Source organism: Dioscorea cayenensis, chromosome 3 (genome assembly GCF_009730915.1).
Source record: "Dioscorea cayenensis subsp. rotundata cultivar TDr96_F1 chromosome 3, TDr96_F1_v2_PseudoChromosome.rev07_lg8_w22 25.fasta, whole genome shotgun sequence".
NCBI lineage: Eukaryota > Viridiplantae > Streptophyta > Magnoliopsida > Dioscoreales > Dioscoreaceae > Dioscorea > Dioscorea cayenensis.
Genome location: NC_052473.1, coordinates 18699212 through 18771300, shown reverse-complemented (window position 1 = coordinate 18771300; position 72089 = coordinate 18699212). Strand labels below are relative to the sequence as shown.

Below are 72089 nucleotides of genomic sequence, written 5' to 3'. Positions count from 1 at the left end.
CAAGACAGCTGCCGAGGAAGCTGCCTATTCTTACCAAGCCCAAGCATGGGGGAGGGTAGTAGACTTATTGGACTCTGATGAGGATGCTTTAACCAAGTCAAATGAATTACAAGGGAAGGAAGCAGCTGGAGTTCTTGCTAGAGTCAAGATTGAATCTTTTATGAAAAGTTTTGAAGAGAATCTAAGAAAACACAAGACTAGTTACTGCATTCCTGATCCTGACTTGAAGGAACAAATCAAAGGAGCAGTGGCCAAGCTAGTGGTGCCTTCTTATGCTTCATTCTTGCAGGCTAATGCTTCTGTGCTTCAAGGGAGGTCTCTTGTGCCTCCTGACACTCTTAAAGGGCTCTTGAGGAAACTCTTTGATGGAATGATTGGTGGTAATATGAGTGGAGAACTTGTGAGAAGACCAACCCCTTCTGAAGGTGAAGTGTCAAGGAGGAGAAGATTTAAAGATCTTGCAGGGAGTGATAATGGCCGTTTAGCTTGAAAGCTAGCTTCTCTTAATTGGTTCTCATATATGGTCATGTACATATACATGAGCTCTCTCAGGTTAGGCATGCAGTTAATTATATTACATATATATTGTTTTCTAGATGTGATGAAAATGCATGCAATGCTTTCGCTCATATGTATTTATATATATACTTGAATAAAGAAAATATAGAGGAGGAATGGTGATATATAATGCTTTGTAATTGTTGTATTATTAATACTGTATTTTTTGAAGGTTATTGTTGCATGTATTTTGAACTAGATATCTGGTTTTCAAAGTTGATGAGGTGTGTATGTTCATCATGTACTCAATGCTTGCTGTTTGCAATGAAACTACATATATAAAAGTTAATGGAGGATGTGTATATATATATATATATATATATATATATATATATATATCTATATATGTTGAACTATATATATACTTGAATAAATTATTCAATGCTTGTTGCTTGCGCAATGGAACCATTACCATTTCATCCGAAGGGATTTGTAGCATTATGGTAAAACTATAGTAATATATATATATAGCACTAGTAACAGTAAATGCAGTAACACTAGCCATAGAAGAGGCCATTTTTTATTTTTTTTATTTTTTTAACTCAAAAGATTATTTGTTCACTGTTGATTGATGCCATCCAATCACTGACCTTCTTCATCAGATTGATGTGGCATTCACATGGCCAATATATATATATATATATATGTCATGTTGGCGTATATAATATATTGAGATCTTAGTTTTATTCAATAATGACAAATAATAATAATGCTTCTTTCATTGGATACGACCACAAAAAGCTACAACTTCACAATGGAAGCAATTGGTAACAAGAACATGCAACGCATTTGTCCCGGAAAGTTCAATGACTGGATCTATGTATATCTTTTTATATTGAAATTTAAAAGTGATTATTATTATTATTATTATTATTATATTAAAATCCCCTCTGTAATATTTAAATTGCTTATATATAGGGTTAAATAAATAAATACATATTAAAATATTTTTAAAATATAAAAAAATACACTTCAAATTATAATAAGCTCAACTGTGAATCAAATTATAATTTTTATCCTATAAACAATATTGATAACTGTATTTTTTATGTGAGAATATACTTATAATAAAATAAATGGTCTTATCTAATTAAATTCATACAAAATCAATTCATGCCACAATATGAGGGTATAAACTATAAACGCAATTAATTATATATATTTGGTCAAAAATATCAATATATACTATAAAATCAATATATATATATATATATATAAAATAAAAAACACCGTTAAATAAATAAATAAATAAATACGTAAAATAATATCTATATATATGAGGGTGTAAAGTGTAAACGCGATATATGCGCGAAAATTTATTGGTCTCTGGTCTACACCGTCGAGGTGAGAAAAAGCGCGCGGACGGTAGTTGAGCGAGAGAGCGAGATTGAAGAGATCTAACCGTTGGATCTATAACGGACGGCCATGATCTTCTGATCGGCCAACAATATTGTTCAACGGTCAGATTCCACGCGCGGCTCAAACAAAGTCTTCCCAAAAAGCTCCAGAATCCACCCATTCGCACTTCTTCGCTCCATCTTGGCCCGGTTTATCGAAGCTCTCTCCAGAGAATCCGAAGCTCCTGTCCGTGTTTTTGAGGCCTTATTGGTATGCTAGATCTTGCGTTTTCCTCGTTTTCACTCTTATGTCAGATCTTAAAGTGATCTTGGGTGTTTTTTTGCGTTTGATTTTGTTTGTTTGTTTTTAAATGTTTTTTTTTTGTTTGTTTGTTGATTTTTATTAATGAAATTGATGGAATTCGATTGTTAATTCGTTTTGAAGATGATTTTCTAGTGTTGCATTTATCAAAGATGTTATCTTTTTGTTGGATTGCTATGCTTTTAATGCTTTAGTGAGCCTTTGCTGAAGGTTGTAGCAAGGAATCTGATGCACTTCTTGGCGAGAAGGTTGCTTTTTTATGTTTTTTATTTGTATTTTCTGCATTGATGCTTCTTTGCTAGACATTATATATATGTCAATAGAATGTTCAATTATTACTACTTCAAGTTTGGATTTTTTGGGGAGTATTAACAAATGTTGCTGTTCTGGTTTTATATGGAAAGTCATCGTTTTGATTTCTATGATCTGTTGAATCAAAAAACTATTCTCATGTTCTGTTTTATTTAGATGATATCAGAATTGGTATTGGATCACCTTGTCATATTATAACTTGTTCTTGAACTCTATAATGCAGATAAAGTATTGCTTACTGTTGTGTTTGACTGTCTGTGTTTCTTTGCTTCTAATGGGATGGGGGAACATTTACAAGAGGCGCCTGAAAGTGTTCACTGTAGCTTTAGTTATATACCTCGACTATAAGGTCTGTTGCCAGATTTAATTCTAGTCTTGTTTCTTCATTTTTCTTTTTGTATGTGATTGAGGATTAAATGTTTAGTATCTTCTTGCTTTAAGACAGTAGAGAGGAGAGTGAAATGGGTTAAGAGGGCCAAAAAAAGTGCTATATGGGAGAAAACTCACGAGCGGAATGCTAAGAGGGTTCTCAATCTGATAATAGAATTGAAAGGCTTGTGGGTGAAACTTGGTCAGTATTTATCTACTAGAGCAGATGTGCTGCCAGAGGCCTATATATCTCTGCTCAGGCAGTTGCAGGACTCTCTACCTCCTCGTCCTTTGGAAGAGGTGAGAACTATATAATTTTTGTTTTTCAAAGATGGTATGCCAGAAGCAAAGCAGTGATGTTGTACTTTCTGCCTCCTTGTATGCATATAATCCCTTGCTCTACGTTGTAACAAGCCTTGGGGATAGTAAAGGTGCATGACTTTTCACGCCCTGAGAAAATATTGGGATCCATGTCATGATGACAAATTCAGTTGAAAATGAGTTCATTTTCAGGTTTACCAAGTAGGTTCTGTTGTTTTTGACAGGTCTGTCGAACTATACAAAGAGAGTTGGGGAAACCCATGGATGATCTTTTCTCTAACTTTGTAAACCAGCCTATTGCAACAGCATCTGTAAGTTTGCTTGCTTTAACTATTGATTTTGGTCTTCACAATATCAGAATTTTGATTTCACTTATTCTATGTAGGATTCAATGTGAATGCAAGGCCAGTGTTGTAGGCTTGCTATAGGTTTAATTTATGTTCGTGATTTTGCAGATAGCTCAAGTTCATCGTGCGACATTAAAAGATAGGCGAGAAGTGGTTGTCAAAGTCCAACATGATGACATCAAAGAAATCATTCTAGAGGTTCTCTTGTTGTGTTTCATAATTAATAGAGGATTTGTTTCATTTGATAGATGCTGGCAGTCTTTACATAACTCTTGTTGTCCCACAGGACTTAAAGAATGCAAAAGCAATAGTTGACTGGATTGCGTGGGCTGAACCACAGTATGATTTCAACCCAATGATAGATGAATGGTGCAGGGAAGCACCCAAAGAGCTTGATTTTAACCAAGAAGCTGGTATGTGCGTTCCCCTGGCTAATTTTAAGAAAGATTTCTCATTTTTGCATGATATATTATTATTTTCAAATATTGTAGAAAATACCAGGACTGTTGCCAAAAACCTATGCTGTAATGGCGTGGATGATAACACTGATCATGGTAATCGTGTGAATGTACTGATCCCAGAAGTTATCCTGGTGGGTTCTGCAATTCTCCTGAACGACTCCATTATTATGCACAATGATCTTAGTCACTGCTTCAATTCAACTCTTATTTTCTTTGTTTTAACTTATCATGCCAGTCATCTGAGAAGGTCTTAATACTAGAATATATGGATGGCATCCGCTTAAATGATAGTGAGTCTTTAGAAGCATATGGAGTTGACAAACAGAAGATTGTTGAAGAAATAACTCGTGCGTATGCTCACCAGATATATCTTGATGGCTTTTTCAATGGTGATCCTCATCCAGGTAATGCTAGGAATTAGCTAGAATTTTGGATTTGTTTGCAGATTTCCAGCACCACTAATTCATGCTGCTGGGAGTAATTCTTTATGATCTTGCATTATAGGTAATTTTCTTGTGAGCAAGGAGCCTCCACATCGTCCAATTTTGCTTGATTTTGGGCTTACAAAATCCATATCAAGCACAATGAAGCGAGCCCTAGCAAAAATGTTTCTGGCATGTGCTGAGGTCAGTGGTATTTCTTGCCTTTATAGGTAGAATTTCGGATTTCATTGATAGATGCCCAAGAATAAGATGCAAGGGTTGAACCTTAAAATTAGGTTTTAATCCAATTCTAATAACAAATGTTTAATAGTGAGTTACTAGTATGTGATATATATTAATTACATTTTGGATAGTAGTGGACAACCAAATATGCTAATTTTTATGCTGATGTTTTTCTGATGACATTTGTTTTTAGATTTAATATCAACTACTTTACTGTATGCTTCCACTTTATATGTTGGTTAAAATCGAAATGGTACTAATTGTTTGAAAAGGGAAACTATTTCCTGCATGAGAGGAAAAATATGATAGGAGCACTATCTGAGCATTTAGCAAAATGGGCGTTGGATTCCTTCAGTATTTGCTGTGTTCAATTCTACAGAAATTTTACAAACATAATTACTAACTTGTAAATATCATCAACAGATCGCCACAACATGGAAGGAATTTATAGACTAACCTCATAGAAATTGAAATCTAGCTAGTCTTATGTAATTTTATAGGTCCTCTTGCATTTGCAATCTATTCTGTAGGTGTGACATCACAAGGAAATCCATATTAGAAAATGTGTCAGTGATGAGGTGTGGCTAATGGCTGTAAATAATTTATCTTTGTAGTCTTTTACCTTGTTTCTTCCATAGCTACCCGCATTCCTTTTAGTATCAACTCATTAACAGATGTGCAAATAATATCAGGGAAACCATGTGGCACTATTGTCATCTTTTGCGGAGATGGGGCTTAAGTTGAGGCTGGACATGCCAGAACAGGTAATGGATGTTGCAACCGTATTATTCCGCAATTCCACCCCACCCCAAGAAGCGCAAGTAAGTTCTATTACGTTCTTAGTTTCTCCATCCCATCTCACCTCTGTCTATCCCTCTGTTGGAATATTCCTCTTACCTTTTTTTCTTTTCTTAAGGAAACCATGAAAAATTTGGCCGAGCAAAGAGAGAAGAATTTGAAGATCCTCCAAGAAAAGATGAATCTTGACAAAAAGCAGATTAAAAACTTCAATCCTGTAAGTCCAATTTATATCCCTCTGTTGTTGCTACTGTGATTTTGTAGATATTAAGAAAATAGATTTGCTTTTTTCCAGGTTGATGCTTTCCCCGGTGATGCGGTTATATTCATGAGAGTTCTCAATCTTCTTCGAGGTTTGTATTGTATAAGCTATCTTCCACATATGCTTGTAATGTGTGATGTTGACTTCAATGCAAACTTGTTTAATATCTCAGGGCTCTCATCCACTCTGAACACTCGGATAGTCTACTTGGATATAATGAAGCCTTTTGCTGAGTCAACTCTTAGAGAGTGAGTCTGGTTTGCCTGCATCTGACCATGGCTTTCATGTGGAAGAGCTTACTTACTTTGAGTTTTTCCTAATTTCAATCTGTTTGAATTTTTACATAATTTCATGGACACCAGAAGCATGGGATCTGGACCAGAAATGAGTAAACAATGGATTTTCAATACACCAGTACATTCTGATGTGGAGGTCAAGCTGAGGCAGCACCTAATTGAGCTTGGAGATAAAATACTTGGAATACAGGTGAGTATCCATAAATGCTTGGAATACAGTCTATGAGTAGCTTGATGCCCACTAGGTGTGCCAGTGTCTAATTGAGGAAGTAATCTTGCATATGTGGGGTTAAAACTGTGACATGCAACCCTTGCCAACTCTGCAAGCCATCAGGATACTTATGATTGAATCATAGTTATCACAAGACAGGTTCTCTGGTAACTTTTAATATCATGGGTTGTTATTTAGTTCGGATCACTCTGGGAAGTACTTGCAAGCTCTGTTTGCATAGATTGAAAATGAAATCATTTGAAGGATATATCTTATTATTGATCGAGAAACCAAATATGTTGTTTGCCATTTGCTACCTGTAAACAGACTGTCTAAGGATTACTTCGGTCATCTCCAGGTTTGCGCCTATAAAGATGGAAAAGTCGTTATAGATACAGCTGCCGGTGTGCTTGGGAAATATGATCCTCGACCCGTTCAACCTGACTCCTTGTTCCCGGTTTTCTCTGTGACAAAGGGGATCACTGCAGGAATGGTGCATTGGCTTGTTGACAAGGGGTATGATAGTGTTTGCATTGTTATTTATTTCCGTGAAATCTTGCAAGTCATATATTTTGCAGTTCTGCATCAAATTTTTTCCTTATTTGTAATACCATTGTAGTAGCAGCAAACAACCAGAATAGTAGTTGAAGCAGCAATGTAATAATAATAGTATAATTGATCTGTATAGTAGTAGCATTAAGACTTTGTCACTTATTTGTCACACTAAATATCGATCCTTCTGAATAATGGTAGGAAACTTAAGCTTGAGGAGAACATTGCCAATATTTGGCCAGATTTTGGAACGAATAAAAAGGAACTAATAAAGGTAAGATAATTTCATGCTGCTCATTAGAATAACTATTACCTTTGAATAGCAAAGCAGATATTGATTTACTATTCCATTTTCTTTCTTCATTTTTCAGGTTCACCATGTTCTTAATCATACATCTGGTTTGCACAATGCAATGGCTGATCTTCAGATGGCCAACGCATTGCTAATGTGTGATTGGGATGAATCTTTGCGCCACATTGCTAATTCAGTCCCACAGACAGAACCTGGTTCTCAACAACTATATCATTATTTATCTTTTGGTTGGCTTTGCGGTGGCATCATAGAGGTATGCCTTCTTTTTTCGTCTACTAGAATTTACTTGTAGCTTTATATTTTGTTCTCAAGGTTAGGTTGTTCTGGCCACCAAAAAGCGATAATCAAGCTATTGTCACTTTGCATACTGGTCATTATATTATTGAACTCTGAAATGCTCCTTATCTTTTTTGTTAGATGCTTTTTAAAGTCTGTATGACTTTTACTTTGTTGTTTAGCTCTATTTCTTTTTACTAATTTATTTGGTCAAAACAGCATGCATCTGGGAAGAAATTTCAACAAGTGTTAGAAGAAGCCATCATTCACCCACTGAACATTGAAGGCGAGCTATATATCGGCATTCCTCCAGGTATGTTTTGATCCATTCTTTCCATCTGTTTGAAATCCTGAATGTATAATTTGCCCTCATAGAAGAATAAATTTTCATTCATATAATTAAGGAAAATTCTTAATGGCATTGGGTTGAACCTTGTTTTGACGTTAACAACAAAATAACAATAAATTAGTGCATACTTTCATGGAAAATCAACAAAAATTAGAGCATGCAACTGTCTGTCATATCACTTACGTTGTCAAATGCTTGTTTTCACTTAGAAGTAAATCCATTTAGCTGATCACAAGCTTGGTAAGGTATTTATATCTTGGTTATTAGCAGCTGCACTTTCATTCTCACTGTTTTTTTTTCTTAGATATGTTAGAAAAACTTTTTCCATCTTTGTTCTTCAAGTTTCATGTACTAGTTGCAATTTTATCTGTTAACCACATAGTTCTTTTTTTTCCTCTGAAGTGATAAAAAGAGCAAATAGCACTTAATACTTAAGTTTCTTGGCTGTGCTCACAGGGGTGGAATCCCGGCTTGCGACACTAACCCTTGACACAGGAGAGCTGGAAAAACTAGCAGAAATTAGCTCAAACCCTGAACTTCCAGTTAACCTGAGGCAGGGCAACCTCGCAGACATGGCAGCCGGCCTCCCTATTATTTTCAACACACTCAACGTTCGCCGAGCTATTATCCCCGCCGCTAATGGACACTGCTCAGCTCGTGCACTAGCGCGTTACTACGCTGCCCTTGCCATTGGAGGTGTGATTCCCCCTTTACATTCTTTACATTCTGAGCCGCCCCTAGGGACCCATGTCCACATACCGAAGTTGCCTTCGCTGAAGATCAAGAATAAAAGACATGGCAAGAAAATGACATCTAATGGCAATAACAATACTGATCATAGCTCGAGAATTACGACTAACAAGAAGGGATACAGCCTCATTGACGATAATGCCAATGAGATTGCCATCACTAAAACAAGCAAGATGTTTACTAACCCAAAGATCCATGACTCATTCATGGGTCTTGGAGATTATGAGAACTTGGTGCTTCCTGGTGGTAAATTTGGTCTTGGATTCCGGAGATTTCAATCAGCAACTGGCAAGTTAACAAGTTTCGGGCATTCAGGGGTGGGCGGATCGACCGGTTTCTGCAACATAGAGCATGATTTCGCCATTGCTGTTACTGTAAACAAGATGTCTCTGGGTGGTGTTACTAGGAGTATAATTCAGTTGGTTTGCTCAGAGTTGAATGTGCCTTTGCCTGATGAATTCTCCAGCTTTGGAGAAAAGGGGCCTGATATGCAGTTGAATCTCAATGTCAGTTAGTTCTTGTGGTTTCTTTCAAAACCGGTATAGTTATATATATATATATATATATAGCTGAGTGATACATACAAGATGAAAAGGCTCACCAATTTTTTCGTCTCCGAATTCTTCGGGTATATATCTGTAGAACTTAGAATTCACTGAAACTATTATTTATATTGTGTTGTTTACTATAACTTACATTGACTGAAAGTGAAGCTCTAGTGAAATGAAATACACATGAACTATAATTTACAAGATTAGTGATGTTGTTAATTTATTAAATTTAAAGGGCGTGTGTATGTATGTATATATGTGTGTGTAAAATAATGGATGTGTTGTATACTAAGGAAAACCTAGCTAAATGAAGGAAATAACATTGAGAAGAATTTTATATTAAATATGATTTGAAGTTTAAAAGTGTAAATAAATAATTTTAAACTTCCAAAGGGGATTATAATACTAAGAGAAATCAAGATATATGGAATCATACCGTTGGCAATGGATTGGACAGTCAGGATACAAGGAAAAATACAAAGGAAAACTAATGTTAATGCGTGCATTAGAAATTGTGTTATGTTTTTTATCTACGAGACTATGACTATAAGAAAGATGTGTTTTTATTTTGGTAACTTGATGATAGATTATTATCCACTGTAACTTGTAAATGTTTTGTTTAGGTATTTTATCAGTTTTTTTTTCATTAGATATGCTTATCTAACATCTATTGTGTGCAACGGATTTATGTTTCATATATATATAAGGTCTCCTAGGATTTCCTGGGGGAAGGTGTGAAACATTGAATAGTGTCTATAATAATAATAATGCAGAAAGAAATGCTAATTATTTTTCAGAGATCATATCTAGAAGAGATCAATATTTGTGAATGTTGCCAATGACCTTTGGGTCTATTGGTACACGGATCACCGATAGAGCTCTCACCGAGTGATGAGAGTTCGATTCTCGGCTGAGGGCACAAATCTGGGAGTTGTGAATAGTGGTTGTGTATGGGTGGTTCCAGCCCCCACGTGAGCACGGCCCCATCCTCATTTATTCCACCGAGGCTTATGCACGTCTCTGGGTCTTTAGTGGGTTCGCCCCGCTCCTCTTTCCCAATATTTGTGAATGTTTTATTAAAAATTGTGTAGAAAAGATTTCACCATGGAACCATTCCTAAATTGTTTTCATTACTTAGTGAACCATAAAATGTTTTTTTACCATAATTTTACATTGATATCACAATTACCTTGAATCTTATGGTGATATATTTCAATGCAAAATTTATTGTCCTGTGCCATTATTTATATTTTAGTTCTTTTTTTTTTAATTGTTTAACATGTGGTTTTAACAAAACTCCTTGCTAATGGAACAATGACTTTCATAGCAATATATATGTAACAACGTTTGTGATCATCTCCTCACACATTAAGGAACTATTCTATTCTATATTAATTAAATTTGACTACTTAGTAGCCATTATTAAGCATATTATTTTAGAATAAACTAGTGCAACTAATCTGATTATAAAGGTACTTTGCTTGAGCAGAGATATAGGGGCCTCTTAACTAGCACCGCTTAACTAGCTTAACTAGCCAGCTGCACCGCTTAACTAGCTTTCATGCCTCGAACTTATTACCCATCTCTTGATCAACAAATCACAACTATCTATAACAAGCACAATCCAAGTCTTCTCAATTGCCTCGAACTTAAACCCCTGTCTTTGATGGATGAAATCCGGACCACACGATCACTAGCCTAACCCCGATGCCGGGGTTGTTCTTCCTGCCTTAAACTATGTGTTCTCTTGATCTTCCAATTCTGACCATCCATCACCTTCCCTCTGATTCCTCAACCAACTTAACGGACTTTCAAGCACAGGAAATGACACAGCTACCCTCTACTTCTAAACCATTTACACCAGGACAATTGAACTGCACTTTCACTACCGCAATCTTTTCTGAAATTCGTTCATTCTTCAATCAATTCTAACATATAGCACTCTTTTTGGCCCTCTTTGCCCATTTCACTCTCCTCTCTACTGTCTAAAAGCAGGAAGATAGACAGTCAAACACAACAGTAAGCAATACTTTATCTGCATTATAGAGTTAAAGAAACAAGTTATAATATGACAAGGTGATCCAATACCAATTCTGATGTCATCTAAATAGAACAGAACATGAGAATAGCTTCTTGATTCAATAGCTCATAGAAATCAGAACAATGACTTCCCATATAAACCCAAAACAACAACATTTGTCAATATTCCCCAAAAATCCAAAATTGAAACATTCTGTTCACACATACACAATGTCTAGCAAAGAGTGGGCTTTGCAAAATTGTGATGAGGATAAGGATTTATAGGCTATTGAGTTTCTGCGATTTCTACTTCCTATTTGGTATGACTACGACGTGTATGAATTTTCTAAATTAATACTCGTTGACTTTTACAATATATGATGTGTTAATTCCTTCACATGCTATACCTCATTGGATTCCATTTGAAACTTAAGCAAGTCTGGAGAATCTATTGAAGGTTAGTTAAACAATAAAATCAATAGGAAAAATAGATCTCCACCAATTGAGTTTGCACAACAATTAAGGTAGTTAAGAGTCATCGATTTTCTGTTGCTGTATACACCTGCAACCTCCTCGAAAATCAACTATGTTTTTCATTGAAATTTGCTGTTGATGTACACATGATGATCATTTTTGTTGTATTCTTTATTTTTTCACATTATTATCTTGTTCAGTAAAATCAAAGGAATTCTCCTTATATGTGTTTTACATGTTTAGGATCTATAGTTTGATTGGGCTAGGTAATACTTGTTGGAGGATATTGAACAGTGTATCTACAGATAACCCACAATCAACAGTGGTGTCTACTGCTGATATATTGGGAAGATCAACTGATCAACATGGCATATATTGAGAATATACAAAGCTAATGGCCCCTCTAGGATGTTAACTAAAATCGACATTGAAAAAGCATATGATACTATTAGTTGGAACGCAATTCTTGCCACTCTTGCTAAGATGAATTTTCCTAATATCTGGATCACGTGGATAAAAACCTGTCTTCATTCCTCTTCTTTTTCATTTCTGATTAATGGCTCTCCTTCTTCCTGGATATCTTCCTCCCGTGGTGTTAGACAAGGTGACCCTATCTCTTCCTACCTCTTCATTTTGGTCTCTCAAAATCTCTCTTCGATGCTCAATCTTGCCCTTAATACTAATATGGTTCATGGTTTTGATTCTAGGCTTTCGCATAATTTTAATCATCTTATGTATACTGATGACTTGTTCATCATTTCTCATGCTTCTCGCATTGCTGCTAGAAATATCAATTTATGCTTAAGCATTTACGCTCATCTCACTAGTCAGAAAGCTAATTTTTCCAAATCTGCCATCTATTTCCCTTCTTGGATCAATTCCAGGGTTTCTAGAAGCATTTGCTCCATTCTTGGTTTTAATCACTTATCTTTTCCTTTTAATTATTTGGGAGTGCTGATCTCTCCTAAACGTCTTGGTATTTCCTTTTTTAGACCTATGGTTGATAAAATTTCTCGCATTTGTGCTAGATGGAAACATTTAAAGCTCTCTTTAGCGGCTAAGTCCATTCTCATCAATTCCAATATCCTTGCGATTCCCATCTATTACCTTTCTATTTATCCTGCTCCTGCTTTCTATCCTCCGTGATATTACCAAGATTGTTAGGAATTTTTTTGGTTTAAGGGTGGCAATGGAAAGGGTGTTCTCATTGCTTTCTTGGAATCAGTATTATGGAACCCAAAACCGAGGGGGGCCTTGCTCTCAAGAATCTTCTGATTGCTAAGCATTCTCTCAAAGCTAAATTCATCTTTAAATATCTTAATGCTGCGGATTCTATTTGGGTAGAGATTTTATCTTTAAAATATGGTCACTGAATTTTTTTGAAGGATCTTGTTCCCTCTAAATGCTCATGGTTCTTTCGAGGTATGTGTTGGTCTCAAGGCCCTTTATCAAATCTCACTGCTGGATTAAATCTTTCAACCCCTCCAACACTTCTATTCTGTATGATCCTTGGTGTACTGATATCCCCATTGCTTTTAAACCAACTTTTATTAACATGGATCTTGATTGGTATAATCTTAACTGGGATGATCTTTTGCATCGACAATGATTGGGATTTCTTTTAAGCTTTCTATTATCTTTTGGTTGCAATGTTAATCTGATATATTCTAATCCGAGTAAAATTGATCATAATTCGTCAAATGTGTGGGTTTGGGCTCCCAAATCTTGCAGCACCTCCATTACTTCTTCTGTTTATCATTTTCTCAACAATAGATTTGCGAATCCGGAGCCTTGGCTTGGCTGGAGGACTCTCTGGTCTCTCAAAATGATCCCACGGGTTAAGTTTTTTTTCCTCCGGTTGTCATTCCTTGGTAGGCTCTCTACTCGGACTTCCTTCATTCTATTAACTGGGACCTCTCAAGCATGTGTATTTTTCTCGCAACCTTTACCCCGAATCTCCCGAACATCTTTTTTTAATTCATGTTGTAAAGCTCAAATTGTTTTGGAGTATTATTTCTAATTCACTCGGGTAAGCATATTCTGTTCGCTAATGGTTTTATCTCTGGGGATTGGATTTTACTTTCTAATTACTCTAAAAGAATCAAAATCATCATCGCATATGCTGCTTGGTTCCTCTGGAAAGCTCGGTGTGATGCAATATTTTGTAACCTCAACCCTAATTTTTTGGCTATTGCTCACAAAGCTTTGAGTTTTGCTAACAAGAGCTTTTGTGTCTCTGGTAAAACTAGTTGCAGGAAGATGCTTCTCTCCAACTTTGCTTGTTCAGATGGACTTTTCCTATTCCTTGATTCGTCTTGGAATGCTCAGTCGCAGGTAGGTTATGGAGGGTTTTTTGTTTCTTCTTTTAATTATGTCATCTTATTTGCAGGTTGCTTTCCTTTCTGTGTTGAAACCCAACTTGAGGCTGATCTTCAAACTCTGGCTACCGTGCTGCAATCTGTTATCACACTTCCACTCCAAATCCGCAACATCTTTATTGGCAATCCTGGTGTCTCAACTGCTCTTCAGTCGATTGATCAAGTTTGTTCTTGGCGCCTGACCCCTTTCATTGTTCCCATTAATAGAATGCTTCTTGATGCTGGCTCGCCTCATATTCATGTGATCCCTAGGACCTGGTTTTGTGTTGCTCTTAAATTTGCCTTGTTCGGCCGAAATCTTCACGCGTTGAGCTTATTCCACTCTGGCTGGGACCTTCCTCAGTGGCTTATGAAATCAGTCCTTGCTTCTGGCTTTGTCTTTTATTAGTTTATCTTCTATTCTTGTTCTCTTGTTTTCCTGTCTTCTGTTGCTCCTTGGTTTCTCTTTTTTGGGCTGTATTTTTTCTCTTGTAGTTTTCTTGTTTTTAATAAAAAAGCTCTCTGAGCTCCTTCTCTTAAAAAAAAGATCGAAAAATGATCATCCAAAACTTTTAAAAAGGAAGGTTAGTATACATGCTATCTGAATAAAGACATACTTGGCAATTAGGATTAGGAAGAACACAAGTTATCACATAGTCACAAACTAAGGACGCATATATCAGGATCATGATATGGTATAAAAATCTATAAACTAGTTGGTATTTTGAATGATATGCTTAATTATATAGAAACAAACGAACATTCATTGCATGGGAGCAACTTGGAGGCCACAATGCAAAGGATTGGCAGCTGCTACACATTCCAACATTGTATCCCACGTCCCCATCCACAAGTAACAATCTAGAACCTTAAACCAAAAGGGGAAAAAAAGAAAGAAATGTTAATCCATTCTGTCTTCACAGTAACAATTTACAGAAAAGAAAAACCAAAAAAATATATATATATATATGCAGTCCAGGAAGGGAAGTTACAAAAAAAAAACAAACAAAAAAACAGAACAACATACGTAATCTTAAGTGTTCAAAGAATAGAAGCATCTGTATGTTCTTTTAGGACCATTGTACAGAATTAAATTTGAATACAACTTCAGATATATGTAGTCCAGGAAGGGAATAAATAACATATGTATTCTTCAGTCTTCAAAGAATAAAAGCATCTCCATGTTCTTTCAAGAACATCATACAGAATTAAATTTGGAGACAACTTCAGACAAAAGATCTTTCATTGCATCTATTGATTCATATCGAGTCATATCTGGGTAAAATAGTGGGCAGAAGGGATCGAATTCACTCTTCGGGAGACTTCCTACGAAAGGATGCTTCAAAGCATCTTTAACTGCAGAAAAACAAAAAGAACGATTATGTTAGATTGTTTAAATATCAAGATGAATATTTAACGAGAAAAAAACTTACCAGTAATCCTTTTGTATGGACTAAACTGCAACATCTTCTCAGCCAAGTTAACAGCACATACATTCAATTCTGGAAACCTCTCTCGCAATGAAAGAGGGGTATACCGTGGAAGTCCTTGGATGAGAGTCCTTGGACCGTCGTCAAGAAAGCCGGTATCTTCTCCCTTCGGAGTACCAACCCCCTGCCATATTTTGAATGATATAATTTTAATCCGAGCACAAATAATATAAATAACGTGAGAATACTTACTTGCAATATCAGCATCAATTGATCCGCACCATCTTTACCACACTAGAGCGGCTTTTTCAGTAGTAGTTCCATCAATATACAGCCAACTGACCTTATGTCATCTGCAGCTGTTTGCCGTGGAGCATTCAGTAGAACCTCTGGAGTCCGATACCAGAGTGAATTGAATCCCTGTTCACAAGCCAACACTGGAGGCGCAAGTGAAGACCAGGATAATTTTATTTTCTTTTTTGTGATGAGTACATTTGATGCAGATCTCAGCTCTTGCCAGTACAACCTGCACAGTTTCTCCAGTAGAACATAAAAAAAGAAACACCAAATCTTAATTAAAATCACACGGATCTCACTGATCCTTACAACAAACACTCAAAACTCAAGTACATAAAACAAACTAAAACATTCATAGGTAAACAGGGATCAGAGGCTAATCGCCTGGAAATCTCATACAGCCATCGCTCGCTCAAGGAGGAAGATGAACAGGGAAAAGGCAGATCAGATGTTTCAATAATACCTCCCAATTTCCCAGAATGAGCTGTATGTATGCGGACTGATGGAAAAGGGTGGGCCAAGATGTCTGTTACAGTGAAATGGTGGAGAGTCATGTTCTCAAACCCAAAAGACAAAAGAGCCCTTGTCTTCCCAGAGTACCAAACTTAACAGTTCAGGGGTACATAATGTAAATTCACCTTTTTAAATCTTCCAATTTTACCAAAACACCCTCATAGACCTGAGTAACAATATTAACTGCCAGGGTTAATTGATGTCTTTCCTCCCTCCTCAGCATCTCCAGCAACAAACCTCATCCTCATTTCAATCCAAACCCATCCTCTCCTCATTTATCCCATTGCTGCAGCTAATTCTAAGGCGGTCTGCAACAATTACCTCCCTCTCCAGACGATCCTTGTCCTCAAGGATTCATAGAGCAGAATTCTGGGTACTGTTCCTGCAGCACATCATAGAACTCCCAAGTAGCCTCTTCAGGTGGCGAATCAGACCAGTGCACCAGAACCTTCACTCCAGCTTTATTGAATCTCTTCACCAATTGCCGATCTAAAATAGCTATCGGTGTCCTCTGTTTTTCTGGGGTTGTATTTAGGAAGCTCGGCCAGCTTGCTGTTGCTATTTGATCACCAATTTTCCTTTTCAACTGTGAGATATGGAAGACATTATGAATTTTGGCTTCAGTGGGCAATTGCAATCTATAGGCAACAACACCTATCCTCTCGGTGACCATATATGGACCAAAATATTTGGGGGATAGCTTGTGATTTCTTCTTTGGACTACTGACATCTGCTTATAAGGTTTGAGTCTGATGTAAACTAGGTCCCCCACATTCAATTCTCTATCTGTCCTCTTCTTATCAGCCATCTGCTTCATTCGGTTTCTGGCTTTCTGGAGATTTTCCTTCAGGGACTTCAACATATTTTCTCTAGCTAACAGACTCCTGTCCAGCATTTCTAGATTTGAAGTAGTGGTCTTATAAGGCAAATGCACTGGAGGGGCCTTGCCATATACTGCTTCGAAAGGTGAGATTCTAATGGAAGAGTGATAGCTGCTGTTGTACCACCACTCGGCCAACGGAAGCCATTTGACCCACTCCTTGGGTCTTTTCTCCTGTCATGCATCGCAGGTATTGCTCAAGACATCGATTCACCACTTCAGCCTGTCCATCTGATTGAGGATGGTATGCTGTTGAATAATTCAGTTTGACTCCCTGAAGCTTGAACAGTTCTCTCCAAAATTGGCTTAAAAAGATTGGATCCCTGTCACTAATAATAGATTTAGGTAGCCCGTGCAACCTGTAGAACTGATCCAAGAAGAGTTGGGCCACCGAGACTGCAGTGTAAGGGTGGGAGAGGGCAATGAAATGAGCGTACTTACTCATCCTATCCACAATCACTAAGATGGCATCTTTCCCATGTGAATTGGGTAGGCCAGTGATAAAATCCATGCTGATCTCCTCCCATATGCCCTCAGGTATTGGCAAAGGTTGTAGAAGCCCCGCTGGAGAAGTATTGTCTGCTTTATTTTTCTGGCAAACTATACATTTCTGCACATACCTCTTAATATCCCCCTTCATTCCTTTCCAATAAAACTGGTCACCAATTCTCTTCCTGGTCACTTCGATTCCCGAGTGTCCCCCAGCGAAGCTATCATGAAATTCTTGCAGAATAAGTTTTTTAGTAGACTCATCACCTCCTATGACCAGTTTCCTTTTCCTCTTGAGCTGATTCTGTGCCCATTCAAGATGTTGATTCTTCTGATGCCCTTGCTGCAATTGTTGTATAGCTTGCTTCAGTTCTGGATCCTCTTCCCATTGTCTTTGAATTTTCTCCCACAATTCTGATCTCACAGAAGATAAAACAGCTAGGTTGGGTCTTCGAGATAGTGCATCTGCCACTACGTTTTCCTTTCCTTTCTTGTATATAATTTCAAAATCATACCCCATGAGTTTAGCTAACCATTTCTGTTGCATAGGAGTAGAAATTCTCTGTTGGATGAGGAATTTGAGGCTTTGATGATCAGTTTTGATTTTAAAATGCCTTCCTAAGAGATAGGGCCTCAATTTCTGCAATGCCAGCACAATGGCCAGCATTTCCTTCTCATAGATGGAGAGATCTGTGTTTTTCTGCTAAGGCTTTGCTCATATAAGCAATTGGGCTGCCTTGTTGCATTAAGACTGCACCCACCCCTTCCTCACAAGCATCAGTTTCTACCACGAATTCATCTTTGAAATTAGGAAGGACTAGAAGAGGCTTGGGTTGTCATTATGCTTCTGAGTCTGTTAAAGGCTACTGTGCTGCTCTCATTCCAGCTGAAATTGTTCTTCTTTAATAATTCAGTTAGAGGTTTAGATAACACACCATACCCCTTGATAAACCTTCTGTAATAGCCTGTTAACCCCAGGAATCCCCTCAGATCTTTGATATTCCTAGGAATGGGCCAGCTGTCAATAGCTTCTATCTTCGAAGGATCCATCTCCACCCCTTGCTGAGTAATTACATGTCCCAGATAATCAATCTTGGTGGCTGCAAAGGTGCACTTACTCCTTTTGGCATAGAGTTGATTGCTTCTAAGGACCTCCAATACTGTCTTCAAGTGTTGCAAATGGGCCTCCCAACTGTTACTGTATACCAGGATGTCATCAAAGAACACTAACACAAATTTTCTCAAACATTCCCTGAAAATTTTGTTCATGAGGCTCTGGAAAGTGGATGGAGCATTAGTGAGTCCAAAGGGCATCACCAAGAACTCATAGTGACCTTCATGTGTGCGGAAAGCTGTTTTACTAATGTCTTGCTCACCCATTCTAATTTGGTGATATCCTGATTTGAGATCCAACTTGGAAAAATATTCAGCACCATGTAATTCATCTAAGAGTTCTTCAATGAGGGGAATAGGAAATTTATCTTTGATAGTCTTCTCATTAATGGCCCGATAGTCAATGCAAAGCCTCCAGCTATTATCTTTCTTCCTGACTAACACAATGGGGGCAGAAAAAGGACTTGAACTGGGTCTAATGACTCCCTTGCTCAGCATCTCCTTCACCATATCTTCTATAATATTCTTCTGGAAGGCTGGATACCTATAGGGTCTGACACTAATAGTGTCACACCCACCCCTTCTACCGAGGTAAATGTGGCACCCATCAGTTAAAATTCCCTTTTAATCGGAAACGCACACCTGCTTTTAAACAAAATCGGACCTCTACAAATCACAATTTACAATTTTTCACCAAGTACATGTTCAAATACATAAATACAATAAATATAATCACTCTAATATGCGGGTACAACCGCTACAAGATCACTGACTACCAATAACAAGAAAGAAAAGAAAGAAAGAGGGACCCACCGCAGTCCCCCGGGATCGAACCCGACTCGCTCTAAACCCGATCAGTAATCTAGGGTTCCTCGCTCCCGCAGACTACAAACGACATTCAGGTTGGTCGGTAGTGGCTTAATAATTCCAAATACTTAAATATAGTGTATATAAAGTATATAAATACCAACTCGCTTAAATAATTTTCCAACTTTTTCCAAAATACAAGAATTCTAGCAAAATACATTTTTAAAGAACTTTTGAAAACATAAATTCATCATAAATCAAATCGTCAAAATAATCGATAATATAAAACCATTCTCAAATCCATAGCCCGAAAACTCTCCCCGACTTAGCCGCAGTCGACTAGGTTGGGAGCCCATGGTCTTCATAACCTCGACGCTGGCTCACCGGTCCCGTGTGGTGACTCGGGATCCCGATGTATCATCCAATCGTGGCTCTACGCTCCCACCGATCCGGACAAATCAACACCCTGGTCCACCACGCCACCCTCCCAAAGTCGGCCTGGGAACCCACTATCGCAGATGAGTCGGGCCTTAGCCTGCCATCACCATCCAAACCAACATGTAAATGTAGCAATAATACAATCAGAGTAAATCACATCACATGATCGCTTATCCGGGACAAGCATTCACATCACGAAAATAAACATCATTTCCACGAAAGCCCAATGTCAAAAAGTATAACAATGCGTAAAACCAAGAAAAATCCAGGATCCAGCTGATACCATTCCTATTCCAGGAATGAAAACCAATTCCACAAATATTATTGGTAAAACATTTTAAAATGCTCACATGATTTCACAAATCATTCCAAATCAAAAGCATATATAACCATAGAAATAAATACATGAATTGAATAATTAAATCACATATCATCAGTATTTTTCACTATTCACAAATCACGTATAATTATACTGGAAACCCGATGTATCAATACGATTGTCGGGAACATCAATGCAAATAAATATACATGATACCCTCAACATTATACGCCAATTAAACATGATAAAAAGAAATACTTAAACAATTATTTTTCAAAATACTAGCCATTAAATAATTATTTCAAAAATAATAATAATTAATCAATTATTTAAAATAATAGCTACTACCAACTCACCTAGTGTCCTTGGGTTCCTTGCTAGACCCTGAACTCCCTCCCAAGAGCGAACACACACCTAACAAGAATAATAATATAAAAATAAATAACACATTTAAACCCAAAATAAAATACTATAAACAATAATAGACTCTATCTAGCTCCACTCACTCCAATCGGTTAAAATCCAACTGCAGCAGATCAACCTGGCTCAATCTGCGTTTAAACCAGAAATTTCAATTTAGACGAAACACGCGCTAAACCAATCTGAACCAATCTCAATTCCATTGAACCAGGCTCAATTGCACTGAACCAAGCTTTTAATTCCACTGAACCAAGACTCAATCAAACTGAACCAGCTTGAACCAACTCAATTCTTTATTCAAAAATCCATTGAACCAACTTGGTTCAGTCCAAAACCCTTAACCCAAAATCAACTGAACCAAACCCAACCCATATCAACTTGATTTGATCAAGCCCAACTCAACCAAATTAACTCAACTCAACCAACCAAATCAATTCAACTTGGTTTGATCAAATCAAAATCAATTGGACTAACTCAACCCATTTCAATCCAACAATCATCATTAACACCTTAATCATCATAATCAATTTAATTAATCAAAACTAAACCCTAATCTCGTTCTACATGTAATCATACATGAATTGCATGACCCTCATCTCCATTTCAAGCGATTTTCAACTCGAATCTGAGGTTTTTCAAAACAATTTCATACACTCATCATCTACGATAATTAAACATGCTTTTTCAACCCAAATAAATCATTTTTCTTCATCAAATCCACCAAATACACACACACATACATTCAAGTATACTCAATAAATAAATCATCAGCAATACTTACCAAAACAATACTTCATCCTATTCTCCATCAGCATATAGCTCCATCACTCCCATTAACTCACGGTTTCATGTAGCAGGGGAAAAGAATGAGAAGGAGATGAAGAAGATGAACACTCAAGAGTCTAGATTTTTTTCTCCCGATGAAGTTTTCAGCCAAAATTTACATTTAGTCCCTCAAAACTTAACTTCTTACAAGTCAGTCCCTGCAAAACTCACAAATGGTCCCTGAATTATGAAAATAGTATTCTCAAAAGGTCCTTGAAACTATCAAATGGTCCCTGAAGTATAACACAATATTTCAAAAAGGTCCCTACCGCCTTACCTTTCAGTCCTTGGTTTCAGAAATATTTTTATATCAATCCTTTTTTTCTATTACTCTTTAACCCAAAATCTTTTTAAAAACTTTTTACACTTAAGTCCTTGTCTCGTCCACTTGGGGTTTCTCAACAAGATTACTCTCAGAAAAATTCTATCTGCAACTGTAGTAATACCTCGAATATATTTTTCCAATGAGATATGTAAAGGTTCGGTATTACAATCCTTCCTCTAAGAAAATTTCGTCCTCGAAATTTCCTTAGCATGTATAAATATGATATCATCGAAGTTCACTTGTTCCAAATCTGCTCTCTTGTTCCAACTGCTCAACATAGAAATAACAATCTCGTGTCGAGGGATGTCCAAGTATCTAGCGATGATCAAAGTGAACCCGATTCCTCTTATACTGTGTTATACACGGTGATACAACACTCTTCCGATGTGTTACTCCCGGCTTCCTCACTTCCAAAAACTCATACTGATAAAAATAATCTTGTATTTTTCCACAATCCAGTAGAAAAGCAACTTCTTATTCCCAAGTAGAAATACATCATCATCGGAGATACATGGTAGAATACAAACATCTCAAGCACACAAACGATAATAAAAACAGATTATTCTACTATTCACAAGTCCTCATACGCTCATCGAACCTCATCCTTGTCTACGGGTTTTACCGCGTTCAACCTTTCCTGCTCCATCGCTCAACCGCCGCACCATAGTTAAGGACCTGCATGGGCATCATCATATCTTTCGCTGCAAACTCCCTCGGAAACTCCATACCTCCTTCCTCACATTACGGCATACGACTCTCGCCTCAGGTGAAAAACGCTCCATGTAGATATTCCTCATCCGAGCAACTATAGAGCTAAAATCTCCGTATTCATGGTTACCACATAACGAGCTTCTAGGGACATAAACATCGACTCATCGCTTGTTCTTGGTTACTGAGTGCAATAATAGAACTAGAAGATGCTGAGGCAACAAGAGTAGAGCTAGAGGGTACTTGAGCAGCATTATGAGTTTCCATCTCTTCTTCCCTCATTCGTTCCTCCTCTCTCCTTCTCTCTGCTCCTCCACTTCTCTCTGCTCTTCTTCCTCTCTTCTTTCGCTCTTCCAGGAAATATCTCTACTCTTTCTCTATTATACCTTGGAGGAGGTCCCTCGCCCTCGCTCGTCTCAAACGCCTTGGTTCCCTGCCACGTCCCCACCCGGGGCCCGCCACGTGACAACCGCCCGCGACGATCCCGAGGAGGGACACACACCACTCAACCCTCGAGTCATCGCAAGGCTCACAAACTCCCCGCTAAACAACACCGCAATAATAAAGGTACCAAAAACAAAACTTTCACTCAAAAAAATCAATAGTAAAGTGAAAGATATACAAATCACATTTACAGAGTTAATAACACTAGTGGATCCACCGCGACTCATACAATGCAACCCGATTAAGAGTAAACAAACAACCCGACTCGGGATACAAATTGCCAAGCACTTCGCCCCGCTATGACGACCAAAACCACTAAAAACCCGAAGAGAGGAGGGGGTGAGTAACCATAGTCACTCAGATGAATGGGTTAGCACAAATCTAATGTAATATCAAAACAAATCGAGGAAATTCCAATAAACACATTCTACAATAACATAAATGAACTCGAACGCTCACATTTGCAACATAATGAAAAATACAGGATATGAAACCTTGGTATTTAGAAACCAAAAACATAAATTCTCACGAGTATAGACAAAACATCAACATGTATAAAAACAAATGCTTGGATATAATTTCCCAAAATAAGTAGAAGAACCAACTTAAATAAATAAAAACCTCGATAATCACAAATCCTCAATTCCGCATGATACATGTTCGAAAAAGCATTAAGATATCAAACATGTTATGTGAAAAGATCACACTCGAATATACCAATTGCAAGAAAATAGAAATTTTTCCTCAAATATTGAAATTTCATCTCGATCAAATAAACAATGGCCTAAAAACACTCTCTCTAACTTTAGCCAGCCACGACTTGTTGAGAGCCGCCAAGGTCTTCGCACTCGACGCTGGGCTCCACCGGTCCCGCAGTGGTGACCCCCGGATCCCGACTGTATCATCCAATCGTGGCTCTACGCCTCCCACCGATCCCGGACAAATCAACACCCGTGTCCACAACGCCACCTCTAAAGGCTCGGCCCTGCTGGGACCCACTATCGCAGAGAGTCGGGCCTTAGCCCGCGTCACCATCCAAAACCAACATATAGTCAGTAGCAATAATACAATCGAATCACTCATGTCACAAGGTCCTTATTCGTGACAAGCATTCACATATCGGAATAAAACATTATTTCCACAAATCCAAAGCCAAAAGCATAGTAATGCATGTAAACTTTCAAAAAGTATTCCAATCCCGATGTGCCAATACATTCAAAAACATTTCTGTCCAAATGCCAAGAATAACACAATAATATGCTAAGCTCAAGCATTGCTTTTAGACAATAAAACCAAATCAATATTAAACGCATTATAATATCCACAATCTAGAAGAACATGCCATTCGTAAATAAAAACCCTTTTGTTTTTCATAACCATAAATATCAAAAAGCATGCTTTATACAAGTGAAAGGTTTTACAAACCATTTCTAAAAAGTTGATGCCAACAAAGTGTAGAAAAAGAAACATTAAGTTTTGAAATACAATAAAAGGCATCAAAACAAGCATAGCTTTTTGTTCTAGTTAAACCTCAAGTTACTTAGGATCATTCTAGCTTTCTTTCTTCAAACTCACTAAGTTTTTCCTCCAAATACAAGATTAATCCCTCAAGGTCTAGTCTATCACAACCTCTAAATACTTTTACAAGTCATGAAAATATGTTCATCTCATCACATATATTTACACCTACCAATATACATTGATTAAATCCTACTTTTACACATCATTAGGTATTTACTTTCACAAGCCTTTACTATTCGAGCCTCTCTTATACTCAACAATGTCTTAGATCCTTATCATAGTGCCACTACCTCAACATTAATATTTACTTCATCTATAATAATTTCATTGTCAAAAATACTCACAAGTTGACTATCTCCTCTAAGGATGTATTAAATCAAACTATTATTAAAAAAATTCACAGTGAATATTCAGCCTTTTGCAATTCAACACTTGTCACATATATAGCTCAAGCTATTCATCATCAACCTTCTAAATAAATTCCATTTAGAATAATAATCATAATCATTGGCATCCACCCGATATATATATATATATATATACATATGTATATCCCGATATGATCAAACTACAATTAAACCCCCTACACTATGCTCACAAGAACAAACCTCATCAATTTGTGAGAATCCTACTACATAAGTGTAATTATGTCACCCATGGTTCTCGATATTACAAAGAATATATTAGCATAAATCTCAATCGACTAGCCAAAAATCATATATAAGGTTCCACAAGTTATTCCAATTCCAATATACTAGTGTAGTCATATACCTTAGCATTCAAGACTTCATCAGTTCCATGTACCATGTTTATCACATCATGCCTCAAAAACTTCGTAAATTATGCATCATTAGGGAGATTAAATCATCCATTGAACATACATAATCAATTTTACTTATAACCCATAAGCTCCATGAACTTGTTGTAATAATCAAGCAATTTCCATTCATCCACCAAGCATGTATATCCTCAAGTTCAATCTCAACTAACGCAAGTACAACATTAACAAGCTTTCTCATGATTTTTTTCGTAGAGTAAAACCACAAGTCATTTTTAAATAAAACCATAGTCTCTAGTAGTCATCTACACTTTCTTTTCTCCTATAGCCAGTGATTTGAAAAACATGATAAAGCCATGGAAATCATTTCGTAAAAAAACAAATAAAATATTTTTCGACACTCAATTAGAATTGTGCACTCAACATAACCCACTCACGTAACATGTTGCCTCGCTGGAGACGCCAAGACACTCGATCACGGTTTCCTTCCCTCGAGGATGCTTCGCCACCCTAGATACAAGCAGGAATCCAAATACTAATGAACACAAGAATGATCGCTAAAAAGAAAAATGCATGCAAATGCATTTATACATGTCTAATACGAAACCTTAGGGTTTTTAGGGCAAAAACATTGTCATTTTTGGACCCAAACGACCTCGTAATGAAGTAAACCTAGTTCCAATAAGTTCAATGAATGAAAAGCTTCAATTTGGATCAAAGAAATACAATAAAAGGCCAAAGTTTTTCCGGTGCTACAAGAATATCGGGAATGCTACAAGAAAACCCGAACCTTACAAATGGTTTTCTCTCATTTTACAACATCAAACGATGAAATTTTTGACACAATTCTCATGAATAACAATTGACAACATCAAGGGTTTCATTTTAAGCCCAAAAAAACTTCCACAAATCATGAAAAAAATCTAGGGTTTTGGTCTAGGTTTATAAATAATGAATACAATGAAAAATACGGAAGAAATACATACTAAAAAAACTCGGATAAAGGCTCTTACCTTACTCAAGAGGATGTGGGGAGTAAATTTTTGGTGTTGGTTCACCGGAATTGGTCACGGAAATAGTTAGGATAAGGGTTCGGCCGGCATGGAGAAGCAAAAGAAGGAGAAGGAAAGAAGAAGGAAGAGAAGAATTTGGATATTAATTCTCGGGTTGCTAAAGTGTCGGGTTACAAGACACTTCAACAAGATCTGGGTCAGCATAAAGATCGAGTGCTACAGTGTCGATGTAATCAATAGTGTTAGGGTCGCAAAAACCACGTGAACAAAGCTAGTTTAACTACAAGAATGGGTTGCTACAATGTTTTTTTATTCTTTTCTAAATTACTCTATTGCGCCCTCTAACACAAGAATGGAAACAAAATCCAAAACGACCGAATCGCTCCCCTATTTATGGCGTAATTTTCGCACATAATCAATCGCGGCAATCCAAAGAAAAATCTATTAATGCAAAATGACCATTTTACCCTAATGCATTCACAAAAAAATAAGAGAAAAATCCTAGGTCCAAATTTGACCTGGTACAACACTCTACCCTTCCTTAAAGAAATTTCGTCCCTCGAAATTTCCAAGAGACCTCGACTCCGAGATAAGCGTGAGCAATCGTCCCCAAGACGCATAAGGTGCATCAGGTCGGGCAACATCAACTCGAATAGATCACCCAAACAATACTTAAACCAAGTTTCAACATGCGCCTATGCTATATGCTTTGACTCTAATCGGATCCACTAGCGACTACAAGAGACAATCAAGACAAGAATAAAAACATGACTATCAAGATAACCAATAGCTCGATACTAATAAAATTGTCACTGCCCCGACCCGCTGGGCCCGCCACGTGACAACCGCCGCGACGATCCCGAGGAGGGACACACACCACTCAACCCTCGAGTCATCGCAAGGCTCACAAACTCCCTCGCTAAACAACACCGCAATAATAAAGGTACCAAAAACAAAAACTTTCACTCAAAAAATCAATAGTAAAGCTGAAAGATATACAAATCACATTTACAGAGTTAATAACACTAGTGGATCCACTGCACTCATACAATGCAACCTCGATTAAGAGTAAACAAACAACCCTCGACTCGGGATACAAATTGCCAAGCACTTCGCCTCGCTATGACGACCAAAAACCACTAAAAACCCTCGAAGAGAGGAGGGGTGAGTAACCATAGTCACTCAAATGAATGGGTTAGCACAAATCTAATGTAATATCAAAACAAATCGAGGAAATTCCAATAAAACACATTCTACAATAACATAAATGAACCGGAACGCTCACATTTGCAACATAATGAAAATACAGGATATGAAACCTTGGTATTTAGAAACCAAAACATAAATTCTCACGAGTATAGACAAAAACATCAACATGTATAAAACAAATGCTTGGATATAATTTCCCAAAAATAAGTAGAAGAACCAACTTAAATAAATAAAAATCCTCGATAATCACAAATCCTCAATTCGCATGATACATGTTCGAAAAAGCATTAAGATATCAAACATGTTATGTGAAAGATCACACTTCGAATATACCAATTGCAAGAAAATAGAAATTTTTCCTCAAATATTGAAATTTCATCTCGATCAAATAAACAATGGCCTAAAAACACTCTCTAACTTTAGCCGGCCACGACTAGTTGAGAGCCGCCAAGGTCTTCGCACCCTCGACGTCTGGCCCACCCGGGTCCCGCGGTGCGACCCCTGGATCCCGATGTATCATCCAATCGTGGCTCTACGCTCCCACCGATCCGGACAAATCAACACCCTGTGTCCACAACGCCACCTCTAAAGGCTCGGGCCTGCTGGGGACCCACTATCGCAGAGTCGGGCCTTAGCCCGCCGTCACCATCCAAACCAACATATAGTCAGTAGCAATAATACAATCAATCACTCATGTCACAAGGTCCTTATTCGTGACAAGCATTCACATATCGGGAATAAACATTATTTCCACAAATCCAAAGCCAAAAGCATAGTAATGCATGTAAACTTTCAAAAAAAGTATTCCAATCCCGATGTGCCAATACATTCAAAAAAACATTTCGTCCAAATGCCAAGAATAACACAATAATATGCGAAGCTCAAGCATTGCTTTTAGACAATAAAAACCAAATCAATATTAAACGATTATAATATCCACAATCTAGAAGAACATGCCATTCGTAAATAAAAAAACCCTTTTGTTTTTCATAACCATAAATATCAAAAAGCATGCTTTATACAAGTGAAAGGTTTTTACAAAACCATTTCTAAAAAGTTGATGCCAACAAAGGTAGAAAAAGAAACATTAAGTTTTGAAATACAATAAAAGGCATCAAAACAAGCATAGCTTTTTGTTCTAGTTAAACCCTCAAGTTACTTAGGATCATTCTAGCTTTCTCTTCTTCACTCACTAAGTTTTTCCTCCAAATACAAGATTAATCCCCAAGGTCTAGTCTATCACAACCTCTAAATACTTTTACAAGTCATGAAAAATATGTTCATCTCATCACATATATTTACACCTACCAATATACATTGATTAAATCCTACTTTACACATCATTAGGTATTTACTTTCACAAGCCTTTACTATTCGAGCCCTCTTATACTCAACAATGTCTTAGATCCTTATCATAGTGCCACTACCCTCAACATTAATATTTACTTCATCTATAATAATTTCATTGTCAAAATACTCACAAGTTGACTATCTCCTCTAAGGATGTATTAAATCAAACTATTATTAAAAAAATTCACAGTGAATATTCGCCTTTTGCAATTCAACACTTGTCACATATATAGCTCAAGCTATTCATCATCAACCTTCTAAATAAATTCCATTTAGAATAATAATCATAATCATTGGCATCCACCCGATATATATATATATATATATACATATGTATATCCCGATATGATCAAACTACAATTAAGCACCCTACACTATGCTCACAAGAACAAACCCTCATCAATTTGTGAGAATCCTACTACATAAGTGTAATTATGTCACCCATGGTTCTCGATATTACAAAGAATATATTAGCATAAATCTCACCGACTAGCCAAAAATCATATATAAGGTTCCACAAGTTATTCCAATTCCAATATACTAGTGTAGTCATATACCTTAGCATTCAAGACTTCATCAGTTCCATGTACCATGTTTATCACATCATGCCTCAAAAACTTCGTAAATTATGCATCATTAGGGAGATTAAATCATCCATTGAACATACATAATCAATTTTTACTTATAACCCATAAGCTCCATGAACTTGTTGTAATAATCAAGCAATTTCCATTCATCCACCAAGCATGTATATCCTCAAGTTCAATCTCAACTAACGCAAGTACAACATTAACAAGCTTTCTCATGATTTTTTTCGTAGAGTAAACCACAAGTCATTTTAAATAAAACCATAGTCTCTAGTAGTCATCTACACTTTCTTTTCTCCTATAGCCAGCTGATTTGAAAACATGATAAAGCCATGGAAATCATTTCGTAAAAAAACAAATAAAATATTTTTCGACACTCAATTAGAATTGTGCACTCAACATAACCCACTCACGTAACATGTTGCCTCGCGTGGAGACGCCAAGACACCGATCAGCGGTTTCCTTCCCTTGAGGATGCTTCGCCACCCTAGATACAAGCAGTGAATCCAAATACTAATGAACACAAGAATGATCGCTAAAAGAAAAATGCATGCAAAATGCATTTATACATGTCTAATACTGAAACCTTAGGGTTTTAGGGCAAAACATTGTCATTTTTGGACCCAAACGACTCGTAATGAAGTAAAACCTAGTTCCAATAAGTTCAATGAATGAAAAGCTTCAATTTGGATCAAAGAAATACAATAAAAGGCCAAAGTTTTTCCGTGCTACAAGAATATCGGGAATGCTACAAAGAAAACCCGAACCTTACAAATGGTTTTCTCTCATTTTTACAACATCAAACGATGAAATTTTTGACACAATTCTCATGAATAACAATTGACAACATCAAGGGTTTCATTTTAAGCCCAAAAACTTCCACAAATCATGAAAAAAATCTAGGGTTTTTGGTCTAGGTTTATAAATAATGAATACAATGAAAATACGGAAGAAATACATACTAAAAAAACTCGGATAAAGGCTCTTACCTTACTCAAGAGGATGTGGGGAGTAAATTTTTGGTGTTGGTTCGCCGGAATTGGTCGCCGGAAATAGTTAGGGATAAGGGTTCGGCCGGCATGGAGAAGCAAAGAAGGAGAAGGAAAGAAGAAGGAAGAGAAGAATTTGGATATTAATTTCTGCAAGGGGTTGCTACAAAGACACTTCAACAAAGATCGGGTCGCTACAAAGATCGTAGTGCTACAGTGTCGACTGTAATCAATAGTGTTGGGTCGCAAAAACCACGTGAATGAAAGCTAGTTTAACTACAAAGAATGGGTTGCTACAATGTTTTTTTATTCTTTTTCTAAATTACTCTATTGCCCCTCTAACACAAGAATGGAAACAAAATCCAAAATGACCGAATTGCCCCTCTATTTATGGCGTAATTTTCGCACATAATCAACTCGGCAATCCAAAGAAAAATCTATTAATGCAAAATGACCATTTTTACCCTAATGCATTCACAAAAAATAAGAGAAAATCCTAGGTCCAAATTTGGACTGGGTACAACAGTTCCATTACTCAAAAATCCTTAAGACACTCAAAATTCCACTGATGAAAAATGCAAGTCTGATCTTCTCCTCTATTTAAACACAATTAAACCACACTCAGAGGAGTTGGCTATAATTCATCCAAAGTCCAACAAATCAAGCTCGAATCAATGTCACATCGTGACACACCTTTTAAGAGTCAACAGAAAGATGATAAAGAAGGCTGATTACTCACGGGCTAATCTCCATATTCTTAAGCACAGGTATGTCCAAAGCATCTTTCGAATCACAATGCAAATCACTGTGTGTCAGTCAACAAAGAGAATGCCAAATACCCTTCTTTGGCAACTTTTAGTTAACTTATTTTAGATAAAACCAATTCCAATAAATATCTCAACCCGTGATCAGGATCACAGTGTGCTGCTCAGTTCTCTGCCTCAAATGTCAAAACCTACTATCAACCTTATTCCCAATATGCAACTTAGGTTTTAACCAGATTGGAGACTCCTAATACTTCTACTGGGCCCTTAACTTTCTGTCTAATCACTACTAAACCTCTAAGTCTAGACATGACTTCTAAAACTTAGGCTCGGATCACAACCCATGATCTCTCCCAACCAGTGGGATATCTCAACCTCACTGACTCGATACCAAAAGATGTCACACCCACCCCTTCTACCGGGGTAAATGTGGCACCCATCGCTTAAAAATTCCCTTTTAATCGGAAACCCGACTACTCGCTTTTTAAACAAAATCGGACCTACTAAATCATAATTTACAATTTTTTTCACCAAGTACATGTTCAAATACATAAATACAATAAATATAATCACTCTAATATGCGGGTACAACCGCTACAAGATCATGACACCAATAACAAGAAAGAAAGAAAGAAAGAGGGACCCACTGCAGTCCTGGACTGAACCCTGACTCGTTCTAAACCCGATCGAGTAATCTAGGTTCCCGCCTCCCGCACTTACAAAGACATTCGATTGGCTTTGGGTGAGTGGCTTAATAATTCCAAATACTTAAATATAGTGTATATAAAGTATATAAATACCAATCGCTTAAATAATTTTTCCAACTTTTCCAAAAATACAAGAATTCTAGCAAAAATACATTTTTAAAGAACTTTTGAAACATAAATTCATCATAAATCAATGTCAAAATAATCGATAATATAAAACCATTCTCAAATCCATAGCTCCCGAAAACTCTCCCCGACTTAGCTGCGTCGCGACTAGGGTTGGGAGCCGCCAAGGTCTTCATAACCTCGACGTTGGCCCACCCGGTCCCGTGTGGTGACTCCGGGATCCCGATGTATCATCCAATCGTGGGCTCTACGCTCCCACCGATCCGGACAAATCAACACCCTGTGTCCACCACGCCACCTCTAAAAGGTCGGCCCGTGGGAACCCACTATCGCAGATAGTCGGGCCTTAGCACCGTCACCATCCAAACCAACATGTAAATGTAGCAATAATACAATCAGTATAAATCACATCACATGGTCCTTATCCGGACAAGCATTCACATCACGAAAATAAACATCATTTCCACAAAGCCAATGTCAAAAGTATAACAACGATAAAAACCAAGAAAATCCGGATCCACGATACCATTCCTATTCCAGAATGAAAACCAATTCCACAAATATTGTTGGTAAAACATTTTTAAAATGCTCACATGATTTCACAAATCATTCCAAATCAAAAGCATATATAACCATAGAAATAAATACATGAATCGAATAATTAAATCACATATACCAGTATTTTCACTATTCACAACACGTATAATTATACTGAAAACCCGATGTATCAATACGATTGTCGGGAACATCAATGCAGAAGTAAATATACGTGATACCCTCAACATTATACGCCAATTAAACATGATAAAAAGAAATACTTAAACAATTATTTTCAAAATACTAGCCATTAAATAATTATTTCAAAATAATAATAATTAATCAATTATTTAAAATAATAGCCACTACCAACTCACCTGGTGTCCTTGGGTTCCTTGCTAGACCTGGAACTCCCTCCCAAGACTGAACAACACCTAACAAGAATAATAATATAAAAATAAATAACACATTTAAACCCAAAATAAAATACTATAAACAATAATAGACTCTCTATTGGGCCCACTCACCCAATCGGTTAAAATCCAACCTCGACAGATTCAACCTGGCCTTCAATTGCATTTAAACCACCAATTTCAGATTTAAAACACAGCTAAACCAATCGAACCAATCTCAATTCCATTGAACCAAGCTCAATTGCACTGAACCAAGCTTAATTCCACTGAACCAAACTCAATCAAACTGAACCAGCTTGAACCAACTCAATTCTTATTCAAAATCCATTGAACCAACTTGGTTCAGTCCAAAACCCTTAACCCAAAATCAACTGAACCAAACCCAACCCATATCAACTTGATTTGATCAAGCCCAACTCAACCAAATCAACTCAACTCAACCAACCAAATCAATTCAACTTGGTTTGATCAAATCAAATCAATTGGACTAACTCAACCCATTTCAATCCAACAATCATCATTAACACCTTAATCATCATAATCAATTTAATTAATCAAACCAAACCCTAATCTCGTTGCTACAGTAATTGCTACAGTAATTCCGGCAACCTCATCTCCATTTCAAGCGATTTTCAACTCGAATACAAGGTTTTCTCAAAACAATTTCATACACTCATCATCTACAATAATTAAACATGCTTTTTCAACCCAAATAAATCATTTTTTTCTTCATCAAATCCACCAAATACACACACACATACATTCAAGTATACCAATAAATAAATCATCACAATACTTACCAAACAATACTTCATCCTATTCTCCCTCCATCACACAAAGCTCCATCACTCCCATTTTTAACTCACTGCTATCGTAGCAGGAAAGAATGAGGATGAGATGAAGAAGATGAACACTCAAGAGTCTCAGATTTTTTTCTCCCAATGAAGTTTTCAGCCAAAAATTTACATTTAGTCCCTCAAAACTTAACTTCTTACAAGTCAGTCCCTGCAAAAACTCACAAATGGTCCCTGAATTATGAAATAGTATTCTCAAAAAGGTCCTTGAAACTATCAAATGGTCCCTGAAGTATAACACAATATTTCAAAAAGGTCCCTACCGCCTTACCTTTCAGTCCTTGGTTTTCAGAAATATTTTATATCAATCCTTTTTCTATTACTCTTTAACCCAAAATCTTTTTAAAAAAACTTTTTACACTTAAGTCCTTGTTCTGTCCACTTGGGGTTTCTCAACAAGATTACTCTGTAGAAAATTCTTACTGCAACTGTAGTAATACCCTGAATATATTTTCCAACAGATATGTAAAGGTTCAGGGTATTACAAATAGGATCGGTTCCCTCCTTCAATGTAATTCTGTGATCACAGGGTCTCACTGGAGGTAGCTGTTGAATTTCTGCAAAAACATCTTCATAGGACTGCAACAATTGATCTAGCTGGGCCTGGTTACTTGAAGATAATTGTGTCTGTCCTGGATTGGGTCCCTCATTCTCATTTGGATTTTCCTGGACCGCCACTAATGAACACAATCTCGCCTTGCATAATTCATATGGGAGATGGAGTGACTTCACCAATGACTTGCATTGCATCATCTGTATTCTGGGTTGGGGGGATCCCCTCAGGACTATTTTTTTCTTGTTCATCTTGAACTCCATTCTCAACTCACTGAAATTCCACATTATAGATCCTAATAAAATCAGCCACTGTATACCCAACACCATCTGGCATCCCTCCAACGGTAGCACCATGAGATCTGATTTGAACTCCACTCCTTGCATTTTCCATCTCAAGTCTGAGCACACTTTGTCACATTTGATCTTCTCTCCATTTGCCACAACCACAGTCATTGGAGAGTGATCGGTCAGCTCACACCCTAGCTGCTGAGCTGTGAACAAATCAATGAAATTATGGGTGCTTCCTGAATCAATCAGGATGTGCACCTTCTGCCCCTTCACTGACCCGCTGACCCTCATTGTATTGTAGTCTGCTAACGTCTGTATACCCGATAAGGCCTTCATGGAAATTACAGCTGCGGCCTCTTCATTGGGTTCAGTATCACCTTAAGGCTCCTGGATCTCCATTTCTTCTTCCTCTTCAGCTTCCTCATCTCCCACTACCTCAAAGCTGTATAATTTTTTCATCTTGCAAGTGTGACCAGCAGTATACTTCTCATCACACCAATAGCACAATCCTTTTCTCCTCTTTTCCTCTAACTCTCCACTTGACATCTTCTTGAATGGTTTGTAGCCCCCTCCTTTGGAGTTTCTTTTAATGCTATCTGCTGGATTGGATTCAGTAAATTTCTTGGGAGTTGGTAGCAAAGGTACACTTCCTACTTTTGATGAGAATTTTCCTCTTGCAAGAGCATTCTCTATGGCTGTTTCTTGAATCTTCGCTAAGCTGATGGCTTCCTGTAAATTGGCAGGTCTGAGTAGTCTAATGGTGTCTTTAATCTCCCCCTTTAATCCGCCCATGAAGATGCTTAAGATGTGGTTGTCAGAGAGATCCACTCTATTGAGAAGTTCTTCAAACTTAATTAGATAGTTGTGGACAGACCCAGTTTGTCTCAGATCTTTTAATTCCGCCATTGGATCATAGTGCAACTCATTGCCAAACCTGGTATTCAGCTGAGTTACATACTCTTCCCAATGAGGGCTATTCCCTTCCCCTTTACTCCTCATATAATTCTGATGCCACTGCAATGCTGCACCTTCTAAGTGTAATGAAGCTATCTTCACTTTAATTCCATCTGGAGTCTCATCGAATTCAAAGAATTGTTTGCATTTAAACAACCAATCATAGAGTAATTCACCATTGAACTTAGGAAATTCCAACTTGGTCAGTTTGGGCCGAATAGACTTGAGATAGGACAATTCCTTCTCAGTCCTGACATGACCCACAGCTGTAGTTGAGGTAGCTGCACTCCCCGTCGGTTGTAAATTCAGCAGTAAGGTGCGCAGACCACTGATCTCCCTATCTTGCTTTTCCTTCATCTCTTGCATCTCCTTGTCATGTTTCTCTGACTGCTTCTCCACAGTTTCTCTTAGGAAGCCCTTCAAATTCTCTTCCAACTTCTTAAGTTCCTGATTTCTGGTTTCCATTAGCCCTCAGTTTTTTCTACCTTCACAGTAGTCTAACCTCTCTGATACCAAATGATGCAGATCTCAGCTCTTGCCAGTACAACCTGCACAGTTTCTCCAGTAGAACATAAAAAAAGAAACACCAAATCTTAATTAAAATCACACGGATCTCACTGATCCTTACAACAAACACTCAAAACTCAAGTACATAAAACAAACTAAAACATTCATAGGTAAACAGGGATCAGAGGCTAATCGCCTGGAAATCTCATCATGACCATCGCTCGCTCGAGGAGGAAGATGAGCAGGGAAAAAGGCGGATCGGATGTTTCAATAATACCTCCCAATTTCCCGAATGAGATTTGTATGTATGCGGACTGATGGAAAAGGGTGGGCCAAGATGTCTGTTACAGTGAAATGGTGGAGAGTCATGTTCTCAAACCCAAAAAGACAAAAGAGCCCTTGTCTTCCCTAGAGTACCAAACTTAACAGTTCAGGGGTACATAATGTAAATTCACCTTTTTTAAATCTTCCAATTTTTACCAAAACACCCTCATAGACACGAGTAACAATATTAACTGCCAGGGTTAATTGATGTCTTTCCTCCCTCCTCAGCATCTCCAGCAACAAACCTCATCCTCATTTCAATCCAAACCCATCCTCTCCTCATTTATCCCATTGCTGCAGCTAATTCTAAGGCGGTCTGCAACAACATTTTCCGGGTTTAAGAATTTATGCACCACATTTGAGCACAAAATCTGGTTCATATAATCCTGTAGATTTGCAAAATAAGGGGAAAATATAACACAAATTAGATATCATATAATATTTATATTAAAAAAAACTAAAACTAACCTGACATGTGCTCATATCTAACGGTTTCTCATCCAGCAAAACATGATGTAAATCAGAGTATACACCATCATATATTGTATACAGGTCATTGAGTTCAACATTCTCGAAAGTAGTTCTTATCAGGTATTTAACACAAAGGACCTGGAATGATTGCATCAATGAAGACAAGTATACAAAAGTAATGATATCGAGAGAGATGGAGATTCACTTACATTGGGATCATTCATGTGCAGTAACCTTTGAATCGTCATCAGTGAAGTCATTGCCCTAGACTTGTTAGTGAAGAAACCAGATTTTCTCTGGATCGTCACCAGCTCTATTGGCTTGGCATCAGTGGCCAACCTTAACAATAAAATAAGAACAACTACTACTTCAATCTAAGTCTACCAACAAAAAATCAAAGACGTGAAGATAGCTCACCAGATTTGTTCATCAACATTAGTTCGGATATGAGTATTTGTTCATCAACATTGTTCACCAGATTTTGCTAAGTGCTTGAGTTGAACACGGGCAGAGCTCCTGCTAGACTGACGGACGGACAAACTGACGGAATGATAGATCGAGTATATATCTGCTGCCCCTATGTGGCACGGAGCATCCATTAATAGTATTCTTGAGTTTCTCCAGTGTAGCTTCATCCATTGGGGAGGCCAAACTGGACCTTCAACGGGCAGCACTCGCTATTCAGCCCAAAATAGGGTTGGTGGAGATTCTCCGGTGTCCATCTCCATCTATTGATGCATATTCCTCATGTCATTGAAAAATTGTGGGCAAAATGGGTCAAATTCATCCTTTGGTAGGCTTGCTAAGAAACGATGCTTCAAAGCATTTTTAACTATAGAAAAAAAGAACAATTATCTTAGATTGTATAAATATCAGTATAGCGTATTTAATAGGAAGAAACACTTACTAGTAATCCATTTGTAGGGATTAAATTGTAGCATCTTTTCAGCCAGGTCAAGAGCGCACAAATTCAGTTTTGGAAACGTGTCTCGAAATGAGAGAGGGGCATACAGTGGAAGTTCATGGATGAGGGTCCTTGGACAGTTGTTAAGAAAACCTGTATCTTCTTCCTTTGGAGTACCAACCATCTACCACATTAAAATACTTAGATCGCATAATTTTAATCTGAGCAAAAATAACATAAGTCATGTTAGAATGCTTACTTGCAGCATGAGTAATAATCGATCTACACCATCTTTCCAGCAACAGAGTGGCCTTCTAACTAGCAATTCTGATAAGTGCATTTAATATTATATTTATTTGCCCTCAATTCATTTTTGCACGCGTCCTTTAGCATATTTTTATGTATATTTAGTGCTATTATGGGTATATTTGTTCTTTGTGTAGGATTTTGGGGCTTAAAGCAATTTGGAGTGAAATCGAGGATGAAACGAGCAAAGAATGAAGATTTTGCTAAGTGCTTAAGTTGAACACGGGCAGAGCTCCTGCTAGACTGACGGACGGACAGACTTACGGAATGATAGATCGACTATATATCCGCTGCACCTGTGTGGCACGGAGCATCCATTAATAGTATTCTTGAGTTTCTCCAGTGTAACTTCATCCATTGGGAGGCCAAACTGGACCTTCAACGGGCAGCACTCGCTATTCAGCCCAAGATATTTTTATTTCATTTGATGATGTAACAAGTATATTTTGTAGATGTAAGCATTTATGCACCAAATTGGCAGCATGCATATTACGGAGACCGCATAAAATTTGTTTCATAAAATTCTATAGATGGAGAAAAAAAATACTAATTAGATACTATATAATATTAAAAAAAAACTTAAACAAACTTGACAGGTGCTTAAAGACATAAGGCTCTCATACAATATAATGTGTTGTAGATCCATATACACATCATCGTAGACTGTATAAAGATCCTCGAAAACTCCAGTTATTATGGTTTCTTTAATACTAAGGACTTGCAATCAGGGAGCCGCCATAGGCTAGGCTATTGAAAGGCCACTTTTATATATATATATATATAGTATATGTAAGCCTACTCGAGTCCCAAGCTCCAACACGTGGATGTCTTAGAATGACATGTGTTATCCTTCTTCATTTTTTCCCCTTTTCTTTTCCCTCTTTCTTTCCTTCTCATTCTTCTTCGATTGTCGATTAGTTCCTCTTAAATTTCTTCACTGTTTTCATCGTGGAAGCTAGGAGAAGGGTTTGAGATATCGATCTATCGTTTCACCTGGACAGAATTGACTATTGGTGCTTATCTCTTTGAGTTGTGTGTAAGCTCTTTTCTAGCCTTTGGGTTTGAATTTCTCGAGCTAAACCAAAAAATTTCTTAAGGATCTTAGCCTTAGATGAGGCTAGGAGTAACAAGGGACTTGAATGCCTTGTTATTTCCCTATTTTGGCAAAGATTTAAAGTCGAATCTTCATTGGTGTAGTTAGGCCTCATATAGGGCTTAGGGTTCTCGTCGGTGCCAGTTCCAGCCTAAATTATTTGTTGGGATGAAATCCGCATTGCTTGTGTAAAACAGTTCACCTTACGTGGAATATTCCTGCATTCCTTTCTTTTTATGTTTGAAAACATGTTTAGATGCGCACTTATCACAAGGGTGTTTTCATAATTTTTGCACCCTAAACTCTTTTATCTTTTTTCTTCCTTGTTTTTCTTCTCAATCTCTTAGCTTTCTCCCCTTGGATGAAAATCAAGACCACGAATCTCTTCATCCTCTATCCTAAGTGAAGCTTTATTGGTTCCCTCTTCTTCCCCTTAGAAATTGGCAAGGTATGCCACTTTTATTCTCCTCGTTTTACTCCATGTTTTTCATCTTTGGTAGAAGGCCTTTGATTGATGAGCATGAAAAGCTTGATTGTTGCTCTATCCTTGTTTGTGAGAGGGTAGGATCATTGATACAAGCGAGATCCTTCAATTCCTCTTTCTATTTGTATTTCATTTCTTGAATGCTAGATCTAGGATTTGTAATTGTTGAAATTGGTGAGCATTATGGTTACCCACCTTGTTTGTTGAATGTTAGGAGCTTGAGCAGAGAGTGTGTATTTCCTTTTTCCTTCAATCTTATTGGATCCATGTATCTCCATTGTGCTTGAAATCGTGTGTACTGTAGTTTTACTATATTACAGATGAGCCCTACTTTTTTCTCTTATTTCTTTGGTTTAGAATGGAGTTGATCTCCATGGAAATTCCTTGGAATTCTTTGGACTCAAGATTGAATCCTACCCAAGCCTCAAGTAGACTTGCATTGCATATAGGTTTAGGGTTTTTTCTTTTATGCATCCCTTCTTCATGTTTTCCTGGTACTTATCTTCTTGTTGGTTAGGTTTTGTTGTGTATGTGTTTTGGTTAGGTGGTGAAAGCTTGGCTTAGGGTAAAGAGCTAGCAAAGAGGTAGTGTCATTTGCGGAAAACTAGTCTCCTAAGTTTGTGAGTGAGTTATGTTGAAATGCATGATTCCATTAGGATCTTTAAATGCTTTTAATTGCTTGATGAAGTTGTTCCTTCGGTTTATCGTATTTTAAATCAATGTTTTGGTTAGTTTAAAATGGTTTAATATGTTATTGACTTTTATATGAAATTCCTAAATGTATGAATGGAAATAACTATGACTTTACTTGTATTCATGGATTTAAATGGTTTGTGAAACCTCCTGGTTCACATAATCACGCTTTTGACATTCTATGTTATAATGAAAATGATTTTATTTCTGAAATGCAGATGCTTGTTTTAAATGTGGACATTATGAGATGTTTGAACATGAATTAATTATTTGGAATCCACCAGGTCTTGAACATATACATGAAAGTGTTGGCTACGGCTTTGATACTCTTGACTGGGTTAGTTTTGATGGTGATTGGGTTCTAACTTGTCTACTGCAGTAGGGGGATCCTCATGGTCCACCCTATAGAGGTGGCGTGGGGGTCACGTTTATGGTATCCATTTGGTTGGCACACGGAGATTACCTAATTGGGTAATACACTGAGAACCCAGGGTCACAACACGGGGTCTTGGTGGGCCAACGTCAAGGGTTTGATGACCTTGACGCTCTGAACTTAGTCGCGACGACGGCCGAAATTGGAGAAGTTTTTTCAAGCTACTATGTTTGAAAATGGTGTTACATTATAGTTTTTGCAAAATTATGATTTCTTGAATCAGATCTTTAAAATTGTGGAACTGCTTTATGTCTCTAAATATCCTTTTTGGAAAGATGGTCTTATTGATGAGTTTGAAACAGATTTTGATTTTTGCTTCATTTGGATCACTGTATTTTGCCAAAAGTTTCCTTGTGAACCTTGAAGTTTCTACTCAATTTCAGAATGCCAAAAACATCTTGTTAACGAGTTTGTGATGAGTTTCATTTTGATTCCTTTTAAAGTTTGTATTAAGCCAAAATTGTTTTTGGTAAATGTTGGAAGCTTCATTTGACTAAATTGATTCTTATGCTCATTATGGAAGTTATATGTATACTTGTAAAAGTTTATTTATTTTGATATCAATGTTGTGGTTCTATATCATTTGAGAATTGTGCTAATCCATTCACTGAGTGACTTTAGTGACTCATCCATCTCCCTTCTTTCTAGGCTATAGTGTTTAGTAGCGTCATGGCTAGGCAAAGTGCTTAGCAACCACTTGTTTATTCATTCTTTGTTACAACCAGTATTTACTGTAGCAGACTGGTACTGTAGCAATCAGTACTGTAGCAACCTGATTTTCATTTAAATTCTTTCTCCTTCCCTTCTTCTTTTCTCCTCCTTCTTTCTTTCTTCTTTTCGGCCGAGCACATCTAAACCCTAGAAAATTTTCTGACGAGCATTTCTTTTGAATCAAAGCATCCATTTTCATCCTTTCATCCATTGTGCTAATCCATTTTATGGGTTTTGAGACTCGTACTATCTAGTTCGTGATGTATATATATGTAGAACTGTTATGATCCTTTTGCATGATAATAAAAGGCTTTTCTTGTGTATCGATAATCACTGTTATGTGTATCCAGGGGTGTAAACGAGCCGAGCTGAGCCGAGTATTAACATGCTCAAGCTCGGCTGGTAAGTAAAGCTCGAAGCTCGGCTAGAGCTCGTTCGAGCCTTAGTTTGCTTTGCTCAAGCTCGGCTTGTGTATTACTCGAGCTGCTCGAGCTCGGTTCGTGAAGCTCGACATCCTATTAACTCTACTAGGCTCGAATCAAAGCTCGTAAATATAAGCTTGACTCGAGCTCGTTTAAGCTCATATATAAGATATATATAATGTACTTATATATAAAATTATGATATAAAAATTATAATATTATATATATTTATTTATTTAATTTATATTGAAAGCTCGATTAGGCTCGCGAGCTTATCGAGTTGGGTATTTTGAGGCTCGAGCTCGACTCGTAAAACTATTCGAGTAGCTCGAGCTCGAGCTTGGCTCGCAGAATTTCGAATCGAATTCGAATATTATCCGAGCCGATCTCGAATAGCTCACGAGTAGCTCTGCTCGCTTACACCCCTATGTGTATCTATATTCTAAACTGTTAGTATTATTAGCAAAGCATTATTTTGGTGAGTTATACCGTGTGTTTTGGTATATTCTTGTAGTATTGTGCTAACCCACTCACTGAGTGACTTAGGTTGCTCACTCATCTTTTTTCTTCCCAGGCTGATGCAAGAAGTAGTGCAGTATTAAAGCGATGTGCAGGGCATCCATTGCTTGTTTTCATTAAATACCACATTCATGTATGTTATCCTTGAGCATGTATATGTTGTAGTCGAGCATGGATCCATTAGTGTGTTTGAAACTCTAAAAGCATGGTTTATATGTTTGTCTAATCTTTTAGAAACTCCTGTGTACTTGTGATCAGTGCAGCTCTTGAACTCTGCTATCAGGTTATGTGATTGATGCTTCCCTTGTGTACCTTTGACTTCCCCTATTTTTTGTACTTGTTGTTTGAGGCTGTTGATTCCCGGTGTTTTGTTAGCCTTGCGGTGACTCGAGGGTTGAGTGGTGGAGTATCCATCCTTGGGTTGTCGCGGTGGTTGTTGCGTCCTGGGCCCGCGAGTCGGAGCGTTGACATTCTTCATCTCAAGTCTTGGTGTGTGTCTATTTTTGAGCATGGTTGCATTGTATAAAAAATATGGATCCACTAGTGTCCTTGATTCTATGAACATCTATTACTTGAGTATTCGTGTTTTTGAAAACCTTAGTTGTATTTTGTGATTTGTATGTCTCTCTAAACTCCATTCACATGATTTATGAAAATCTTGCTTCCCTTGTATTATTACTGTGTTCCCTGCTTTGTATGATCTTCACTTGTGATTTGTGTATAGTGTTGTGTAAAACCAGGAATTTATAAACCTTGCTTCGATTCGAGGGTTGGATGTCGTGTATCTTTCTCGGGATTGTCGTGGCGGTTATCAGGTGCCGGTCCTGAGAGACAGGTTGTGATATATATCTTGTCTAGCAACTTTCAAGGAATGTATTCAACAAGTCGTCAAAGATGAATCGACTATACTCTTCTCATTTAGATAGATTGGTCAATGGATGTTTCGCTCCGCAACCTTTGTCCTGCAACCTTTGGAGAAACCCTTTAACTTTCTGACATTATTCGAGATACAATGCATTTAGAGAAAACATCCTATTTGTTATCGCATAAAGCCCTGCAAGCCATTACCACCTTGCTTGCTGATGTTCTAAGGGATGGTATGGACATGAAATGGTGGAGCCTTACACTAATAGACGCTTCTTTCTCAGTCAATGTTTTTTTTTTTTTGTAAATTCCTGATTAGTAGGGATAATGGTGCAATAACTCTAATACTTTGGAAGGCTAATACGTTGAGTAAAGCATACCTCTTCTATTGGCTCGCATAGGACAACCACATTTTCACTATGAAAAACCTTATCAAAAGAAAATGTAATTGACATAATGCATAAGTCGCCATCACTTGTTTCATGGTTACATTAATACGTCAAGTAAAGTATACCTCTTTTATTGGCTCTCATATGACACCTGCTTAATGTATTGTAGAAGAATTTAATTTTTATCCTAATCTGAAAATATCAAAATAATATTACTATTTTTTTATTTAAATATATAATTACTGTTTTAAATAAAATTTTGTGGGCAAATCATCCCCCAATCACTCATATTACCCATTATTTTTTTTATCGCACTTGTCATCATAGTTACAAAATAATGCTAATTTTTATAACTGTTATTTTTTCTATTCTTAAAAACATTTAAAGATACTAAATTCACTCCATATCAGATGAAATTACACATATATAATAACAAATTATTATTTTCACAAATTATAAAATGTAGCAAAACTTTTAATTAATTAATCTATCTACAACATTCACTAATATAATACTCTATTATTATATAAGCAACAAGTAATTCATCTTCAATAAATATATATATATATATATATATATAAAAACATAAGGAGAAAGGAAAAGAAAATGTATCAATCACCATCAATTACATCAAATCTCCTCTACTTACTTATTTTTATATCTCTTTTTATATATATCTCAAAAGACATAAATGAAGGGATATTTATAGGCCTTTAAAGTTGAGTGAACGATCAGAATTAATTCAATCTGACGATCAAAAATACTCTGGTAGGTGGAATAATAACAGTGCTGATGATTGCTAAAGTAAAGCGGCCATCGCAATATTACAGCTGCTACAGTAAACATCCGCTATTTATTAAAATATTCATAACATCAATTATGTTTTGCCAAACTATCACTGAATTCTCTTTTAATTCAATTTATTTTTTCTAGATATGAAAACTTTAATATGATGTTTTGTGGCAAACATTTATTAATTTTTTTTAATAGATTTTCTTCTAATCCAGACACCAAAGAAAGAGAGCTAGGATTAATTTTTCTAATTAATTTAAATTAATTTATCATCTAAAAAGTGGTGGCTATTTACGTGGTCTGCCACCGTTTTTCTTATTAATTACATATCCATGCCACCACCACCACCACTACTACCAAAATTACGAATCTGCCACTCTATCATCATCATCATCATCATCATCATCATCATCAACCCTTTGGCTTACACTGCCACCGTCCAAGCACTTCTTGATAAGCTCATCGTATCCATGCGCTGATCCCGATGCAAACTCTGTCAACGATCCAACGGCCACCGACATCCCCGCCCATAGAACCCTGCCGGCGATCTCAACCGTCATCGCCGCCGCCGCCTCCTCGTCACCTTTGCCACCCGACACGGACGCGATCCCTGCCGCGAAGAAATCCAACCCATCGATCACCTGCGCCTCGTTCAGCGAGTCGAGGAGCCGGGACCACCGGACGCAGAGCCCGTACGACGGCGGCGCAACGGCGGCAGCCGGAGGTGGAGACGATGAAGGTGGCGGTGGGCCGGCGCAGCGGCTGATCCAAGAGGCAAGAGCGCGTGCGTAAGAGCGCTGGGCATGGATCCAGGATTCAAAGGTGGAACGCCATGTCCTGAGCTCCGACTCCAGCGCGGCGGCGGCGCGGGAGGGCCGGGCCGGCGTCGACATCGGAAAGTCCAGCGGTTTTGGCGGCGCTGCGGCGGCGGTGGAGGATAGGAGGGTCTTGGCTCCCTCTATCGCGTTTTTCTGAATTACGTGGCAGTCTGCCATTGATCGCCACATCTTCGCTAACCTGCGCCCAGGGAACAACACACCATCATTATATATAATATATATACATACACTTACATACTACCCTGTAAAAATAAATAATTAGTTAATTAAAAGGAAATTTGTTAATTTAGAATTTTATTAAGAAAATTAATATATTTTTATATAATTATTACCTCTCACTTAAACTATCCCTTGAAATATCTCTGCTGAATATAAATATATAATACAGTAAGAAATATATTCAGAAATAAATTCATAAAAAAAAGTAAAAACAAACATAAATTTAAAAATAGCTAATTAAATCTAGATGTGTGTGTATATATATATATATATATGCACAAGATCACATAATGTTGAAAGAAAGAAAAAAAATAAAAAAGGATAAAAATGAAAGCATGATGATGATGATACTGACCCTTGAAGCAACTCCAAGAGTTGAGGATGAAGTTCTTCATCCCTCAACTTTTCAATTCTCATGGAAACTGATTCAACAGTATGCATTGAAACCTTCAAACGAGTGTGAAGGTCTCTGATTGCAGCTCTTGTTCTATCTACTGCACCAGGCTCATCACCATTCACATCTTGGTTTCTCAGTTGAATGCACTTCTTCTCATATGCTATTCTTATTCTTTCTCCACACTGATTTAAAAACAGATAATTTATCATGTTCATAATAAACTAATTCATAAAAGTTTAGCACTAAGCACTTTCGGTCGAAATTAATTAATAAATAAGTACCTTTACTTCATCATACAGCTTCTTCTCCCATGCATAGAGTCTTTCCAATGTGGATTGATGGCTGCCGGATATCATGCATGATTCTTCAGAATAATCACTGCCAGTTTCATCGCCGTCGTCTTTTGAGCTTGTTGCTACTTGTAAGAATCTAGAAGATGATGAACGCGAAGACGCTGAGCGGAATAAGGCGACCGGGTTCAACATTCTCACTGTTTTTAATTAGCAACACTGAAGATTAGTACAGTTTAATTAGCGAATGCAATCAGATGAAAAATGAATACCTGCATGATCAGAGTATATTGATGAAGATGAGTATTGAGCTCTGGTTGCTTCCAGCATCACTGAAATCTCATGAGCACAATCACAGATCCGCGCAAACTGGCTTTCGATGTCCCTCAAGACTTGAGGCATGCTTGTCGGTCTTCTATTCACAAAGACAGTAAAACCAGGGGTTTGCTCCTCGGATTCTCTATTTCCTACAACTTGCTGCACATTACTGACCTCAAGTTCCACCGCATTGCGTGGTTCTGAAACTTCAACACTCCCAGCCCCCTGAGGAGCAAATTCCTTCACTTCATGCTTTGTCTCGGTTTTAATCCTTTCAGCTGGTTCTTGTGATTTCAACTGCTACTTGACTTGGTTTAATATCAACCTTACTTCTTTCATCTCTTATTTCCAGCTTGTGGTTCTCTACATTCCTCATCCACATCTTCTTCTAGTTCGGGAATTCCTTCCTCTTCTCGTACCTGCCTTAACCCAGCCGTGTCATCGTCGCTGATGATACGATCAAGACTGTACCTCGAAGGGTAACCATATGAATCAAGTGATGAGAAAGGGTTCCAGAAATAATCCCACTGCGAATTTTGAGGCGAAGGAGGTGGATAGCTCGGTCTGTTGTTGTTGTTGTTGTAGGATGATGAAGAGTGCATAGGCGAAGCCTGTGTCGCGAAGAAACTATCAATTCCATAATGATCCATAGGGTAGTAAGAATCAATTCTCACAGTTTCTGGGGATTGAGGAGGCCATTCCTCAACAGAAACAGATTGATTACCAGAAGGTCTTAAGTACCTCATAACATGGACAGTGGTTTCCACATGTTGATTTGGAGTTTGTGAGATCGGCTTCAATGGAATTCCTGAGACTTCTGGGCTTAATCTTTTCACAGGGAGTGAATGGTGGAGTGGTGTATGAATCCAGGAAGAATTCATGATGTTCATCTCCATCAATGTAATTCCGGAGAGCTAATGAAACTCGCCTGAGACAATCAATGTAAGCAGTGTGCCCGATGGCGAACCGAATTCTCTGCTCGACCGCTTGTTTGATGAAATTCCGTCGATCCTTGCACAGCCGAACAGCTTCCTCATCTTCCAGTCTCGAAGCAGAACATCCCATAGTTTTGAAACCCACTCAATGAATTCTTCAGACTCGAATCAAAACCCGAATCACAAGGGAACAACAACTGATGCTTCACCAAATTCATAGGATTTTACGGTACTGTTCCAAAATATATTTGGAAAATTAGAGTGACTAGTGCAAGGAAAGTAGCAGAAGAAGACTCTTCATTGCAGTTTGTATGGAAAGGAAGGAATCAAATCAAATGTCATGTAGTTCTATACTTTGTTTGCAATTAACTCAAGGTAAGCTTTTTTAACAGAAGATACTTACATGTTTGAGGAGATGTGTTCCTCCTCCTTGACACCTTCTCAATTACTTCTCAAATGCAGAAAAAACCTATCAGACAATCAACAAAAAATAAATCAGAACAGCAAGGTGAGATTTTCAAATGGAAAAGGACAGACCAAGTCTGCACTAGGTCTTTTAGACTTTTACAAGTGATAGAATATTAAGCCATTGAATAAAAGCCATGCCACTAATTCTGAAATGGAAGGAAGAAGGCATATGTCACATTTGCTGAAGTAATGACAAGTGGGGACTTGAGAAACTACAAGGTAAATAAGGTGAAGAAACTAGACATTCCGACAAACAAGAATAAGAGAACCAAGTCAAAGCATTACAGAATGGAAAGAAGAGAATTGTTTTATTTTATTTTATTTTTATGTTTATCAATACATGTTCCTTCATTAACTCATCCACCTTCTTTTCCTCATCTAGGCCAAACACAAGAAAACAAATTCATCCTTTAAACAAACAGGAAATTAGAGGAATAAAAATCACCTATGAACTAAGAAAAATAAAGAAAACTATGAACTACTTACCATAAACTTCTGCTAGAACATGAGATCAAATGACCAGATGTATCATAATAAATTTAGCACTTATAACAAGAAGAAAAAGTGGAGACAGAGGGAAACATAAAAGCAATAAGAACCAACAAGACATGCAGCAAGAGAATAAAATCAAAGAAGAGCTAGTGATAGAACTAGGATGTACTATGAAAACCATCTTTGTTAAAATTAGAAAAGAAAAATTCTCATCCCTAAGGCTATAAACCATCAAGAAGCACTAAAAAAACCCATCTTTGGAATTAAAAACAGGTGCTTTCTCAGGTGATGAACTCTCTCAAATCATAAAAACATAATTTTGATCACATAAAACCAAAACAAAACACTTGAATAACAGCACGCAAAACGATTCCAGTCTCCAAAATCATAATATCAAAATTCGGAAGAGAAAAGCTGTTAAAAAAACCTTGTTTTTTTCATTGGCAGAGCAATTGGAGCTAATAAAATTCAGAGAAAAAAAAAACAAAACATAGATTGATTAGAAACAAACCTAGATTTTCTCAGACGAGATGAAGAACAGAAGCTTAATCAAAGAGAGAGAGAGAGAGAGAGAATGAGAGAGCAACGGTCAAAAGAGTTCAAAGGAAAAAAGAGAATAAAGAGAGCGTGTATTAAAAAGAGAGAAGAGCGAGAATGAGAATATAAACCTGCCCAAATTAATGCCCCTCAAATTGCCACAAATTACAAAACCAACCCTATTACTTTGGAATCAATGCGTCATTACTTTATATATAAATTAGTCAATAATTTTTTTTTTTGCATATTTATATATATATATACCTTGTAAATATATTAAATTACAAAAAAATATGCACTTCACTATTATTATTATTGAGATTTACATTAAATGCTTTAAAACTTTTATACTCTCAAACATTTTTTTATCTTTAATTTATTTTTTTCTTTAAAAGGGCTCAAACATTTTTTTTTTTTTTATTTTTTTAAAAAGTTAAAAAAAACATTTATCTTTGTCTGTCTCTATCTCTATCGTGCATGAGTATCTTCATTACTTTTTTTTTCTTTTAAAAAAATGAAAAATATTTGACTCTATGGTGCATAAGTACCCTTATCACTTCGCACATCACACCAAAAATTTATTTTGCTCCATTCAGTTTTTACAGTAGATAGATATATTAGACAAATATATATGTATATACATAATAATTAATTCAGATTATAAATAATTTTTTTAAAAAAATTATAATTAAGGAAAGGAAAAAGAGCTCGTTATCCAATGCATTTTAAAAAATAATAATAAAAATAAAAAATAAAATAAATGATCATGTAGAAGAGAAAAAGGGAAGGTGGAGAGGAAGAGGAGCTCACATGGATGGGATGTGTACCTAGTCCTTGAATGGCAGTGTTTACAGAGGCCCTTTTTGGGAATAATGAGACAACGTTCACTGTTGTTTCGATTTCCCAACCCCATTACTTACTTACTTGTATATATTATTATATCTTTTGCAATCGTCCGTAAATGTCCCTCCTCTGTCACTCTCTCCTTCCCATTATGCCCCCGGATCCACATTAAATTTAAAAAGGAAAAAAATAAAAAAGTTGGAAAGGGACTTGGATAATAATAATAATGCAGTGGAATTCAATGGAATGGTATTATTATTTAATTAAGATTTACTAGAGATTAATTAGTTGTAATTTAATAAAAAAATAAACTAGTACTTAATTGATTAATTCTGTAAAGAAGGGCACACGAACATGGGAATTTTGGAAAGCTAAAAAGTGGAATTTTAGTCGGCTTCAAATTATAAACAAAAAAATAAAGTAAAAGTTCAGGGGCCCATCTGCAAACACACTCACACTAAAGATAAGTCTGCACATTGATTCCCTTGTCTAAGCATATTGTCAATCTTTAACCCTTAAACTCACATAAATTTACCAATATAAAGAAAAATATATATACATAATTGCCGTAAAAGATCCTATAATTGTATACCTTCTGTTTTTAATATTTACAATATTTTTTTAACATAATACTTAATTATCTATACTGCAGACTCAGAATGACTCAACTCGATTAAATATAAATACTTGATTGTACTTAAAAATATTACAAAAACTAAAAAAATACTGAAAATACACAATTACAGAGACCTGTATCTGCAATTAAACGTAAAAAAACAACATTCCCTTATAAAATAATTTATAAACAAACAAACCATCACCAACTAAAAATGATATAAGAGAATATATTACTAATTACCAACTTATAAAATAAATATAAAATAAATAAACATATAAGTAAATACTAGAGACAAAGAAGAAGATTAAGGATGGCATCAGATTCTGTGAAGAGAATATAAGAGAAGAGGGATTGTCCAAATAAAGTAGTTCTTTTAATTTGCCATGAAATGGACACAAGCTTGAACATGAGAAGATTTATTAAGATTTTTTAGTGATGGTATTTGTCCAGTGTCACTGAATAAAAGTAAAAGATGCAGCGGAGCAGCTAACAAAGAGAAAATGCCAATGCATACTCTTTTTATGGCTCTTCAGAATAAGTCTTCTAAAACAATTCAAACAAATACTATGCACACATAACACAAAAGAATCCAACACCAGAATAAAATAAAATCAACTTGTTTTGTCCAGGCTTAATCAGAGAATAATTTATTTACCTGCATGAATACATACATCACCTCCTTGATATCTAGTCATGCATGATGCAGCTTCATCTGATTTTTGATTCATCTTTTGATTTATCTGATGTAATTGGGTACGATGATCTCCGTGTATCACAAGGAAAGTGAATAATAATAATAACATGGTTATACTTATAAGGCGACAAGAGTTTTGGTACAAACAAAGTATCCATGGAGAGAATTTAACTATCCATCAATATACAAAGCAAAAAAAGATACACATTACGCGCAAGGGATTTCCCCGAAGGGCTTTTGACTAACCTGGATCAACAAGGGAAAAGGATCGGAGAGCCGTTCCTGCATAGCCTGTGCTCGGCTAGATCAAGCTTGCTCATCTTCTCTTCACACCATAGCAATTGCTCCTTACTGATTTTGGCCATTCTCATGACCCTTGATATGACTTTGATGTCAATGAGGGCGAATAGCAGCTCCACTTCTTCTGTCGTTGTTGGCCATGATTTCTTCCTCCATCCTTTCTTCTTCTTGCATAGTTCTTTTACTCTGATTTCCTTCTGCAGCTCCAATACAACAATAAACAATTAATCATTCAGCACGGTACGCCTTACTCATGGTTTGTGGGCTTAAACACACATTCTAGTTCAAAATGCTCATTGAAACCCAGTAAACTAGTTGGGGATAAAGTCAAACAAGTTCATATCAATATTCAAATGAGTGATGACAGATGTAACAGTTAACCGTAAGCGCTACCTATTGGAAGGCAGGGCAAGACTCAGTATGGAATATTAAATGCTCAAAAACAGAATTATAGAAAATATCAATAGCATTATATGAAATGCGTTGAAGAGGATAAATTTCTAAGTTGCTTCTATGAACATCACTATACTTATCTTAAAGTATTTAATTGATTGATTCTCCCTCAATCTGATGGAATGATAAGAAAACGGCCAAAAATAAAATAAAATAAAGGCATATGGTTGTTTTTAGAAAGATAAATAATACTGCCTGATAGGTGAAAGGCCAAAAAGAAAAACAACAATTTGCAAAAGAGGCAATTACAGCAATAAAATTGAGCTGTTAATTGCCATAACAAAAATAATTATACTAATGTGCGTGACAGAATCAACACTTTATTGATTCTCTTCACCATTTTATACCTTGTCAAGTGAGGATTGAACCTGATGAAGGGAGCTTGCAAGCTGGTCATGACTTCCAAATAAGTTCAGAGAACTACCAGATTTTTTCTTGTCCATCTTCAGAAATTGGCGGAAGGTAAGGATTGAATCTTCAATGATTTTTATAAGGTCAGGTGCGAGAATTGGTTGATCAAAACCATCATCCTTTCTGACCTTATGATCCAGACCTGCAGTGCCCCACAAAGCAAATTATTAAAGGTCACATAAGGTTGTAAAGTATTCAATCTTTCTCTACAAAGCTAATTTCCTAATTTATTTATTTTCATTACTTTGAAGTACCAAGCTGGCTCATGCAATTAACCATATAATACAATTACTGCACATTTCACAAACTAAAATAGCTATAGTCATGTAAAAGACCGTCCACTTCTATTGATGATCCTGCATTCAGCTTATAAGTTTTATGTAAGCCATTCTAGGTAGCATTTATTCACAGGAAAACAGAATTTGCTTTCATAACCAGTATGAGATAGGGCAAGCAGCAGAGAGGATATTTGTAAGATAGGTATTATGAAAATGAATGGCTTTCAGAATAGTTTGCAGAAATTTACAAAAGTCTTTTGCACTGCCCAGTACACATTCACACTAGGGAACATATCGTCCTTGAAGTTGAAGGGACAGACTTCTCTTATCTTTTTCAACAAAAAAATTCCTCAAATTTTGTTTGAACAAACACCTTTTATGACATACCTATTGTATATATTATATCAAAGTCATCAGTAGCTCCTAATCAATAAAGGATATAGAGTTTCAAACCACTAATTCAGCTATGAAATGATATATCTGACTTATGGTCAATGAGCATGAAAAGGCCGAACCCTGATGGCATATCCCCCTTTACAGTAACTAGTAAAGCATATAGGGAAATTTTACAAACAAAATGGCAACTGATCTATTTGACGCATTGATATTTTACCTTGAAAACTAGGAATCTGAAGCAACCTGGGCAAGGAGGTCCGAGAACGGGCATAAATCTCCACCCTGGAGCCTTGCTCAAATGGCTCATTTTCTATAAATCTCTGCAAAAGTACCTGAAATTGCTGGAATGCCTGAGCTGCGTAGCAATAGGAGGTAGGGTTTTCAGGCTGCGATGAGACCCTTTGACTTAGTTGCATATATTGACAATGAAGAGCTTCCCAGCTTAAGGAGATATGGGCTACATAGGCAGTTTCAAGATTGTGATAGGGATCCTCATCTTGCGGATGTTGCAAGTGCTCACGATCATCTTGATGTTCATCCCGCCTCTTAAAAGAGAGGTTTCTGATTGTCATAGCCAGCTTCTTAGATGCAGATCTAGGTGACGGGCTCAGGATATCCTGTGAACCTATGATACAAGGAAATTGCCGGATAACATATTTGGATGGAGTCTATCTATAAACAAGAAATTACATAATTTTCTCCATAAACCAGATTTTGAAATGATAAAAGGTAAACCATAAACGACAATTTCGGCAACAAAACGCATGCAAGAAAGCCGATGACGTCATGAAGATAGACCAAATATGACATCAGGGCGTCTATTTGTCATGAAAGGCAGGCAAACAAAACATGCAAACCCTTTGCCGGTTAAACATGCAGAACATTTTGTTTCAAACCCCATAGAATAGTGCTTTTAAGTTTAATTATACTCAAGGGCAGCAAGATGAAAATGGCGAGTAACAACAAGATAATTTTCTGGCAAAGATGATGGAACCAAAAGTCTGAAACAGATTAGAAACCTAAATCAATACAACTAGAGTAAAGGCAGTATAATCATATCTAGAGATTTACTTGACTTTAGTTCACTAATGGCTTTAGTTCACTAATACAAAAATAACATATGAAGACAATGGAATATTTACAGCAAGTATAGCACAAGCATCTACTCAAACATTAACAACAGTCCAATTACAAAAAACTTGTACCTGCTTCTCGTAGTTGTTGAACAATCATCTTATCGAAGAACAGCATTCGCTCACAGTACTTATCATACAAAGTATCAAACCCACACCATGGATATCCATCTTCCACCTCTGACTCTCTCCACTCACTCGAGCTTGTCTCCTCTTCTTCTTCCTCCTCGTCCTCCAGGTTCGGCTCCTCCTCAGGTATCAGAACCATGAAACTATTCTTCCTCAGCTCCTTCAGCCTCCTCTTTACTTCATTTGTAATAAAATCATCATCATCATCTTCTTCATCCTCTGCCTCAACATTAGGATCAACATCAGCAGCCTTTGGCAAAGAATCAGCAAGCTCTTCTTTTGATCCCTTCAGGTGGAGATTTACTGTTCTCTGGATCCGACTCTTCTTTGCTTTTAGATTTACCAAATCTTGGGAACCTTTTCACCTTGAGAAAATCCATATGATCTTCTTCAAAAGCACAGATTTTTATCCGTTCCTTTACTGCAATGGATTACTAAAACAGTAACAAAACCCAAAAAAAGAGCTCTTTTTGGGTTCTGAAAAAGATGGAAGCTATTCAAGAAGAATGCGAGAGAAAGACCAGAATGAGAGAGAAACCGAAGAGAAACAAAGAAAGAAGCAGAAACACAAGCAGGAAAAACGAGAACAAACCGATGAGCAAAAGAACAAAAATCAGATCACCAGAAACATCAAACTCTCCAGCAAATCCCAAATCTCGGCTCATGAAACAATATTCCTATAAAAAACCCAATACAACCCAAGATTACAAGCAAATGCAGTTCAATAAACCCTTAAAGTACCAAAATCAAATCCTAATCAGCCCTTAATACCCCAAATGCATCTCCAAAACACCATAAAAACCCAATGCACTTCAACCAAATTTAGTCTAGGTTTACAAAATCTCATCTTTTCAAGCAAAAAAAAATTTTAAAAATCACATCCAAAAACCACATAAGAACACCAAACTCCAACCAACCAACAAACCCAAGAATCACGAAATGCAGCTCAAGAAAACCCTAGAAACCACCAAATCCATCACCAAAATCATCAAATCATCAGTAAAAACAGCAAACCAAGCCCTCATAAACAGGAATGGCGAACCACCCCCTCGAGAAACCCTAGCTGAGAAACAAGCACACTGGCGGAGTTCTCAAGAGGCAAAAGGCAGGATCTTTTAGGGTTACGGAAATTGTTTTCAAAAATCGGCAACGAATTAATTACTGAATAATCAAAGCAAAATAATCAATTTTAATTAATTTCAAATTTTATTCCCAAAAAAGTCGGTGTTTTTGGCGTTCAAGGAACGAAGACGTTGGACTTTGCGCGGGACTGAAAGAGAATATTGTCAGATGGGCCCCACCCGTTTCTGACAACCGGTGAATTCTCCATTTTAACCCTTTGCTGTTTTTGCATATTAACCCCTCTAGTCGAGTTGTATTAAAATGTATTAAATTAAAAAAAAAATGAAAATTTTGCAATCTAATCCAAATTGTAAATCAAATTTGTTTGTTTTGATTAAAATAACTTTTTTTTTCTCTAGATTTGGAGATAATACTGGATAAATCACTGAAATATTTTCAAATTTTTGATATAGAAATATTGTCAAATATTAACATATTAAATATTTTATTACACTCCAGTTACTACTTTATATTAATTAAATCATAATAAACAGGTTTAGATCTGATAATAACTGAGTGCTGCAATTTTATAACTTACTCCAGGAATCTTTGAAAATTGCATACATCTCTTAGAATTTCAAAGTTTTTAACAAATTAAAAAAACATCAGGGTGTTTTCTGCAAACACTCCGATCGGATCAGCCTCGGAAACGAGACTTAGCCCCATATAGCCACACATCACCGTACACGTGTCCCAATCCTCTTCGGAGAAGAGGTAAAACATCCTTTAGGTTGGGATCTCACTCCTGGAAACCCTAGCGCCTCTCTCTTGCCCCTTCTCCTCCTCGATCTCTCGATCTCCATCTCGATCGCTCGATCGGGAAACCCCTTTTGCTTCTCCGGTTCGGTAATTGGAGCTTCGTTGTTGAATCCGAGGCTTGATTTCGGGTTCAGCAGCTGGCGAACCTCCCTTCAACTCGCTTGATTTTTCTCGACAGTTCGTTCGATATAGCAAGCAGGTGATTTGATACACTGCTTTTGAATCTCTGCTCTGATGTTAGTTTTCTAAATTGTCAATGTGTTTAATTTGATTAATCTGAATAATTTTGCTAGTATGATGCGTTAGCATGATTCTATGTTGATGTTTAGGTATAGATCTTTGTGGATTTAATGTTGTGTTTGGTTTCCTCCGTCTTTTGGTCTTTTATTTGATTGTGCTGTTCTTCTGATTTGCAAAGATTGTTTTTATTTGTATATGGTTTTCAGGAAACTAAAAAAAAAATTTTTTTTGGGGCAAACTATTAAAATAAAACGGAAAGAGTTGAAATTGGCAAATTCTAGATAACCTGTGCTTGTTGTTTTCATCCTGAAAAATTTTTACCTCATTCGTTGTTAATTTTGGTTCATTTATCACAGTTTTGTACAGTTTGAATTTGAGTGCTTTGGATTTTTTTTATTGTACTTTTTCTATAGTCTCCTTCACTTGCTGACAATTTGGTTAGATTTTTGAAGTTTTTTGAGCTCTGTGTATTGATTTGTTTGCTTAGCGCATATATTGCAACTACTTTGTGTTTACATTAACAGCTTTTATCTACCTTGTCTGTGTTCTACAGTTCTTTAGCTTCATTTTTTGCTTTGTGCCTTGTAAATTTCTGGTACAGTTCATTTGGTGGACCAACAATATAATGTCATATACAACTCTCGCGTCATACTATAACCTACTTTCTTGATATTTCTACCTGCTTATTTCTAGTCTTTTTAATGTTTGAAAGGTGAACACTCATTTCCTGTGCTGTAATTTTTTTTTTGTTAAATTTTTTGGGAAGTGTTTGGTCTTGCCATCCTTTCAATGGTATAAGTATTCGATAGGTGTACTTGATTTGGTGTTGACCACCTCACGGGGCCTAATCTTTTGCTCTTTCCTTATAATTAAACTTTTTAATTCAGTTCCCTATGGTCTTTTTACAAATTCATTGTGTTATCAAATGTTATTTATGCTTCAGTACATCATTTGCTCAGTATCTATTTGAATTCTTGAACCAACTTTTTTTTTTTTAATTGTATTTTTTTTCTCTACTTAGGGTATTCTTTAATCATCTTTTACCATCTTGTTTGCAGACATGGCAGGAATGGCATCGGAGGGGTCTCAATTTGATGCTCGTCAGTATGACGAGAAAATGTCCCAGTAATGTCTCACTTTTTTTCTTCAAATGTTTATAATGATAAGTAAACATTATTTGTCTTTTCATAATTTTTATGCCTGATTTATTTTATTTTGACTACTGTAGGATAAATGCTGAGGCTGACGATTTCTTTACCCCGTATGAGGAGGTTTGCGATACCTTTGATGCTATGGGCCTTCATGAAAACCTTCTTAGAGGCATTTATGCTTATGGTGAAGTTCTATAGAAGTCTTCCTTCTCTTCATTCACCTTATAAAGCTAATTACATTCATATGTAATTTGGGATTTTTTGTTTTTTTTTACCCTATATTTGTTGTTTGATAGTGCCTCTTGCTCCAATTCTCTAGGTTTTGAGAAGCCATCTGCAATCCAACAGAGAGGGATTGTTCCCTTCTGCAAGGGATTGGATGTCATTCAGCAAGCCCAGTCAGGAACTGGGAAAACTGCCACCTTCTGCTCCGGAATTCTGCAACAACTTGATTATGGATTGGTTGAGTGTCAGGCTCTGGTTCTTGCTCCAACTCGAGAGCTGGCCCAGCAGATTGAAAAGGTGATGAGAGCACTCGGTGATTACTTGGGTGTTAAGGTTCATGCATGTGTTGGAGGAACCAGTGTTCGTGAAGATCAAAGGATTTTGTCCAGTGGAGTCCATGTAGTTGTTGGCACGCCAGGTCGTGTGTTTGACATGCTACGCAGGCAATCCCTCCGTCCAGATTATATTAAGATGTTTGTGCTGGATGAAGCTGACGAGATGCTTTCACGTGGTTTCAAGGACCAGGTTCTATCTTTTAGCTCCTCTCTTTGTTGTTAAAGCAAGTTTTCTTACAGTCTCCACTACAACTGGTTTTGTTGCCTTAAATCTCATGGTGAAATGTTTTTTTCCAACTTTCTGCTCTTATAAACGGGAGGCGCACTTATTGCATATTTATGCAATAGGTTCTTTGAAATTGGACTGTCTATAGTTTGTATGAATTTCTGTATGTCTTTCAGAAACATTTAAGCTGTTGTATCTTGAAGGATATAATTAATCTTGTGATTTGCAGATTTATGACATCTTCCAGCTTCTACCTTCAAAAGTTCAAGTCGGGGTCTTCTCTGCTACTATGCCTCCTGAGGCTCTTGAGATTACTCGCAAGTTTATGAGCAAACCAGTGCGGATCCTTGTGAAGCGAGATGAGCTCACTCTGGAGGGTATCAAACAGTTCTATGTCAATGTTGAAAAAGAAGACTGGAAACTGGATACATTGTGTGACCTTTACGAGACATTGGCGATCACCCAGAGTGTTATTTTTGTTAACACAAGGCGCAAAGTGGATTGGCTCACCGACAAGATGAGGAGCAGAGATCACACAGTCTCGGCCACTCATGGAGACATGGACCAGAACACCAGAGACATCATCATGCGTGAATTCCGATCTGGATCCTCTCGTGTGCTCATAACAACTGACCTCCTTGCTCGAGGCATTGATGTCCAGCAGGTGTCACTGGTGATAAACTATGACCTGCCGACTCAACCAGAGAATTACCTGCATCGTATTGGTCGTAGCGGCCGGTTCGGAAGGAAGGGAGTGGCAATCAACTTTGTCACCCGTGATGACGAAAGAATGCTTTTCGACATCCAACGTTTCTACAATGTCATCATTGAGGAACTCCCCTCCAATGTAGCCGACCTTATTTGATGAGTTGAAAACTCTTCATGGCTTAACTTAAGTTCTCAGTTATGTTCTAATATGTTTGTCTTCAACTCTGTTTTGTATTTTTTTTCTAGTGATAAGTATTTTGTTTATTTGCAAGCAAGGGTATTGTATCCTAAACAGCCAACCAAATTTTGTTAAGCTAGGTTCTTGCTGCATGTTCCTTGGTGACCTTAATACAACGTTGGTCTTACTAAGCTCTTGTCTACATTTTTTCTTACTTGTTGACTATGTAATGTTCTTATAACAATAATAATATTAATAATAATTGTTGCATGTATGGGTTAGTGTGGGATAATTTTTATTGGGTAAATTACTGAACTTTGATTAGATATTATTTTGATTTGTTTCGAAATTCTCACTAAAGGTACTAATTATTTTTTTTAAAACTCAGTTAGCGCATCTGTGGAGATTTTTATATTATTTAATAAAGATGTTTATCTATTGGGTGATTTATTGGGTGATTGGTTGATGAAATAATTAATAATTTTAGTGAATATTCTAAAATAAATTAAAATTTAATGATCAAAATGATATTTAATTAAATTGGGTGATTTATAAAAAAAAACTAACAAGCATGTATGATGTATGTGATAACAATATAACATATGAAGACAATGGAATATTTATAGCAAGTATAGCACAAGCATCTACTCAAACATTAACAACAGTCCAATTACAAAAAACTTGTACCTGCTTCTCGTAGTTGTTGAACAATCATCTTATCGAAGAACAGCATTCGCTCACAGTACTTATCATACAAAGTATCAAACCCACACCATGGATATCCATCTTCCACCTATGACTCTCTCCACTCACTCGAGCTTGTCTCCTCTTCTTCTTCCTCCCTCGTCCTCCGGGTTCGGCTCCTCCTCGAGTATCGGAACCATGAAACTATTCTTCCTCGGCTCCTTCAACCTCCTCTTTACTTCATTTGTAATAAAAAAATCATCATCATCATCTTCTTCATCCTCTGCCTCAACATTAGGATCAACATCAGTGACTTTTGGCAAAAGAATCGATAAGCTCTTCTTTTTGGGAAAGAGGAGCGGGGTGAACCCACTAAAGACCCTGCACAAGCCTCGGTGAAATAAATGGGGATGGGACCACGCTCACGTGGGCGCTGGAACCACCCATACACAATCACTATTTATAACTCCCGAAAATGTCGCTCAGTGAGAATCGAAACTCTAATCACTCGGTGAGGCTCATCGATGACCCAGTGTACTCAAATGGGACCCCAAAGATCGTTTGGCAGAACTCTTATTTTGATCCCTCAGGTGGAGATTTACTGTTCTCTGGATCCAGCTCTTCTTTGCTTTTAGATTTACCAAATCTCGGGAACCTTTTCACCTTGAGAAAATCCATATAACTACGTGCTGCAATTTTATAACTTACTCCAGGAATCTTTGAAAATTGCATACATCTCTTAGAATTTCAATGTTATTAACAAATTAAAAAAATTATCAGGGTGTTTTCTGCAAACACTCCGATCGGATCAGCCTCGGAAACGAGACTTAGCCCCTTATAGCCACACATCACCGTACACGTGTCCCAATCCTCTTCGGAGAAGAGGTAAAACATCCTTTAGGTTGGGATCTCACTCCTGGAAACCCTAGCGCCTCTATCTTGCCCTCTTCTCCTCCTCGATCTCTCGATTTCCATCTCGATCGCTCGATCGGGAAACGCCTTTTGCTTCTCCGGATCGGTAATTGGAGCTTCGTTGTTGAATCCGAGGCTTGATCTCGGGTTCAGCAGCTGGCGAACCTCCCTTCAATTCGCTTGATTTTTTCTCGACAGTTCGTTCGATATAGCAAGCAGGTGATTTGATACACTGCTTTTGAATCTCTACTCTAATGTTAGTTTTTTAAATTATCAGTGTTTAATTTGATTAATCTGAATAATTTTGCTAGTATGATGCGTTAGTATAGATCTTTGTGGATTTAATGGTGTGTTTGGTTTTTTTCCGTCTTTTGGTCTTATATTTGATTGTGCGGTTCTTCTGATTTGCAAAGATTGTTTTTATTTGTATATGGTTTTCAGGAAACTAAAAAAAAAATTTTTTTTTTGGGCAAACTATTAAAATAAAACGGAAAGAGTTGAAATTGGCAAATTCTAGATAACCTGTGCTTGTTGTTTTCATCCTGAAAAATTTTTACCTCATTCGTTGTTAATTTTGGTTCATTTATCACAGTTTTGTACAGTTTGAATTTGAGTGCTTTGGATTTTTTTTATTGTACTTTTTCTATAGTCTCCTTCACTTGCTGACAATTTGGTTAGATTTTTGAAGTTTTTTGAGCTCTGTGTATTGATTTGTTTGCTTAGCGCATATATTGCAACTACTTTGTGTTTACATTAACAGCTTTTATCTACCTTGTCAGTGTTCTACAGTTCCTTAGCTTCATTTTTTGCTTTGTGCCTTGTAAATTTCTGGTACAGTTCATTTGGTGGACCAACAATATAATGTCATATATAACTCTTGCTTCATACTATAACCTACTTTCTTGATATTTCTACCTGCTTATTTCTAGTCTTTTTAATGTTTGAAAGGTGAACACTCATTTCCTGTGCAGTCATTTTTTTTTTTGTTAATATTTTTGGGAAGTGTTTGGTCTTGCTATCTTTTCAATGGTATAAGTATTCGATAGGTGTACTTGATTTGGTGTTGACCCCCTCATGGGGCCTAGTCTTTTGCTCTTTCCTTAGAATTAAACTTTTTACTTCAGCTCCCTATGGTCTTTTTACAAATTCATTGTGTTATCAAATGTTATTTATGCTTCAGTACATCATTTGCTCAGTATCTATTTGAATTCTTGAACCAACTTTTTTCTTTTTTTATTTTTAATTGTTTTTTTCTCTACTTAGGGTATTCTTTAATCATCTTTTACCATCTTGTTTGCAGACATGGCAGGAATGGCACCGGAGGGGTCTCAATTTGATGCTCGTCAGTATGACGAGAAAATGTCCCAGTAATGTCTCACTTTTTTTCTTCAAATGTTTATAATGATAAGTGAACCTTATTTGTCTTTTCATAATTTTTATGCCTGATTTCTTTTATTTTGACTACTGTAGGATAAATGCTGAGACGGACGATTTCTTTACCCCGTATGAGGAGGTTTGCGATACCTTTGATGCTATGGGCCTTCATGAAAACCTTCTTAGAGGCATTTATGCTTATGGTGAAGTTCTATAGAAGTCTTCCTTCTCTTCATTCACCTTATAAAGCTAATTACATTCATATGTAATTTGGGTTTTTTTTTCCCTATATTTGTTGTTTCATAGTGCCTCTTGCTCCAATTCTCTAGGTTTTGAGAAGCCATCTGCAATCCAACAGAGAGGGATTGTTCCCTTCTGCAAGGGATTGGATGTCATTCAGCAAGCCCAGTCAGGAACTGGGAAAACTGCCACCTTCTGCTCCGGAATTCTGCAACAACTTGATTATGGATTGGTTGAGTGTCAGGCTCTGGTTCTTGCTCCAACTCGAGAGCTGGCCCAGCAGATTGAAAAGGTGATGAGAGCACTCGGTGATTACTTGGGTGTTAAGGTTCATGCATGTGTTGGAGGAACCAGTGTTCGTGAAGATCAAAGGATTTTGTCCAGTGGTGTCCATGTAGTTGTTGGCACGCCAGGTCGTGTGTTTGACATGCTACGCAGGCAATCCCTCCGTCCAGATTATATTAAGATGTTTGTGCTGGATGAAGCTGACGAGATGCTTTCACGTGGTTTCAAGGACCAGGTTCTATCTTTTAGCTCCTCTCTTTGTTGTTAAATCAAGTTTTCTTACAGTCTCCACTACAACTGGTTTTGTTGCCTTAAATCTCATGGTGAAAATTTTTTTCCAACTTTCTGCTCTTATACACGGGAGGCGCACTTATTGCATATTTATGCAATAGGTTCTTTGAAATTGGACTGTCTATAGTTTGTATGAATTTCTGTATGTCTTTCAGAAACATTTAAGCTGTTGTATCTTGAAGGATATAATTAATCTTGTGATTTGCAGATTTATGACATCTTCCAGCTTCTACCTTCAAAAGTTCAAGTCGGGGTCTTCTCTGCTACTATGCCTCCTGAGGCTCTTGAGATTACTCGCAAGTTTATGAGCAAACCAGTGCGGATCCTTGTGAAGCGAGATGAGCTCACTCTGGAGGGTATCAAACAGTTCTATGTCAATGTTGAAAAAGAAGACTGGAAACTGGATACATTGTGTGACCTTTACGAGACATTGGCGATCACCCAGAGTGTTATTTTTGTTAACACAAGGCGCAAAGTGGATTGGCTCACCGACAAGATGAGGAGCAGAGATCACACAGTCTCGGCCACTCATGGAGACATGGACCAGAACACCAGAGACATCATCATGCGTGAATTCCGATCTGGATCCTCTCGTGTGCTCATAACAACTGACCTCCTTGCTCGAGGCATTGATGTCCAGCAGGTGTCACTGGTGATAAACTATGACCTGCCGACTCAACCAGAGAATTACCTGCATCGTATTGGTCGTAGCGGACGGTTCGGAAGGAAGGGAGTGGCAATCAACTTTGTCACCCGCGATGACGAAAGAATGCTTTTCGACATCCAACGTTTCTACAATGTCATCATTGAGGAACTCCCCTCCAATGTAGCCGACCTTATTTGATGAGTTGAAAACTCTTCATGGCTTAACTTAAGTTCTCAGTTATGTTCTAATATGTTTGTCTTCAACTCTGTTTTGTATTTTTTTTCTAGTGATAAGTATTTTGTTTTTTTGCAAGCAAGGGTATTTTATCCTAAACAGCCAACCAAATTTTGTTAAGCTAGGTTCTTGCTGCATGTTCCTTGGTGACCTTAATACAACGCTGGTCTTACTAGCTCGTCTCCATTTTTTCTTACTTGTTGACTATGTATTATTATTATTATTATTATTATTATTATTATTATTATTATAATTGTTGCATGTATGGGTTAGTGTGTCCATTTTTTCTTACTTGTTGACTATGTATTATTATTATTATTATTATTATTATTATTATAATTGTTGCATGTATGGGTTAGTGTGGGATAATTTTTATTGGGTAAATTACTGAACTTTGGTTAAATATTATTTTGATTTGTTTCGAAATGCTCACTAAAGTTACAAATTATTTTATCGGAAACTCAGTTAGCGTATCTGTGATGTTTTTATATCTTTTAATAAAGATGTTTATCTATTGGTTGATTTGTTGATGAAATAATTAGTAATTTTAGTGAGTATTTTAAAATAAATTAAAATTTAATGATCTAAAATGATATTTAATTAAATTTAGTGAGTATTTTAAAATAAATTAAATTAAAATATATCTCTCGCTCTCCTGTTCCTCCTCTAATCTCGATCTCTCGATCGGGAAGCCTTCTACTCCTCTTCCCCCATCCGGAATTGTAGCTGCGTTGTTGAATCGAAGTTTGATCTCGGGTTCAGCAGCCGGAGGCCTCTCCCTTGTCATCACTCTTTTGTTCTCTCCTCTCGTTTTCTCTTCTGCAGCTCTCGCAGGTGATTAATTTGTACTTGTTTAATTCGATTAAAGTAGTGAATTTTATGAGTTGTGATTTATTTTGGGGATGTTTTCAATTTTTTGTTTTAGTATATTACTGATTGTTTTAGTTGAGATCTATGTGGATTCAATGATTGACTTGATTTTGCTTTCTTTTCTCTTTGGTGTTTTTGAACGTGATGCTTCAGCAAGTATTTATTCCCTATTTGGTTGTGGGTCTTTTTTCATTCATGAAAGATTGCTCCTTTTGATCAGGTGTTTTGCAAAGCGAGGCCTTGTCATATTTTCTTTTGCTGATTGTTTTAAATTGAGCTAATAGGGAAGAAATTAATAAGTTTTAGGTAACTTGTTATTGTTTATTTATCTTTATCATGTAAATTTTTCATTGATGCGCAGTCTTGAATTTGAATTTGAAGTACTTGTACATGTATGAAAGATCAGTCATGGCTTTTGGACATGTGACTGTAGTTTAATAGTGCCCTGCTATTGTTGATGCTTTGGTCAAGGATCTATTGTGTTCTGTTGAATTCTTTCAAGTGTTTTAGGTTAACCTTGTTCATATTTAATTGGTTATTTGTGTGCATATCTTTTTCTGGACAATGCTACAGACACCCTCTTGTGCAGCTCTATCAATGGTTACATACCATATATACCTTTACCTTTTCGTTTCCGTTGAAAGTCTTTTATAATCCTGTAGCATTAGTATGATGCATGCATCCAGAGTGATGTAAAGTCCTGTATGAGTTTTTTTTGTACATTCTAGCCTATGCTCGTGGGTATATGTATTTGGTCATGTTAACTTATTGCTAGCCTTCTTCTTTTTTGCTTTTTGGAAAGGAAACTTTGAGTACCACTTGAGTCCTGCCTTTCTCATTCTTTCATATTTGTTGTTGTTGTTGTTCTCTTTCCTCTTTTCTTTTTTTGATCACTTGGTTCTGGTATCTTTTCAATGTCACAAGGGTATAAGCATCTGATGCTTCTCAAGCAACTTAGTAATTGTTGGTATCGTAACCATGGACCAAGTATTGTACTACTCTTGTAACTTAAACTGCTAATTGGGATTGATTCTCAATGTCTTATTTGCTCATGGTATTATTTAACTGTATTTAATGTTCTAGCACTCCATTTGCCCACTATTTTTTTAATTTGAATACTCGGGGTAATTTACAGATATGGCGGGGATGGCACCTGAGGGGTCTCAGTTTGATGCCTCACTTATTTATTAATTTTCAAATACTAACAATGATAAGACACTCTTACTTGTGTGTCCATATACTTTTTTCCCTGAATTTATTTTATTTTGACTAGTGTAGGATAAATGCTGAGGCGGACGATTTCTTTACCCCGTATGAGGAGGTTTGCGATGCCTTTGATGCTATGGGCCTTCATGAAAAACCTTCTTAGAGGCATTTATGCTTATGGTGAAGTTCTATAGAAGTCTTCCTTCTCTTCATTCACCTTATAAAGCCAATTGCATTCATATGTAATTTGGGCTTTTTGTTTTCTATATGTGTTGTTTGATAGTGCCTCTTGTTCCAATTCTCTAGGTTTTGAGAAGCCATCTGCAATCCAACAGAGAGGGATTGTTCCCTTCTGCAAGGGATTGGATGTCATTCAGCAAGCCCAATCAGGAACTGGGAAAACTGCCACCTTCTGTTCCGGAATTCTGCAACAACTTGATTATGGATTGGTTGAGTGTCAGGCTCTGGTTCTTGCTCCAACTCGAGAGCTGGCCTAGCAGATTGAAAAGGTGATGAGAGCACTCGGTGATTACCTGGGTGTTAAGGTTCATGCATGTGTCGGAGGAACCAGTGTTTGTGAAGATCAAAGGATTCTATCCAGTGGAGTCCATGTAGTTGTTGGCACGCCAGGTCGTGTGTTTGACATGCTACGCAGGCAATCCCTCCGCCAGATTACATTAGGATGTTTGTGCTGGATGAAGCTGACGAGATGCTTTCACGTGGTTTCAAGGACCAGGTTCTATCATTAACCCCTGTTTTTGTTATAGACAGTTTTTTCTGATCTCTTTAAGAGCAGTTTATAGTATCTTGAGTGCATGCATAAAAATTCTTGATTGTTGTGCTAAGTCATTTATTGCTAGTCTCTCATATTTGTCAAGTATTTTACTTCCAAATATGACTTGCTTTTTGGTTTTGGTATAGCTATTGCTCTACTTGGAGAAAAAGCATCTTTTTATTATTTGCAAGCAGAGATTTTTTTCAAATGCAGCTTGTTTTTTGAACTTATCTAAGTTAGTATTAGATGAGGATTGTTTTGATAATGACCTTATTGGCCCACATTTGTTTGATCAAAGGCTTGTTTAGATGCATAAGTGCTTCTATTTATGTTGATTCTTTTGATGCCATTTTTTTCATTGTACCATTGATTTTGGAGATTCTGTTGTCAATATGTGTTGTCTATGTTTTTATATTAACTGTTGACATTAGGGCACTGATAAACTGTACATTAAGAATTTATTAACCCTTTCACTTGGAAAAGATTTAAACCGTTTTATCTGAGTATAATTAACTTGCATTCTTGTTGTCCTATCCAGATATATGACATCTTCCAACTTCTACCTTCGAAATTTCAAGTTGGGGTCTTCTCTGCCACCATGCCTCTTGAGGCTCTTGAGATCACCCGCAAGTTTATGAACAAACCTGTGAGGATCCTTGTGAAACGAGATGAGCTCACAGACAAGATGAGGAGCAGGGATCACACAGTCTCGGCCACTCATGGAGACATGGACCAGAACACCAGAGACATCATCATGCGTGAATTCCGATCTGGATCCTCTCGTGTGCTCATAACAACTGACCTCCTTGCTCGAGGCATTGATGTGCACCAGGTATCGCTGGTGATAAACTATGACCTGCCGACTCAACCAGAGAATTACCTGCATCGTATTGGTTGTAGCGGACGGTTTGGAAGGAAGGGAGTGGCAATCAACTTTGTAACCCGTGACGATGAAAGAATGCTTTTCGACATCCAACGTTTCTACAACGTTGTCATCGAGGAACTCCCGTCCAATGTCGCTGATCTGATTTGAGGTGTTGAAAACTCCTTGCAGTTAAAATTAAGCTTATAGCTTCTACTTTTGTTACTAATATGTTTATCTCCAAACTTTTCTCGGTGGTGAGTATTTTGTTTATTTGCTTTTCACTGTGTCTAAAACCTTGAAATTTTTGCCAGGTAGGTTTATGTTGTATGTTGTTCATTGGTGACTGAAGAACAAAGTTTTTTTTCTTGTATTCTTTTTAACCCTTGTCTGTTTATATCTTTATTGTTGCATATATAAGTTTATCAGAATGTTTTTATGGTCTTGATTTTTTTGACTTAATCTCTCGGCTCAGGGGGCTTTTTTTTTCTTTTTTCTTTTTTGTGCCCTTTGTTTGTGTGTGTGTGTTAATAAAAATTGAATCCTCAACTTAGATGCGGAGGGATCAAATTTTTTTACTGGGAAGAAAAATGAAGTACTTGGGGAATACTTTTGGCATTTATGTTTTATACTTTAAAATTTTAAATAAAATGCTGAAGTTATTAATTTCTCTCTATTTATATATTTAATATTATCTCAATTGTAGTTATATATAGAAATATATATCAATAGGTTTTTGGTTTCATTATGAAAGACTGAAAATTTCATTGCTAAAATTGAATTTTTAATTCTCTACTTATTTGTACATTTGTTTGGCACATTTATAATATATATATATATATATATATATATCTTTTTGTTGTTAATATGTGCGTGCAAAATAAACATTTAGGCAAGTATCAATCTTCAAAGATTCATATTTGTATAACTTTGTTTAGTTATATATGCTCTGTCAGGACTATGCATTCGAATACTAATGATGATATTTGTATTAAGGCATTTCATTTTGAATTATATATTTTTATCATTTAATAGGCATTTATTTTGATATTCATATAAATCTTTGTGATGATATTTTAATAAGTTTTGAACATCGTAGTCTATGTGTATTAAGTTAAACTTTTTATTTTTTGTTGGATAAAGAGGAGAGCATTGGAAAGGTTTGGTACTTATACACTTAAATAATTTACAAATTGGAGCACCTTTAATTGGGCGTTAAAGGTTTATAAGGATTTGTATGATATATACTTTGAGAATGAGTGCTAGTTGAACACTATAAAATAATGGGAGTATATTTGACTCATAAATGCATCACTGGGATTGGTGTATTCGAACATGGCTCGCAACAATCCAATCACATAGGTTTCTCTTTGATTGTCAATGATTGGGATTGTTAGTTATGAATCTTATGATCATATAAGTAGAGACCTTAAACCTAAGATTTCATAATCACAATGTATTTGTGACGTCTAGTCTATTAATTAGAGTCGTTAGGCTCAGTTTACCTTTTGGTAGGGCCGACCTCGAAATGCGACTATGTCGGGCAAATAGCATTTGTGAGTGATCACTAAGAAAAAATTCGTAATCTCGGAAATAAACGAGTTAGTATCCTATGCAATTATAAGTATGTGAGATTAGAAGACATTGTCCTAGGCAGTCAAACTAATCGTGTGGGATACGAAGGGTAATTTGGTAATCTCACTCTACTATAGTTATTTGCATATGATCGAGTTCAGTGACTTTGACAATTACTATGGCTCTCACTCGATTAGGATACAAGAACGAAATATTTATACACATATGGTGATCGTAATTGGAAATGTTCGTAATAGTCTACTCTTTCGTGTTCAATTGGGTTACGACGTGAGGCCACGGGGCTGGCTAGGTGTCACCCGAATCCTTTGGTATCCTCCTATTGCCAATCGGAACGAACCTAGGGAGTCACGCTTAGAGTAATAAAGAATCATTCTTGTTTTTTAATGTAAGGGTAAAATTGTTAATTTACAATTTTATTTCATGGGATGAGTGAAATTGTAAATTGGTTCAGGGTTTTTGTCTTAAGTTTAAATTTTAATTTAAGTTGGATGGATTCGAATAGATAATCAAATATTATAAGGACTCAAAGTCAAAAGTGGTTTAGTTAACTTTTATGATAACATTTATCATGTTATGAAGGTTCATATTTTGACTAGGACTTCATAATTGAATAATGTTTATCATGTTTTATGAAAACTTTATAAATATGACTTCTCTCTAACCCTAGAATAAATCAATTAATTCTCTAGTGAGAAAATCTCCAAGCTCTCTCTTCCCCTATAACCTTAGCCGCTATTTGGAGATAAAGCAGATTGTTTCTTAATTCCGGTGTGTGATCTAGAGACGTGGAACTTTTATTCGGTGTTAAGAGATCTACGAGGGATAAATTCGGCACATCAAAGGAAAGGTTTTTTAAACATCAAGAGATAATTTTCTAGGCCCTTTGAAGTAAATTACGATGCTCATTAAATAGTTAGATCATATCGTAAATTTATTATTACTTCGCATGCATGTGATGATATTATTTAATTTTTGTGATATTAAGTATTATATTCGAACCTCAAAATCTAGTCAAAATGAGGGCATAAATGAGCATGCTCTACTTTTGTACACATCCCGTCCTCTCTTAAATTGAGGAAGCATTAGTGGTCTATTTTTCAAAAATAAAAAATAAATAAAAAAAAAACTTTGTTAGCAACACATATTTTAATTATTATTATTTTTTGAGCTGAGAGCACTTATTGAATTAATTTTTTTTAATATAATCTTAAAAAAGATATATTATTCTAAAATTTATTATATTAATATTACGACCATAAATCATATTTAATTATTTTACTAAAACATATTAATCTCAAATTTCACAAATACATTACTGATCTCCAAAACTTTGAATTGTTTCTTCTTTTATATTTTTAAATATCTTTATTTTTAAAAAAATTCAATTAATTAGTACATAAATTGACATTTTTCTTAATTAGTACATGCTATGCACTAGTCCAATGAAATGTAAGTTATGTAACTATCTTATGGACAACTTTACCCTCAAACTGGGCTTCCTAACAAGTACACAATTTTCATTGATCTAGTGCAGTGCACCAGGGACCATTTAGGAAATAAGTTAGTGTACCCAATACCTAATTACATATTATTTGATAAAAAAAAAATTCGTCTTTAAATACGTACCCAATACGTAATTACATGATATTTTTTAAAAAAACATGAACAAATTACGGACAAGATTTAACCCCTTGATATAGATGATTAATCAACATTACATTTATTAGATCTGACTTTTTGAATTCTCAAAATATTTTAATCAAGTAATATTAATTATTATTAATTTAAGAATCCTTCGAAACAAATTTAAACTAACAATGTAGTTAATTTGGTTGAAGGCATAATTAATACTTAATTAAAACTAATTTGCATTCTTTTTTAAAACTACAGAATATTATTATTATTATTATTATTATTAATTAATTAATTAATTAATTAGAAAGAAAGGGAAAAAGAAAGAGATATGATGTTTAGCCTTATGCATGCAAAGGATGGCAAAATCAAAAATTAATATTCATTCAAACATAACTTTAATCATAAAGCATGCTTTTCATGGTGATAAAGTGTACAATTGTGCCCTGTTTCTCTCTTTACTCTTTTAACTTTATTTTTCTCCAACAATGCACGCACTACGACATTCTAATTTGGTCATCAATTAATAATGACTTATTATTATTATTATTATTTTATTATTATTTTTAGCAAAAAAATTCACAAATTTACGTAGACATCCATTAATCCATTATAAATGTTTGACATGCGTTCACAAAATAATTACAGAGAAATTTGATTTTGAAATAACTTTCTACTAGATTTGAATTTAAATATAATTTATGAAGAGATTATATTTAAAAATTTAATTAGACTTGTTTATTGTTTACAAGTACATATATAAGCACAACTTTTGAGATGAAACACTATTTTTCATTGCTCCATCCATAGAGGTAACTTAACTCTATCATATTATTTTTAATATATATATATATATATATATGTAAAATCAAGTTCATATAATATAGCACATAATTTATTTAGAATAATTTTAATTACACATGTTCTTTTTCACTGTACATATTTTCTAAAACTATAATCTTACATTAACTTCTTCAAAGAAAAAGTTATAATAAAATTACAAGATCACAAAACCTCATAATCATCATTAAAAAAAGGTTAATTAATAGAAAATTTTCTATTGACCAAAGATATGTAGACAAATCATCAAAAGACTCTCCAACACACACATGCACGTTTATATGACATGATAATTTATCAATCTATCAGAGTTAGACAAATCAGAATGCTTTGAATGTTTATTAAGAATTCAAATTCAAATTAGAGAGACAAAGAGGATTGGCACTCCCAATCATCATGCATTAAACTTTAATTAATGGATTTCCTTTTTTTACTAAATTTTTCTTTATGTTAAAGTTTCATAAGATAGCAAACTTTCCATT

The 72089-nt window shown here is 36.4% G+C and overlaps 6 protein-coding genes and 1 pseudogene across 9 annotated transcripts in view; 5 read left to right on the top strand and 2 right to left on the bottom strand.

The window, feature by feature from the left end:
* The window catches only part of LOC120283792 (exocyst complex component EXO70I-like), a 3837-nt gene extending 3018 nt beyond the window's left edge, over positions 1 to 819 (top strand). The window contains exon 3 of the mRNA XM_039290536.1: positions 1 to 819. This exon is cut by the window's left edge and continues 120 nt beyond it. Within this exon, the coding sequence (XP_039146470.1) occupies positions 1 to 490 (490 nt within the window). The 3' untranslated portion in view covers positions 491 to 819.
* Positions 820 to 1919: 1100 nt separating this feature from the next.
* Positions 1920 to 9345, top strand: LOC120253469 (probable protein kinase UbiB). Of its 4 annotated transcripts, XM_039261809.1 has the most exons (19): positions 1920 to 2166; positions 2753 to 2878; positions 2971 to 3198; positions 3444 to 3530; positions 3675 to 3764; positions 3853 to 3979; positions 4058 to 4158; positions 4263 to 4431; positions 4532 to 4653; positions 5385 to 5513; positions 5609 to 5707; positions 5786 to 5843; positions 5925 to 6000; positions 6115 to 6238; positions 6618 to 6775; positions 7013 to 7085; positions 7183 to 7377; positions 7620 to 7713; positions 8206 to 9342. In XM_039261809.1, exons 2-19 carry the CDS (start codon positions 2804 to 2806, stop codon positions 9012 to 9014), a joined length of 2814 nt encoding a protein of 937 aa, XP_039117743.1. In that variant the 5' UTR covers positions 1920 to 2166; positions 2753 to 2803; the 3' UTR covers positions 9015 to 9342. The 4 variants fall into 4 exon arrangements, with proteins under 4 accessions (XP_039117743.1, XP_039117749.1, XP_039117755.1 ...); XM_039261815.1 differs by having other exon boundaries at positions 2023 to 2166; positions 3853 to 4158; positions 8206 to 9345; XM_039261821.1 differs by lacking the exon at positions 1920 to 2166 and having other exon boundaries at positions 2975 to 3198; positions 8206 to 9341.
* A 35306-nt stretch (positions 9346 to 44651) lies between these two features.
* LOC120251359 (protein ROLLING AND ERECT LEAF 2-like) lies at positions 44652 to 49030 on the bottom strand. The gene is given in 8 exon segments (XM_039259899.1): positions 44652 to 45482; positions 45879 to 46102; positions 46202 to 46410; positions 46483 to 46825; positions 46867 to 47379; positions 47381 to 47695; positions 47867 to 47932; positions 48935 to 49030. Coding segments are annotated over 6 exon segments (2157 nt in total). The 5' UTR covers positions 47594 to 47695; positions 47867 to 47932; positions 48935 to 49030; the 3' UTR covers positions 44652 to 44827.
* A 2014-nt stretch (positions 49031 to 51044) lies between these two features.
* Positions 51045 to 60522, bottom strand: LOC120251352. The gene is made up of 8 exons (XM_039259892.1): positions 60420 to 60522; positions 59974 to 60157; positions 58987 to 59152; positions 54809 to 54893; positions 54160 to 54573; positions 53172 to 53579; positions 52217 to 52422; positions 51045 to 51613 (listed from the first exon to the last, which is right to left on the bottom strand). Exons 1-8 carry the CDS (start codon positions 60520 to 60522, stop codon positions 51368 to 51370), a joined length of 1812 nt encoding a protein of 603 aa, XP_039115826.1. The 3' UTR covers positions 51045 to 51367.
* On the top strand, positions 56158 to 59300 carry LOC120252535 (eukaryotic initiation factor 4A-like). Its single transcript, XM_039260717.1, has 5 exons — positions 56158 to 56296; positions 57396 to 57462; positions 57566 to 57672; positions 57808 to 58238; positions 58504 to 59300. Exons 2-5 carry the CDS (start codon positions 57398 to 57400, stop codon positions 59137 to 59139), a joined length of 1239 nt encoding a protein of 412 aa, XP_039116651.1. The 5' UTR covers positions 56158 to 56296; positions 57396 to 57397; the 3' UTR covers positions 59140 to 59300.
* A 239-nt stretch (positions 60523 to 60761) lies between the features above and the next one.
* Positions 60762 to 63840, top strand: LOC120252530 (eukaryotic initiation factor 4A). Its single transcript, XM_039260705.1, has 5 exons — positions 60762 to 60975; positions 62057 to 62123; positions 62227 to 62333; positions 62460 to 62890; positions 63155 to 63840. Exons 2-5 carry the CDS (start codon positions 62059 to 62061, stop codon positions 63788 to 63790), a joined length of 1239 nt encoding a protein of 412 aa, XP_039116639.1. The 5' UTR covers positions 60762 to 60975; positions 62057 to 62058; the 3' UTR covers positions 63791 to 63840.
* A 1993-nt stretch (positions 63841 to 65833) lies between these two features.
* On the top strand, positions 65834 to 67710 carry LOC120252545 (annotated as a pseudogene).
* Positions 67711 to 72089: the final 4379 nt, after the last annotated feature.

Excerpts from the sequence above, each read along its gene's own strand:
- LOC120251352 (XM_039259892.1), bottom strand. The coding sequence starts at position 60,522 with ATGGATTTTCTCAAGGTGAAAAGGTTCCCGAGATTTGGTAAATCTAAA. Across the intron at positions 54,894-58,986 it reads CTACGACCAATACGATGCAG|GAATATTGTTTCATGAGCCG; the intron begins GTAATTCTCTGG and ends GGTTTTTTATAG. Across the intron at positions 53,580-54,159 it reads TCAACAACTACGAGAAGCAG|GTTCACAGGATATCCTGAGC; the intron begins GTACAAGTTTTT and ends CTTGTATCATAG.
- LOC120252530 (XM_039260705.1), top strand. The coding sequence starts at position 62,059 with ATGGCAGGAATGGCACCGGAGGGGTCTCAATTTGATGCTCGTCAGTAT. Across the intron at positions 62,124-62,226 it reads TATGACGAGAAAATGTCCCA|GATAAATGCTGAGACGGACG; the intron begins GTAATGTCTCAC and ends TGACTACTGTAG. Across the intron at positions 62,891-63,154 it reads CACGTGGTTTCAAGGACCAG|ATTTATGACATCTTCCAGCT; the intron begins GTTCTATCTTTT and ends TGTGATTTGCAG.
- LOC120252535 (XM_039260717.1), top strand. The coding sequence starts at position 57,398 with ATGGCAGGAATGGCATCGGAGGGGTCTCAATTTGATGCTCGTCAGTAT. Across the intron at positions 57,463-57,565 it reads TATGACGAGAAAATGTCCCA|GATAAATGCTGAGGCTGACG; the intron begins GTAATGTCTCAC and ends TGACTACTGTAG. Across the intron at positions 57,673-57,807 it reads TAGAGGCATTTATGCTTATG|GTTTTGAGAAGCCATCTGCA; the intron begins GTGAAGTTCTAT and ends CCAATTCTCTAG.
- LOC120253469 (XM_039261815.1), top strand. The coding sequence starts at position 2,804 with ATGGGATGGGGGAACATTTACAAGAGGCGCCTGAAAGTGTTCACTGTA. Across the intron at positions 2,879-2,970 it reads TTATATACCTCGACTATAAG|ACAGTAGAGAGGAGAGTGAA; the intron begins GTCTGTTGCCAG and ends TCTTGCTTTAAG. Across the intron at positions 7,378-7,619 it reads TTTGCGGTGGCATCATAGAG|CATGCATCTGGGAAGAAATT; the intron begins GTATGCCTTCTT and ends TGGTCAAAACAG.